The sequence below is a fragment of the Lolium rigidum genome, chromosome 2 (genome assembly GCF_022539505.1).
Source record: "Lolium rigidum isolate FL_2022 chromosome 2, APGP_CSIRO_Lrig_0.1, whole genome shotgun sequence".
In the NCBI taxonomy this organism is placed as follows: domain Eukaryota; kingdom Viridiplantae; phylum Streptophyta; class Magnoliopsida; order Poales; family Poaceae; genus Lolium; species Lolium rigidum.
Window position 1 is genome coordinate 220,713,778 of NC_061509.1, and position 68,013 is coordinate 220,781,790.

Consider the following 68,013-nt stretch of genomic DNA (forward strand, 5'->3'; position numbering starts at 1 on the left):
AAGAGAAATTTTCCTCTAAAACATAGTGCAATGTCTATAGAAATAATTCATATGCGCTCATAAGGATTCCTACGAATCAAACAGTGTGCATAATTAAAAACAATCGTAAGAATAAAAATCCTACAAAATTTATATGAGATTTCTTTGAATCAAACAAGCCCTTGGTTTTTGCTCGTTTATGGACTAATCATGTCAAGATTCTTGTGCATGGCAATGCTGGGGAGGAACTATTTCTATCTAGACCAAACATGCAATCAATCACCGGATAATATGGAGGGACACGGACAGACATACTGTTCACCCGCAAAAGGAACATTGCTAAAATTTGGAGGAGACTTTTATGCGTACGCATCTCGTGTGGATGCATTTGCAGTATATTTTCTTCTCAAGGAAAAATGGAAAATACTACTCCTGTTTTTCGTGTATAAATATAATTACTTACGGGAATAGCAAACTCAATCTTGATCTTTCTTGCTTCAAGCAAGTGTGTCTCTTACTATTAAACAAAACTCCATTAAAATCCATTGCCGATAGTCTATCTCGTTCTTTCTTTCTTTTTTTCGAAAAAATATGACATGTCAAGGGACCATCTATTTATCATGAGATGATTTTACAATAGGCCATAATTCAGATTTTCACTTCCAGTAGTTTATATTTCTCATTATCTCGACTCATGCTCTCAAATCCGTTCGATCCAGAAAAAAACACTGCTCATTTGGCATTTGGCATATTTCCAGAACCAGCTCCCGAAAAGCCCGGTGACTTTGTTGGGTTTTGCTACACAGCGGCGCCGCATAATTGAGAATCCGTGCGGCGGCTTCCGCTGGCCCGAACGACCGAGCAGCGCGCACGGCATGCATGCATCTGATCAGCCCGTAAAAATACGTGCATGCATATGTTTAGGCAGCATTTGATCATATCCTGTTGGGCGCGAACAAGCACGCATGCATGTGATAAAATCCCTTCGGTGCATGTAGCTGTCACCTATCCTATTCAACAATTTGTACTAGATTAGTTAACAATAGTTTTAGCTAGTTTTTTAATTTAAGTGCACAATTGCCAAGTTAATTATGTTTTTATTCCGAGCCAAAATTAGGGCTTAACTATCAGGTTAATTTCACCTAGTTAACTAATTTGCAGTGCATGAGTACCAAATTAATTACATTTGGTGGCCACCCAAAATTAGTGCATAACTACCAGGTTAATTTCACATAGTTGACAAATTTACAGTGCATGATCACCTAATTAATCAAATTTAAATTAATTACATTTGGTGGCCAGCCGAAATTAGTGCGCAACTGCCTGGTAAATTTCACCTAGTTGGCAGATTTGCAGTGCATGATTACCAAATTAATTACAGTTGGTGGCCACCCAAAATTAAAGCCTAATTACCAGATTAATTTCCCATAGCTGCCAAAATGGCAGTGCATAATTAACAAATTAATTGCATTTGGTTGCCAGCAAAAATTAGTGCCTTAATTCTACCTGGTTGCCAAAAATTGCAGTGCATGATTCGAAGTTAATTTCTCAAAAGGGGCGATGTATCTCCTGCCCTCCAAAAACGAAATCGACACACATAACTGAGGAATCATTCACAGAACTTGGTTCACATACAAAAATCCAAAATTAAACTGCAAACAAATCAAGATCAGGGAGAAGAGGAAAAACTCAGCAAGTATCACACCAGCTGCCGGGAAAAAATCACCGCGCGCGCATATGTCGCGCGTCCTTGTGCTCGGCGCGATGGCCAGCGGAGCCCTCTGCGCCCGTCTGTAGCGGCCAACCGGAGCCCCAGCTGAATCGCACTTCCTCTCCACTCGTCGGAGGCGGACTAGTAAAGTCCTTGCCGCAACGCGCCTCCTTCTCCCTTGTCGCCGGCAGCCGGCAGCCGGCTGGAGTTCTTGCTGCAGCGCACCTCCTCCTCCCTTGTCGTCGACGGCCTGGTGCCATGTCTCCTCCTCGCTCATCGGGGGTGGTGGAGCGCTCCTCTTGGCGGAGCCGGGAGTGCGCCGTGCGTCCTTCCCGCTCGACGGCGGCTTGGCGGAGCTGTCCGTGCGCCGCGCGTCCTTCCCGCTCGACGGCGGCTTGGCGGGGCTAGGCCTCCTCCTCGCTCGGCGGCTTGGCGGAGCCGTCCCTGCACCGCGCTTCCTTCTCCCTCGGTGGCGGCGGCTTGGCGGAGCCGGGCGTGCGCCGCTCGTCATCCTCGATGTTGCTCTTCCGTGGCGCTTTGTCTGTGAGAGAGGGAAAGAGTGGACAGCAGAAGTCAGCGTGAGGGGATAAGAGAGAAGGGATAAAGGACGACTGTCTCTCGACCACGCGATCCCTTTGTGCGAATCGTCATGCACCGCCGCACGCGGAAGCGATCCGTGCGGCGCTTATAAGTAGCTTTTCCCGACTTTGTTTCCCGTCCCTGAAAGGAAAGGTTGGGCTTAATTAGAAACTAGTACAACAAATCATTTATTTTGGTCCTTGGAAAAGAGAATATAAAGACAAAACTGGGCCTGTTTTTTCCATGGGCCGGTACCATTCCCTACTTCTTGCACATCATCCAAAAACGTTCCGAACCCCCAAACTGGTGGGGATTTCAAGCAACTTAAGCGGTGCATTGACAAAAGGTATGATAGGAGAATTCCTAAAAAGGTATGATAGGAGAGTTCCTGCTAACTTTTTTAAAAAAAATCGCTAGGAAAAACGCTGAAAGATTGAAAAAACTGATATAGGAACAATATCTATACAAAATGTAGATGGTTGACTGATCTCAGCATGTATATAATATGGATGACTGATACATGAACTTTTTTACTGCAGTTTACTTCAGATTTGTACGCGCAATGTTGATGTCCAGGATGATTACTTTTTCACAGATAACTTACTGACACAATGTTTCACTTGCGAAAGAACGGAAAAAATAATAAATACTGATTCAGATTTTAATGATTTAGATATAACGACAGGCAGGTTTCACATACACACGGTTCCTCCTAGTGACTGAATGGGCAAAAAATCTTGTGACTGATTGCCCCTAAAATACTCGTGTATGCTCCTCAGTTTCCATAGAATAGAACAAGAGTAGTAGGCGCTGAAACAGATCTGGGCCGTACTACAAAAATGAGATTTAGAACACCAAAATGATAAACTAAGTGAGTTGTTAACTGTCAAAAACACATCTACATTTGGAGAAGAACATAGATGAGAAATAGAAATCCTAGAAAAAAATGACACCGGTTGCATACAAGAAAGATGGAAAGGGATTGAGTGCAAAGTTGCTCACCGCCATACACAAGAGAAAGGATTAGCTGCGTCAGAACATGAGCTTCCTTGTGTGAACCGCCATTACGCACAAGAGAAAACAAAAAATCAGAGGAACATCGAGGATTAGCAAAAAATTAAGAGAAATTCAAGATTGGAAGAAACAAAACAACATAAACGAGGAATTCACCGACGATGACCAATTGTCGCTCTGATGCTCCGTCGCTTTTCTCCCTTGTTCCGCTTTTATCTCCATGAACCACTACTGCCTCCACTACCCTGGCCTCTTCAGTTCCTCCAAGAATATGTAGCCGACAGACACACAACAACCCAGTTTGAAAAAAGAAGCAAGTTTGGCCTAGTAAAGAGGAAAAAAGAACCAAGACAGCCCATGTCAGCTTTAACGCAAAAACACTCAACGAAAATGAGGTTCCCAATGACACAGTGTCACGATTACTTCACTTCGTCCGCTCATGGTAAAAATCTGAGGGAAATGACAGCACAAATTCTAACTGATAGGATAAAACTCTCCAGGTCACACAGAATTGTTCATTTGGCTTGAGGTTAAGAAGCCAAAACATAGCCCTGAGAAAACTACATAGTCTGCATATACAAGAACAAAATTGCTCATAGATGCTTTAGAAAAAATAAGAATTGACGAAGATAAAGAATTTACACAATCCATCAACTAACACAAAAACACCATATATTAAAACAATGAAGAGATTAGCGAGAGAGAAAACGTAGAAGATAGTCAAGTACTATTCTGTAATTAAGGTTTGGTTTCTTACAATTTGGTATCAGAACCATCTACGATGGCGGGCAAAGAAATTAAGGCTGAGGTTGTGGAGCAGATGAAGATCATCGCGAAGCAGTTGGAGAACCTCACGCGCCAACGAGAGGAGGACTAGGTGACAGCGCTCAAGCAACGGCTGCCAGTCCAGCCCCCGCCACCAGTTTTCGTGGATGCAGCAGCCACCAATGACACCACCTCCACGTCCCTCACCAACAGCACCTCTGGTGCCCCCTTCTCCAGCGGGGGAATTTGCCAACAATCGTCAACTTTTTTCTCCACCTTCAGCCATCTTCTTACTTGCCGCAGCTGTCCCCTAACATCAATCTAAGCCACTTCGTACCCCCACCTTACAACTCAAATCCCACCCCAAACCCCTCCCCAATTCTGCCCCCACCTACCAGCAGCTACAAGGAGGTAGAGAAACTACAAGGAGGAGCGGAAGTAGTGCCACATCCTCCAGCAGCAGGGTCAGAATTAGTCAATAATATCATGTTTTGCTACCTAGATAATAAATTATTAACAGTACTATGAATATGTAAAATTGACTTAAATGTACAACTTATTAACCTTCAGAAATGATGTACACTATCAATATGTAAGAAGTTAATAACTTAAACTTTCTAACTAAAATAAACTTTGTAAAAGACTACACTAAAACTGAATATTACTCAGATTTTTTTTGAGGAAAAGGCAGTCAACTCTGCCATCCGATTAGATAGATAGAAAGATGTTTGGGTACAGCTGCGAACGCTAAATGTTCACATTGCCCGAAAAACAAACTATTATTTAGAATTATTAGAATTAACAGCGAGGCTAAACTATAATTCAAAAGAGAGACTTATAAATTATTCTTTGAATTAACTGATGAACTAAATGGACTGGGACTGATAAAAATTATTACTTGTCTAATTATATAAATTAGATAATGCTTAAATGGCACCCAACCCGCACCCTCCCTCACCCCGCCCTCCGCCGCCGCCGCCGCCGGGGGCAAAGTCCCTCGGGGCGTGGCGGCGGCGGGGGCCCTTCCTCGTCGCCGCGTGCAGATCGGCGGCCGGATCCCCACCTCCTCGATGCTTGGCGGAGCAGACGCGCGTGGGATGGGCGACGGCGGCGGCGGCCCTCCTCCCGTCGGCTGTCCCCGGCGGACCGGTCGGCGCGGGTGGGATGGGCGGCGCTGCGGTCTCCCTCTTCTCGTCGGCTTCCCGCAGCACTCCGGCAGGGGTTGGTGGTGGGCGGCGGCCGGACCCTCGGTCTGCGCCATGCCATCCACCCCCGCCTCTCGTTGGTGCGTGGAGGCGATCTCGGGCATCTTCCGCGACACGAGGGCGCCCGGGGCAGCAGCCTTGGGTTTGACGGAGGAGGTGGCCTCTTCTTCGCCGGAGAGGGTCGGCCTGCGGTTGGTGGTGGTGGATTTTTGATCTATCATCGCCAGCCGGCGGTGAGATGGAGGTGCATGGAAGCCGGCGATGGTGTCGCCGGTGGAGGGTTGGGTTGGCCAGCCCGGGATGGTCGCCGACGTGGGGGTCCGGCCTGAATAAAGGCGGCGGTCCTAGGGCCTCTCTTGTGTGAAGAGGAGGACCTACCGGAGGCCTGGACTCGTGATCTGGCCGGAGGGTTGAGTTCCGGAAGGCTCCGCCGGCGAATGTAACAGATGCTTTGCCCGGAGTTTGCTGGATCGGAGGTATTCGGTCGTGCGCACCCATGCGTTTATTCCGACCGTTTGGTTCCGGAGGGAGCGGCGTGAAGCTCTTATTCCGTGTTGACATCAAGTGACTATGGATCCATGATGAAAGTCGGAAGAAGAGAATTTCATGAAGGCCGGAGGGAGGACTAGCTAAGGGAGGTTCAAGTCTCCGCGCTGTTGAGGGGCTTGCTTGGTGTCCGGGCTTCACAGCGAGCGGTATGAAAGTGGGGGCGACAACACATGTGAAGCGCAAAGTCCTACCTTTCGGGGTGAAAATCCAAGGTCCGGCCTTAACCGGTTGTGCGTGGCGGTGACCTTGGTGGAGGCATTGTTTTGAGAGTGGGGACTATCTTCGTGGTGAAAACCTAAGATCTTTGATCGGGCAACGACGGTGTTGGAGCACTGTTCCCTTCTTGGAGGCGTCGTTTTTTGGAGAGTCTGCAATTCAGGTGTTGTCATGGTGGTGGATGTATTGCTGTTGTTATGTTCGTGATACTGTAGCGGGACTTTTGTTTCTTAGTTTTCTTTTCATTTTTTTGGCTGTGTGCATCCGTAGTGCCATTAGGGTGGTGCGTTGTTGTAGAGGCTGGGTGTAATTGGTATCTCTCGATATTAATATATTCCCTTTATCGAAAAAAAAAGATAATGATTAAATTGAAAACTAAGATAGTGATATAACCCAAGAATGTAAGAAGTATCTAACAATACGATCAGACCGAGAGAATGAAAGACTAACATAGAGGAAAATAAAAATGGGCAACTTAAGAATGACCAAATAACTAGCTATGAACTAAAAGTCTGAGATACTGAGCAAATTAAACCAAAGAATGGAAAAATGAGGCTGAGAAAATATGAGAAAAATACAGTGAGACTAAATACCAAAATGAATGAATGAAAGACTGAGAGACAGAAAGAAGATTCAAAAAGAAGAAGCCTGGAGAAAAAATAAGAAGACTGAGAAGAGAGAACCGAAAACTAAGATAATCAAAAATATGAAGACTCGGAAAATGAGAATGCGTAAACATAAAAGAGGAAAATATAAACACAAGAACCGAGACAAGAAAACACAAAGAAAATGAAAAAGATGATATAAAGAAGAAATGAGATAACTAAAAAATCATAAGCAAAGAATCATAAAATAAGACGACTAAGAAAGGAACACTGAAAAAGAATTAATCAGAAAAATGAAAACTGGGAAAATGAGAATTAGAGAAATGAGTGAATAAGTTAACAAAGAAAAAAATCAATTGATAAAATAAAAAACACATTAAGAATAAAAATGACAAAACTGAGAAATCGTAAGACTAACAATGACCGATAAAACAAAAAAGACTCAAAAGTGAGAGAAAGGGGAAAATAATTGAAATGTGGAGGAAAAGAGATAATCGGAAAAATGAAGACTAAGAAAATAAGAGTGAGCAAATACAAAGAAAATGAAAAACTAAGAAAAGAAGAGACTGACAAAATGCAGAAGAGAAAATGAGATAAATAAAGAAAAAAAGAAACACATAAGATGACCAAAGAAAAAAAAAAGAAACAAAATAAGGAGACTGAAGAAAAGAAAGATAAAGGGAATCAGAGACAAAAGAAAACTGAGCCCACAAGATACACTTGGGTTAGCGACCCAGAGAGTACGTCTTCATCCACAAGATGAATAAGAGCCTCCATATTCTCCTCCATATTTTACCCCCACCATCCATGAATGTTGCCGCAGGATTCATATTAGGGTTTAGTGTACAGGCTGAGGAAGCAAGAGATATAAGAAATAAAGAGATATAAAACTAAGAGATCACCGAAATTAACGCCAAACCTAAACCTAATACACATATGAAGTGCTAAAATTTATGATAAACGAGACCTAGACAACAACCTAAATTAACTAAATGGTCCCTCAATCTGGCCAAAGCAGTTAAATCATGCCCATTTATTTGGGATTACAAAATTTAGTAAGTTAAATAAGCAGAACACTATGATCTACCTGAACATCAACCGAGAAATCACAAAGCTATATGGGATTATTCTAATTTGCAATTATGCAACTACTGATATAACAGTGGTGAAGGCCAATGGAGACCAAACTCAAAAGGACCAAATAAACAGACAAATACACCACACCGACATATACTACAATACACTCCAATCCTTTAACTAAACAACATCCAAGGATGACACCATTAACTCAAGACAAACAATGCACCAATCCCCTAGGTTTCCTAGCAAGTTTTGGATGGCAAACAAAAAAGCAACATATACCACTTCTTCTGCCTAGGATCTCACCACACGCTCAATTTGCCATTAGATGACCACTTTATGGTACAAAGAAAGTGGAAAGATTGCTGGGCAACCAAAGCCTCTAGGCTCTAGCCATGCTTGATATACTGATATACACATCGACATATTACAAAATACATAATGGTATCAACAGCAAATGGGGCAGACAGCTGCAGATCATCGTAAATCGTCATCGCGATTTATCAACGCCAGCATTGTCGAAATGAATATCAAAATGAAAAGACAACCAAAGAGATTTCTACATACAGAGCAATAGTAAACAGTAAGAAAACGAACGAGTTGTGGACTTGTGGTCGCGATGCTGACGAAGTCGCCGTGCTTGATTCGAACATCTGGTGATGTTGGGGGCAGCCGGCAGCGGCGGCCGGCGGCTATTCGTGGTGTTTGGAAACGAAGGCTACAGGCGGTCGAAATCCCAGGTCCCACTCGACGCCTCCGTTGGATTCCTCCACGAGGGCAGCTGGGCAGGAAGCCACGAAGACTCGAGGGGAGTAGCTCCGGCGCCGCCCGCGAACGACTGGCTCTGGGGTCTGAGGAAACTGAGGAAGACGATACACAGGACTGAGCCTAACAGGCCCAATCGGAAAACCAGATCAACAGGCCCAACAGCAAGCACACGCCCAGATCGTGCAGAAAATCGGACTACAGAAAATTAAGAATATGATCTCAAAAAAAATTAAGAATAATAAAAACCGGGCTCCGTTGAACTAAAACCAAAAACCAGGACTGAATGAAAAAAAATAAACAAATGCTGCAACACATAAGCGCGAAGAGATTCGCCACAAAATCAGAAGAACGCCGGCAATCTCACTTATGGCAAAATGAGTTTTTATCTAACTGAAAATTATAAAAAGTGTTAATCAAACCAGAAACCCTGAAAAATAAAAAAAATACATCAAGGTACCTAAGAGGTCGAACGTCTTCTTCCTCCCGAGCAGGCTGATAAGCCCTTCTCCTACTTTCCTTCGACTTGCCCCATTCCGCGAGTGTGTTGCCTCCCTAACATAACGCGGACTTTTGGCTCTTGGGTGCAACGCACCCCCATAGACCAAAAAAATTATAATAATTTAAATAAGTTTGAATCTTTCTGAAAATAGAAGATGATCAAGTTTGTACTCGTAAAAAAAATGGTTGGACACAAAATGATTCCCATGGACACCAGGGCAAAAAAGACAAAATTATGACAAAAAAAAGTGAATAGTACCTGGTCATGGGGCATTTCGAGTTTATTTTTTTTACCCAGGATACAATAAAAGTAATTTTCTAGGAAAATATTTTGTTTCAGGTACAATACCTGATCATCTTTGATTTCCAAAAAAAATTAAATTTTTTTAAACTTTTTTTAATATATTTTTTTATTTTTCCAAGTATAGGGGTGTGTGGCACCCGGGAGCCACTCTGTATTTCCCCTCCCTAACACTGCTTTTTTTCCTAAGTTTCTTGCCACGGTACGTTTCCTAAGAGTTAGGTTTTATGTTTCTTTCTCCTCTAAATCACTTTGAGTCATCTGTTTTGTGAACCATAGAATAATATATATGTGTTTAATGTTGCTTTGTAAAATAACTGTTATACTTAATGAAGAAGTCTATAGTTTATAGGGAGTGGTGTTTTGGAACATGGGTGCATATGCTCCCTATATTTTGAAATGCATTTTGCACATGTTTTAAATTTCAAAAAAAATTGAAACAAAAAATCCACACATACATCTTTACGTGCTACGCGCTTAGAAAGTCGTTTCATAAAAAATGGACTTATCATGTGACATGTGTAAAAAACACAAAATTTAGTGCAAAAATAATACTTTTCACAAGATAAACTTTCTCCTTTTTTACAATAATCACAAAAAATATTGATTTTTCGTGAAACTTGACAAACATTCATATATTATGGAGATGTACATGTAGAATTTTTTGTCTAAATTTTGCGACATTTCAAAATATAATTCTTTAGCAGAGGGAGCGTACGCACCCGGGGGCCGAATTGAATTTCCTTTATACCTTTGTTTGCGGGCTGCTAGCGGCATGTGGAGCAGTTTGGTGTAGTATTGGCACCCTTTCATTTCCCGGCAATGTTTTTGGCATCCTCGAGGGCAATGGGCCAGTAGAAGCAAGGTTTGTTAAGTAGAAGGATGTCACCTTACTAATATATAGATGTGCTCTCCTTGAGAAATCTAGTTTAAAATACATGTGTACACAATTATGAGCTGCACACTTGAAAATGCATATACATACAAAAATTGGTATGTCGAAATTGGTATGAGAAGTGTGCATGAAGAACCAACCATCCGACTGTTACTGTTGCGCTCGAGGACTATCTCTTTAAGATAAAACCGAGGTCAATCAATACCCGGAACAGGAAATAACAAGGCACACTTTAATACAAACTGCAGAGGTATGTTACTTTTCCCATAAAAGAGTCTTATATCTAGGCGATCTTTCGCATTCATACTTTCTTGAAGATGTTCCAGTGGAGCCCACATCAACAACAACTAGTGAGAAAGCTAATCACAATGATCATAAAATTTTGAATGGTGATGCTACTGAAACTCGCAGGTTAACTAGGACACATACTGCTCCTTAGTGGTACGGAAACCATGTCATGAATGACATGTTGTTACATAACGATGAACCTGCAAATTGTGAGGAAGATGATGAACCCGGATTCCGGGAAATGGCTATACGCCATGAAATCTGAAATGGTATAAATATATGAAAACCAAGTGTGGACTTGTATAGACCTTCATGGTGATCGCAAGACCGTTCAGAATAAAGGGATCTTTAAGAAGAAAACATATGTTCATGGTAATGATAAAGTTTATAAAGCTCGACTTATCATAAAGGGGTTTTGACAAATTCAAAGAGTTTGACTACGATGAGATCTACTCACCCGTAGCGATGCTAAAATCTATTCGGGTTTTGCTAGCAATTCCTGTCTATTTCGATTACGAGATTTAGCAGATGGATGAAAAACAGCGTTCCTTAATGATAACGTTGGAAAAAAGTTGTACAAGGTTTTATCAATAGCAAGAATGTTGGTAAAGTGTGCAAACTTTCAAGATATAAGATCAACAAAAGCGGCATGCCAATGATGCACGGAGTAAGAAAAAGCTAGTGGAGCTCTTCCGAGATGGACCCATGTTCAAAGAAAATCACCCTACTGCGTGCAGCAGTTGTGTACAGAGTATGGGTATGTGTCCTGAAGTAAGATAAAACAGTGCTCCAATTTGATTATAAATTTGCGAAGTCAAAACCTTTCCCCCAGCGTGACAGCTCTATTTCTTGGCTGTTACTCACTTGTACGAAAAGGTCACTGGAGAAATAACTCAGTACTTATATGCTTTTCCCTGAGTCATGACACGACAGTCTCCATAGAATTCATGTCGATGCAACACCTTGGCGACTCGTGATTGGCGAATCTATCCGCTGCCGAAGTAACCACGACAGCGACACCACGCGCTGCGAAATTTCCTTCTTGTACGGGCAGCGAATTTAATGAAGAAGATTAAGCTATCCCTTTGGAAATTTTCTTCAGATATGATGTCACGGATCCATGTCAACTGCAGTAGATGAATATTCATTCAGATTCGGCGCCATCACGACGGCGATGTGTCCGGCGAGAACGTCAGCCGTGAGAGAATTCTGGGGCGAAGACTTCGATTGACGAATGGGAAACGCTTCGATCTTCAGATCCATGGAATCGGCAGATCGGGATTAAGAAAATGGCTCGAATTAATGGAGAACGGGACGTGCTCATATAATTAGTCGATTACGTGGACGCCATTACCACGAAGGTTTCTGTCCTGTAGCGTATCCGCGCAGGCATACGTATACGTATGTACAGTATTGCAGTTGGTGTGTCACACACCCGTGTAGCTAAGCTTTAGAGCATGTACAATGGTAGGGAAGATATGTCTTCTCTTAGTAGTCCACGTCATTTAGAGAAGACGGTAAATAGTAATGATACAATGCACTCTCTCTTATTGTCATCCCTTACAATAAATGAGAATTAATTATTTTTAGTAGGAAATTGTGTGTCTAAGAGAAGACAAGTCGTACAATGGGGAAAATAGTCTTCTTTTATTTCATAAGAGATCATCTCTTAGCTAAGGGAAGACAACCTTCTCTTTGTTCATTCTCTCTCCTCCAACTAAGCAAAAATCCTACGTGGCAGCCGTAAGGGAAGGCTGACGTCACCCCATTGTACATGCCCTTAGGCTGAGGGTATCCCAGCCCCACGCAAACAAACCGATTGTTGTTCGTTTGTGTCCATGCGGATATGCCGGGAGCAAAACTACGATTGACGGTTCGACATAAATTGATTATCCTATCCGCAATAACCTATTCGTGGTCCAAATTTAGGTTGGAATTGCATCGGCGTGGACATGGTTGTGATCGTGCACGTGTCCATGCCAATCTTCCTCGAGCCCACCTCCCAGCGTCTCGTGCCCTGCATCCGGGAAGCGCCGCTGGGGCGTTCAACATCGCGTGGCCCTTGCTTTGGCTTCTGCGCATCAGTGTTGGCGGGCGACACAGGGCTACCCGCTAGGCATTCACGGCGAGGCGCAAGTCCTTGCTTTTAAGACCAATTTCGTCCATGTCATTGTTATCTTCCCCTCATCCATGGTCCACAAAGAGCCACATGGGAAACTCTTGGCCGTTCCGGAAGACGAAGCACGACCAGGAGGCGGGCGCCTCTCACAAATGCCGAAAGGAGATGGATCGATGCTACGTCCTAGTAGATTGCGCCCTGAGGAGGGCCTCTCGGTGTCGGGGCCAGACATCAGACCGCCCGCAGGTTGGCTACTCAACTCGCGGCGAGTGTTGGTGGCTTCTGTGTCGCGCGAGGGTCGGGCGTTGCGCGACGAGATCCGTCGCCGCCAATTCATCCTCTCGCCCGATCTGCAGGATGACCAGGCTTACGCGTTGGACTCCTACAACAGTGACACGTTCCGCTCGTGGGAGTTTGACCCACAGCACCGAGGTGGCCTCTTAGACAACTACAACGACGATGACAATGCCGACGTCGAGGATGAAGACGGAGAGAGTTGGTGGGCCACTCGATCTGCCCATTGTCAACCCGAGGGTCTAGCCGCCAGAGCTGATCGAGGAGGAATCCACCGAGCTGGCCATGGCCTACAGCGAGCCTGACGAGCTCGCCAAGTGGTAGGGCGTTCACCCAGTTGCGGAAGTTTGCGCTAGAGCAGGGCAGGGCAGTGAAACCTCTCACCACCCTACGCGGAACCAGACATACACGCCACCACCTCCTCCCGCACCAGCGCTAACGCCACCACAGCTTCTCCCGCGCCAACGCCGGCAGTTGGACCTCCGTTGGAGCCATACTGGCCCTGGCCATGGGAGCCTCTAGTCTTCATCGACCTCGACGATGACAAATAGGCAGTCGTGCCGCGAGCCTAATTAGCTAGGGTTTTATCTATTTTATTTATGTTTTCTATTTTCCATCTTATGTAAATTAATCTTCTATGAATAAACTTATACAAAACATTTGTTTTGAGCTGCTTGAGTAGCCGCAGACCCAAACGGGCAAACACTTAGATTTGCCCAGTTTAGTATTCGCCGCTCGACCCAAACGGATCAAAGCGAACACATTTGGTGGTTTAGAGATACTGTTGGATAATTAGGCATAATTTTCACGATAAATTTCAGAATATTAAATATGAATGCATCATTTATTAACAGTCAAACTCGAACATGCTAGATGTATTAATCAACATGAACATCAATAATGCATATGATATAACATACATCGCTAAACAGATTGAAATAAGTCATTCGTACAGATCGTGTGTAGATGAAGCAATTGTCGATGTAGAGATGATGTTGTTGATGACAACGTTGGAGAAAACCGGTCGAAGCAGATGGTGACATAGACGAAGGTACGCGGCATCGCCCAACTTGTCTCGTAGGCGGACGGTGATGAAGAGCTTGAGCAGTCGCGCATAGCGTGTCCGAAAATCCTAATTCGCCCTCTCCCTTACAAGATTACAGAGGCGAGTGGTTTCGGAGACCTGCTCTCCCGTACGTCGGTGGGTGGAATGGATTAGACTACGGTAACGATGCAAGCAGGGAGATGTGAAAAAAAAAAACCTAACTCGTGTATTAAATGTATTTTGGCGGTAGCCAGCAAGAATTTATATATGCTCTGGAAAACCCTAGGCAACAAATGCAAGAGTTTATATAGTCTCAGGGAAAACCTAGGCAAGAGTTGTTCCACCAGTGAGTTGAGTCGAGTTGAGACGAGCAAGCGACCGAGGAGAAGGAGAAGCGTGGGTGTACCATTCCTTTTTCTCACTCACTTACTAATGCCTTGTTTGGTACTAAAGTTTTTGTGGAGATTGTGGGGATAATCCCCACCAAATTTCAATGCCCCAATTATTTCTAAAAACATGTTTGGTAGTATTGAGCGAGTTGAATCCCCGCTTATCCGCATTTTTTTCCAAATCTTAGTGTACCAATACTCTACCCCTACCTAGTGGATTGGGGATGAGGTTTTGTGAAGATTGGGTAACGTTAAGGGATCACCCAATAGTCTAGACTATTATCCACACTGATATTTACAAAAACTCTACTACCAACTTAGCTTATAAAGTGAACTAGATTTCATCCAACTTTTTATACGAGACTAAACTTTGCTCTCACTTCTTTTCCCGAGCTACCACCAACATAAGCTCAAATTTAGATAGGTTGTATATATTGAATTTTGAGATATATTCAAAATCTAAAATAGTAGATGGCCCAAACGGCTAAGCGTGACGACTGACTAGAGATTGTTCTAGATGCATCGTCTTTTTACTCGTGAAAGAAGAGAGGAAAAGGTGCACGTGCACGGACCGTGCCGTTTGCACACCGCCGCCGGAATCGATATCACGGACGGCCAGGATCTCCCAACGGTACTGGATCAGCGGTATCCCGCGCGAGCTGCAAAATTTTCCAAGTCCACGCACGCCTAACCTTCCCCGCGCCATCACTGGACTGACCGGTGAGCGGTGAAAGACGATAACGTAAAAAATACTAACCACGTTTAAAAAAACGGACGGCTCCGATGCATCTACCTGGGCGATCGTCCGGTCCGACGCGCGGCCGCGGCCGGTGTCGCCACCAGCACGGCAGCCTTTTATCCATCCCTCCCTTCTGGATTCCCATCCACCCCAGCCGCGCGCGCGCCACCATCAATTCGCGTGCTCGAAACCCGCTCGCGTTTTCTCCATTCTCCACGGTCGGTCGCGGCCGGTCCCGCCGCGCCGTGTGGAGTCGCGTGGGCTGCGGCGATGGCGACGGGGCAGTAGCTAGCCAGCATCCGATCGAGCAAGTCAACAGGGCTAGCTAGATCTCTCCGTATATAGCACAGCCCCACGGCTGAAGATTCTGGCCGCTGCTGCGAGAGAGAGAGAGAGGGGCTAGGAAGGAGAGGTAGTATGCCCATGGATAGCGGGAGGAAGCAGGGGGTGGTGGCGATCGAGTGCGTGGCGGGCGGGTCGCGGGCGGAGGAGTGGGGGCCGGGCTGCAGCGAGACGGTGCAGACCGGCGACGTCGTCGAGGAGCTCCTCATCGGCGTCGGCGGCCGCGGCGGCCACACCTCGCACGCCGCGCCCTTCAAGGGCGGCCGCGCCGCGCTGCAGAAGCTGCTCCACGCCGCCTTCAAGCGCGGCGACACCTCCGTCGAGGTGCGCGCGCGCCGCCCCGCCCATAAGCCGGCGCGGCAGCTGGAGATGGACAGCAGCGGGGAGCTGGTGAGCCCCACCTCCTCCGAGTCGTCCGTGGAGACCACCACCACCAGGATGCAGGCCTGCATCGTGCCGCAGGTGGCCGCGGCCGGCGGCGGCGGCGGCGGCATCGTCGGGATGGCCATGCCCGGCCGCAGCAGCCGCCACTACGTGCTCCGGTCCATCCGCGACCCCAACTACGCCGTCGGGCTCGTCGACCGCATGGAGAGCGAGTGCGTCGCCTTCCGAGGTAATCACCAGCCACACGGCACCCATCCCACCATTTCCTCCACCGATTCGCAGATATTTTCAAGCAAATTCTACTCCAAATACAGACGCTTATTTTCGATGCAAATTGCTTCGATTTTTTGCGATTTGGCTAGGGAAGAAAAGTAAAAGTCCGAGACGTTGTTTTCGCTACATGCCGAGTTGGACTTTAGAAAAAGCGTAGGTCGCCTCGCCTGTATTCTACGAGCATGCGTCCCCCCTGTTCCATCTGCATGCGACTTTCTTGCACAAGTAGGTGGCTTGACATATGACACCTTCTTTATCGTGTTCTCGACCGATCGCGATTGAATCCCTTTGGCCGGCTCGATCGTTCTAAGAACTGGGTTTTGGTTGCATGTCACTGTGCCAACGCATATGCCTGGATAAGTTCTGGCTACGAGTCAGAAACGATCACTTCCATGATATGATTGTTGTGTTTAATGGTAATTAGGATATGTTCAGAATATCCTTTGGCATAGGGCTAAAGAGGGTTGCAAGAGCTTGTGATAGTGTTGTTGTTCTTGTTGGATTTAGCTACACGCTGGTTTTATTGGGAGGTTTCTTGACTGTTAATTTGACCTGCTCAAACTACAGGGTTAGCGTTAGTATAGTACAGAGTATGGAGACACGTACCCATCGGTGTCCACTCTACAGATGATGTATACGCTATAGCCTATACCTGCACTACTTTATAGTAACAGTATAGGAAAGATGGGGTAAGCTAGCTAGTTTTAATTCTTTTTTTTTCTAACCATATCGGTGTAGAGTACCTCCGCCGATCACTGATTATTTCTCTAAGATGAACTTCACGTGTGTTCATAATGGAAATTTTCTGGTCATGGATACTCTTGGACCCGATATTACTTAGCCTGACATTAAGTTACATAATGTACCGATACTTAAGTTACAGACATGTCGTGAGTGGAAGTTTTCTTTAGACTTCATTCGGAACTTGACATTTTTGCCTAAGGTACATATTTTTGACATTGGTTATGAAAAATGGCACGCACGTATACATGCGTCCATCTTCTACATGCAAAAAAAAATTGTTTCGAACTTTTAGAGGTCTGAAAATACGGATTTTAAGGCCGGTAAATTATAAGGTTCATGAGTAGCTATATATGTTCCACCGAGTATTTCTGCTTCAGGTACAAATGTTAGGTTTCTGGGGAGAAACAACAAGAGAATGCTTACCGATAGTATTGCACATGTATTTGGACTCCCTTTTCCCTGCCATTTTCCCCCCAAATTTCCTCACTACGGAACATCAAGCGTATGCCGCGTCAGGTATACGGTATACCCATGCTTAGACAGATCTACCAACCATCAATTCATTGGTCTAGCTCAAGTCGCGTACCCGTGCTTCCAGGCAACGGACACGGCGGTGCACGTTGAATGGAATCTACATTAAGATTATTCACACTTGCTGATTATTGAATGCTGACACAGCTTTTAGATTCTCCAGTTGACAGTTGACTTGCCTAGTAAAGTCGATCACACTACGGGAGAAACAGGCGTTGCCGTGCGACCGATCGCACGGCAAAGAGCCTATTTTGCACGGCAAAGGCTTTGCCGTGCGTCGACGCACGGCAACGTCTGCACGGCATTGTCCCCGACGGCAAAGACAACATTGCCGTGCGCCTGACCAAACCGCACGGCAAAGGCTCGTTGCCGTGCGCGCGCTCGTTGCCGTGCGCTCGAGCGTTTGCCGTGCGCGCGCTCGTTGCCGTGCGCTCGAGTCGTTGCCGTGCGACCCCTCTTTGCCGTGCGCCCAATACTTTGCCGTGCCCATAATTCTTTGCCGTGCGCTTCTCCGTGCCGTGCATTGATCTTTGCCGTGCGCCCGCGCCCCTTCCTGCACGGCAAAGCCCCCTGCGAGCACGCCTCCGGGAGCTCCCAGGAGCACAGGCTTGCGCCACGTGGCTCCTTTGCCGTGCGTGTGCACACGGCAAAGTGACCAAATGTCCTTTGCCGTGTGCACACACACGGCAAAGGGGCCTGATTTTTTCATTTTTTTGCTGTTTTTTGCTTATTCCCTGCAGTTCAAATATTGCATTTCACAAATATAGCATATATATCAATATATGATCACCAAACACATCAACAACACCACAAATACGTCGAGCACACATAGTTCATGCATACAATCCGTTACATAGAGTCCATAGTCCATCCACACAAGTTACATAGAGTCCATAGTGCAATGTTCAATATTACAATCCATTACAAGCATACAATCCGACAAAGCGCACGAAGACCATGCCATCAACCTTGTCCTCCTCCGCTTCCGCCGGCCTCATCGTCATTGCCTTGTGACATATAATCTATAAGCATGTTGATGGAATGAACATTTGCATTTGCATATTGAACACTTGAACAAGTAGCGGGTTGGGCACAAGAGGACTCACCGCGGTTCATGCTCCGGATGATGTTCATGTTGTTGACGGTGATAGGTGTCCCCGGGGTCCGAGTGGGCGGTGGCGGCATCCACATGGAGTAAGGTGGAGGAGGAAGACTCCCCGGTGGAGTAGACAGAGCCGTCCGGCTCATCGGCCAGCTCATCCGTGCTCGCTGCTCGCTGCATCATCTCGCCGCTCGTCGTTGCATCTCGCCGCATCATCCGTGTCTGCTGCTGCTGCCGGTACTCCGAATCCGCCGCTCCATGTTCCGTGCGTGCTCCTGGGCCGCCTGCTCCTTCGCTGCCATCTCCTCCTACGTTGTGTTGCCGCGATGTCATTAACATTTCAATGGAAAGCATGTAAAGGAAATGTAGAGACCCGAGGAAGAACATACCCGTAACCGCTCGACAGCCTAGATCCGAAGCCCGTGGCCGGGGCTCTACCTCGGGCTGGCCGCTCTTACGACCACGACGGATCCGGCGGAGAGAGGGAACCCTCGCCGGGTCGACGCACCCGTCACCAAACCATAGGCGGCCATGCTTCAAGCCTTCTCCCGCAAGCACCGCGACCTCGGGGTCAAAGTCCTCGGCCTCCGGATTGGCCTCCTCGCCGTACTTCGCTTGAACTTGGAGACATACGACGTGCACTCGGGTCTCGGATTGCGGGTTAACCCACACGGACCCCGTCTCGGGATCGGGCGTCTTCCTTTGCTTCATCTTCTTTAGCACGGCAAAGACGTTAGGCTTCGCTCCTGTCCTGACTTCCTGCAAAAGAGAACATGTAATTGAGTGAAGTGACACACCCTTGGAGAGTTAACAAATATATAACATGAATTCAAAGAATGAAGGAACCATTAATTTGCTCACCTCCTTCCGCAGGTGAAGAGAGATGGGGATGCTGCCTTGGATATGCGATCCACCTCGCATCTCTCGCCCGCTTCTTCTTGCCCTCCTCGTGCTTCTTGAGGTACCGGGGGCATGTCCACCACATGACCATCGCACGAAAGCACCTATCGTCGTTGCCGACGTGCGAGGAGGGTTCTACATGCACAAGATAAACCCATTATGGTAAAATAAACTACATGGCGATAAAGAAATCAATAACACATAAATGCAAATACACCGCAAGTATCGCCACGGCTGCATGAGCGTGTCGCGAGCGTCCTCCTTACTCATGTGGACGAAGCGGTCGGCGTGCCGGTCGCGGACGCATTGAACACGTGCCTCGTAGTGCATGCCGGTCACCCTCTTCCTTGCAAGCTGGTGTAGGACATCATCGCACGCATTCTCCTTGCCCTCGGCCCTCTTGAAGAATTTCTGCAACATAGGTAAAACAAGGGGCATTAGTGCAATTATTGTGAACCAAGGAGAGTGTATGAATGGTAAGAAGTCAAAAGTCACGTACCCGGAATTTGGCAACAACCAAATCCGCCGCGGTGCCGCGGCCAAGAGGATCTTCCGCGAGGCTGTAGTGCGCCCACCTCCAAGCTACGTCGCAGCCACCGGTAGGGAGATTGACTATCCCGGGGAAATAAAATCTAAGTAGGCCCCCAAGGATGTTCGAGTACCCACGTGGCGGTCTCTGCGTCGGGTCTTCAAACCGGAACGAGCTGCACCATGAAACGACAACATCAATATGTATGTGATAATAATTTTGATAATGACAAAATTGCGATAACGAAATGCCAAAAAATAACATGTACCTCCTTCCATAGGGCACAAGAACAACGTGCCCGTAGCGCCGGCTCTTCGGCGAGGGGAGCTGTGTTATCCCACGCCGATATGGCTTCCTATCACGTGGCCTCAGCCTCTCCAAAGCTGGAACGTACTCGGTAATCCTCCGGCTCACACCACTCTAGGCTTGGATCGGGATCGAACACTAAGTTCCCCAACCCCTCATCCTCCGAGAGGTCGTCCTCGTCCCCCTCCTCCTCCCGGTCCTCCCCACCCCCTCCTCCTCCCGGTCCTCCCCACCCACCTCCTCCTCCTGGTCCTCCCCACCCCCGTGGTGCTCCCGGTCCTCCTCCTCGTCATCATCATCGGCTGCGGGAGGGGGCTAGGACTAGGAGTGAGTACCCGCGTCGCATTCTTCCTACGCGGCCGCCCCGTGGGAGCGACGGGAGGGGGCTAGGAGGGGGCTAGGTGGGGGCCCCGCCTCGAAGTCCCTACACCTACCAAGTCCTTGAGCTTCTTTTTAAGACCGCCACCCCTTTTTTTGGCGGCATGCTTCAATCACCTGCAAACACAAATGAAGAGAGTGGTTTATTAGTACGCAATATTGTAAAGAGATAAATATTAGTGAAAGCAACAGAAATATAAGTAGATGAACATTAATGAAAGCAACAAATAATGCAAAAGGATGAACATTAATTAATTAGTGGAAGCAACAAATAGCTACCATAGAGTTCTCTCAAACATAGCACGGAGTTCTTACAAATAACCTAGCTAGACAATCTCTATTACACGGAGTTATTACAAATAGGCTAGCCTCACAATTACTACTACATAGATCGGTAGCTCTGTGTCGCCATCCGTGATTGGACCGCGTGTCTCCTCATCGTCATCGGGCTCGGCGAACCAATAATCATCAATGAAACCCGGAGGTGGTCCATCCGCATCGAGGTCAATCCCTGCTTTGAACGCCTCGAGCAAACTCGGGTCTTCCGGGGCACGGACATCCTCGGCTTCATCTTCCGCATTGTCTCCATCCATGCCCGCGTCTTCTTGTTCATCGTCTACGACCATGTCATCGATAGTCGGCAAGCCGATTGTGAAATGGCCGGGGAGCCCTTCTTCCCGATAAAACTCGACACTCCTTGCCGAGGGTCTACGCGGCGGTAATCGTCCTTGTTTGGCGGGGGCGGCCTATTGCGTGAAGGCACCGTCATCACAACATCCCATCCATGTAGACGTTTTGTCGGGTTTCGCACGCGTACGGGAGATAGAATACTTGAAAGGCCCGGGTTGCCAAGATGTACACATCCTCTCCCTTATAAACGGAGTTCCTTTCAACTTCGACCAACCCAATTTCAGGATCCCGTCTCACCCGACGTGGGTCAAACCAATGGCATTTGAAGACGACGGGATTTAGCCCTTTGTGAAACCCGTAATTCAGCTCGTATATACCCTCGACTCTTCCATAGTAATGGAGCCCATCATCACCTTGACATACCACCCCACTATTTATTGTCTTCGCGTTGGGCCGGCTTGTTGTGTATTGATGGGTCCGGAAGCGATACCCGTTCACGTCATAGGAGTTGAACGCTTCTACGGAATGGTCAAAGCCCCTAGCAATTTTTCTTAGCTCGACTTCATCTCTTTGTCGGTTCTTGCCTACAAGTTTAGCACAAGAAGTTTAGAACGAGAAATGACCGATAAATGTAGGAAGTGCTAGCTAATTTGGATAGAATAGTACCAAATTACAAAACCAGCTATCGAAACCGAAACCGCCTCCCTTATCGAAAATTTGCTTGGATTCTTCCGGGGTAGGCTCCCTGTGGGTATTCTTCCAATGTATAGCCTTGAATTTCCTATACCGATGAAAAGAGGAAGAGTTAGCCACGAACATACGAGTGAATGTTTGCGAATAATTAAATGGTTCGCACTTACTCGATGTACGGCTTCACTTCGACCATGGTGTTTAAGACATACGAGTGGATCAAGGTCCGCTCGGGTAGGTCCGTTCTGTACGGCTTCGAGCCACTTGACTTGCCACCAAGCCCCACGAAGATGCTAAGCTTGGGTACTTCTTCATTGTTGGCGGCATTGTAACGGAGGACCGGGTTGTGCTTTGTGGGAATGTTGGGATCATAGTGCTTAGTGGTGAAGTTTGCCACCTCCACGTTCGGGACTGCCTCGGCTATGGATGCTTCGATCTTGCATTTATTGCCGGTCATTTGACGAAGCTTTTGTGTTTCTCTCTCGGGACCAAGCGCCAACGGCCCCAATTCGGGCCCCCTTTAAGCACTCCTCCGCGAGGTGCGGGATCATGTGTTGCATCGGATTAAAAAACCCCGGAGGAAAGATCTTCTCCGGATCGCAAAGCAACACGGGTGCCTCTTCATCCAGCTTCTCAATCACTTTAGTGTCTAACTCCCTAGCACAAATCCGGCGGAAGAAAAAACTCAACCTCGCTAGCACTCGCCAAGTCTTCTCGGGGACATAGCCTCGAATCATCACCGGCATTATCCGCTCAAGCCATATGTGGTAGTCATGACTCTTCGAGTCCTTGTACTCGCGAGCGTTTCAATGTTCGGGCCCCTCATCCGGTTGGCTGCGAACCCATCGGGGAAAAACAAGGAGTCCTTCATCCATTGGAAGACCTCCCTTTTTGGGCCTTTGTGAGGCGGAACGGAGCGTGTGGCTTAGTCCAAGTTTTTTGGCACCATTAGGTGGCTGCATGTTCAACTCCGGCCTATCACACCACCTTTCTTGATCAATTCGAGCCTTTATGTTATCCTTCGTCTTCTCGGTGTCCACAATCGTGCTCCAAATGGCTTCAACGATATTCTTCTCGGTGTGCATTACATCAATGTTATGCGGGAGCTCGAGAAACTCAAAGTAAGGGAGCTTCCATAAGCACGGCTTGTGAGTCCATTGGTGTGTCTCCCCATATCCTAAGAAACCATTCCCATCAGGGCTAGGCTGAAGAGCATCTAACTCGGCCTTGATTTCCGTTCCGGTCTTCGGAATTGGCTTCGGGCCACGGACAACACGACCTTTCTTGAAACTCTTTACATCACTCCCGTATGCATGCCTCCGCTCAAGGAACTGTCGAGCTTCATCAAAGCATGAATACTTGCCTCCCTTGTTTAGCCGAGAAGAAAGTCACGGCACTGTCACGCACTGTGGGCAAGGCCACTTCCCATGTGTACACCACCCGCGAGAACAAAGCACGTGCTGGCAGGTCATGCGGGGACGTGTGGTACCACACATACATATCGAAGTACTCCTTCTTTGATGCGTCATATGTTCGGATCCCGCGACCTTCCCAGCCACGAACCAAGTCATCCACCGGCGGTTCCGGTACACATTCATGTTCTTGCCCGGGTATTTGGGCCCTGGGATTATCATCGACACAAACATGTTCTCCGATCTCATGCGGACGCCGGGGGGAGGTTCATGGGAATAACAAACACCGGCCAACAACCGTATATCTGCAGCCGACATACCATATGGATTGAACCCATCGGTAGATATCGCAAGCGCTACGCTCCTCGGGTCACACTGCTTTCGGTGGAAATTTCTTCACAAAGTTCTTCCATGCGGTACCATCCGACGGATGTATCATCTTGTCGGTGTATCTGTTTCCTTCCACGGCCCACCTCATCTGCTGGGCGGTATCCTCGGTCATGAAGAGCCGCTGGATCCTCGGTAGAAGCTGGAAGATAGCGGAGGATATTCTTGGCAACCGTGGTCCGCCTCTTCGACCATCACCATTGCGGTCTACCTCAAAGTACCTAGAGGAATTGCATTTGATGCAATAATTTGTGTCGGCGTGCTCCTCTCCGAATAGCATGCATCCCTTTGGACAAGCGTGTATCTGCTGAGATGACATCTTAAGGTCACCGAGCAATTTGGTCGAATAGTAGAAGTTTTGCGGCAAGAGGTGCCCTTCCGGCGAAGGCTGCCTACGATGACCGAAGTTCATCGAACCCATCTCTGCACAAGTTCCTATGGCACTTCAAGGCCATAAGGCGAGCGATGGCATCTAGTTGGGTAACCTCTGTATTTTCATGTAGGGGTTTCTGCGAAGCAAACAGAGCCTCATAGTACTCCTTTGTGTTTTCCTCCGGGTCCTCACTTGTCTCCGCATCCCGAGGTGTCTCCACCTCTACATGAGAGCTTTCGGGCACATTACCATTAGCCAAGTTTTCTAAGCACCTATCAAAACCGGTGTCATATTCCCCCTAGGTTGAATCTGCCGCACCTCCTTCCTAGCACGTTTCTTTGCCTTTTCTCCATGGTAAGTCCAAATCCTGTAGGACGGTGTGAACCCAAACTTGATCGGGTGCATACTCATAGTTTCCTTGTCCTGTGCCTTTCGGTTAGCGCACTTACTACAAGGGCACCAAACACTTATAGGTCCGCTAGGGATGGCAAACGCCCTATCCACAAACTGCTCGGTCTTTTCTCCCCATTCATCGGTATAGTTCCACCGGCCGATTCTGCCATCGTACATCCAGCCACGATTATCCATCCTCTAATCGGCAACAAAACGAGACGAACATAGCATTTATATATCAAATAGGAAATAAATGCATCATATATTTATTTATGTTACGCGTGCATCAACCTGAAACTCTACTAGGTGGGCTCCTAGCAGCCGCCGGATCCGTAGATTGAGTACGTTCTCCGTGCTCTACCCCGATCCGAGACAGAATTTCGGCGGCACCTCCCCGCTGCTCTCCCGATACACGTCTCGGCAAAAAGCCGAGAGGGGTGTGCATCCGGAGAACAACGGGGAGGCGCTACCGAAATCCTGTCTCGGATCGGGGTAGAGCACGGAGAACGTACCCAACTACGCATCCGCCGGCTGTCCCGATAAATGCCGTAAGAGTTACGGTTCATAATATGCGAGACCACTAATGCATATTTATCCGCGTAACCCTTACGGTCGGGAAGAGACGCCTAGGTATCGCGACGGACTTGGTGATCTAGACATAAAGAAAAAACCTAGGTACAAGAGAGGCGAACGGATTCTCACCCTCGAAGCGTGACCGACGGCCGGCAAGAAGACCAACGACCCTGCGAGAGAATCGTCGAAGAAGATCCGAAACGCCCCGTCAAACACCCCCGCGACGCCGCCCCTCGTGTCCACCTCGAAGCATCGCCTCGCATAACAAAAAAAAAACCAATTAGGGGCTATTAATAATTACCATGTATGCGCGTATATAGAGTATATGGAGCGAGTAGAAAGCCAATGTTACTTTTGTTGCTTTGTGAATGAGGTAATGCAATGTTACATCTAAGAAGAGGACAGCGAGGGCTCGGAGCATTTGTCGACGCTCTGCTATGCACCAACTGCTTATATTTTACAAGACTTTGAACCATTTTTGATCCGTGGCAGAACTTTCAGTCACTTGCTCGCCGTATGTGCATACCGGGATGCCAGTAAAGCTAGCTAGGCCGTCATCTCTACATGGATAATTTATCCGTTCCTTATCTTCTACCTCCCTGACCCTGACCTGACACGCCTCGCGCGCGCGCAGACAAAGAACCCTCCCGCCGCCGCCATGGGCGCCTTCCTCCCCCTCCTGCTGCTCGCCGTCGCGGCCAATGCCGGCCTGCTGGCCACGCCGTCGCAAGCCCTGACCCAGGACGGCCTCCACCTACTCGACGCCAAGCGCGCGCTCACCGTGCCTGACGGCACGCTCACCGACTGGAACCCGACCGCCGCCACGCCCTGCGCTCGGACGGGCGTCACTCGCGACACCGCCGGCGCCGTCACCGCGCTCTCCCTCGCTAACACCAACCTCGCCGGCCCGTTCCCCGCGTCGCTCTGCCGCATCCCGCGCCTCGCGTCCCTCGACCTCAGCGCCAACTACCTCGGCCCGGAGGCCGCCGTCGCCGGGTGCAACGCGCTAACACGCCGGGTGCCGCGGCCCCGTCGTGGTGGTGCTGCTGTCGGCGGTCGCCACGATGTGCGAATGGGAAGGAGGAGGGGGAGGGGGCCTGACCTGGGACCCGTGACCGGGGGAAGGGGCTGCGGCGGCGTGGTCGTGGGCCGGGCAGCGGCGGCCGGGAGGAGCGAGGCGGTGGCGGCGACGGCGTCGTGGGGGCCAACGGCGGCGCGGCGCACGGGGAGGAGCGGCAGGTGGCGGCGGCGGCGTGGTCGAGGTGGCGGCGCGGCGCACGGGAGGAGCGGCGAGGAGGCGGCGGCGGCGGCGTGGTCGAGGTGGCGGCGGCGGCGTGTGGGGAGGTCGGCGTGTGGGGAGGTGGCGGCGGCGGCGTGTGGGGAGGTCGGCCTGTAGGATGCGTGGAGGATGCGGATGCGTGTGGCTCAGGACGTCCCCGACCGCGCCTTATCCCCACACTTTGCCGTGCGCCGTTCTTTGCCGTGCGGCAAAGGGCCTTTGCCGTGCGGGCACTCTTTGCCGTGCGCAGCGGTGCCTTTGCCGTGCGGCGGGGTTCTTTGCCGTGCGCCTGCGCACGGCAAAGCATTTTTTTATTTTTACCACTTCTATAACACTAAGAATTTTAATTGTAAATTATCAATAACATTAAGTTTTATTTGTAAATTATATTAAACTTGTTTTTCAAAATGTGTATTATTTAATACTATATGTTTCATGTTTTTCAAGAAATGTGTGATTAACCATAACCCTAACCCTAACCCTAAATCCTAACCCATTGATCTAGCCACATTAATCATAACCCTAACCCTAAATCATATAACCCTAAATCATATAACCCTAAATCATAACCCTAACCCTAAACCCTAACCCTAAATCCTAACACATTAATACTTAACCATAAATCCTAACACATTAATACTTAACCATGCATCATAAACCCTAACTCTAACCCTAAACCCTAAACCTATACCTAACCATAAATACTTACCCTTTAACCTAAATCTTTGGTTCTCCATGTGTATATGTACTAAACAAACCTAAAAGAATGAAAAGTTACATTGGTGCACCCTCGCGCGGAGAAATCTAGGGGGTAGACCCGCGGGGCACGCGTTCCGCTGTTTTGGGGGAGGAGGGGGATAACGACCGCCGGAGCACCGGAACCCCACCAAACCTTGCATGTGGACCTATTCTATGTGTCAAAGTGTGATGCAATTAAGGTGTGATTCACAAAATGGTGCATGGCATGGATCCCCGGTCTGACATTCCTCACCTTCGGGCGATAACACTTAACGGATTCCCGGACGTGTACGGCTGAAGTGTCCCGCCGCGGGTATATCGGGGCTAGACTGTGCCAAAGGGTGCCACACATGGTTTTCCATATGTCCATGGACTAAACAAACCTAAACCTATGAAAAGTTACATTGGTGCACCCTCGCGCGGAGAAATCTAGGGGGTAGACCCGCCGGGACACGCGTTCCGTTGTTTTGGGGGAGGAGGGGGATAACGACCGCCGGAGCACCGGAACCCCACCAAACCTTGCATGTGGACCTATGATATGTTTCAAAGTGTGGTGCAAGGTCTAATGGTGCAAAAGTAGCTCCCCTAAACCCTAAACCCTAAGCCAGGGAGGCTTCGAGCCCTAAACCCCTCTAAATCCCTAAACCACGACGCGGAGCTGCAGAACCATGCATCATAAACCCTAACCCTAACCCTAAAACCTAAACCTAAACCTAACCATAAATACTTACCCTTTAACCTAAACCCTAGCCCTAGCCCCTAAACCCTAGCCCTAACCCTACACCTAACCCTAACCGATAGACCGAGCACACCGTCGATCGTGTGATAATGGCTCTAGGCTGCGGGTATATGTGCCAAAGGGTCCCAATCTTTGGTTCTCCATGTGTATATGTACTAAACAAACATAAAATAATGAAAAGTTACATTGGTGCACCCTCGCGCGGAGAAATCTAGGGGGTAGACCCGCCGGGGCACGCGTTCCGCTGTTTTGGGGGAGGAGGGGAGAACGACCGCCGGAGCACCGGAACCCCACCAAACCTTGCATGTGGACCTATTCTATGTGTCAAAGTGTGATGCAATTAAGGTGTGATTCACAAAATGGTGCATGGCATGGATCCCCGGTCTGACATTCCTCACCTTCGGGCGATAACACTTAACGATTCTCGGACGTGTACGCTGAAGTGTCCCGCCGCGGGTATATCGGGGGCTAGACTGTGCCAAAGGGTGCCACACATGGTTTTCCATATGTCCATGGACTAAACAAACCTAAACCTATGAAAAGTCACATTGGTGCACCCTCGCGCGGAGAAATCTAGGGGGTAGACCCGCCGGGGCACACGTTCCATTGTTTTGGGGGAGGAGGGGGATAACGACCGCCGGAGCACCGGAACCCCACCAAACCTTGCATGTGGACCTATGATATGTGTCAAAGTGTGGTGCTAGGTCTAATGGTGCAAAAGTAGCTCCCCTAAACCCTAAACCCTAAGCCGGGGAGGCTTCGAGCCCTAAACCCCTCTAAATCCCTAAACCACGACGCCGAGAGCTGCAGAACCATGCATCATAAACCCTAACCCTAACCCTAAACCCTAAACCTAAACCTAACCATAAATACTAACCCTTTAACCTAAACCCTAGCCCTAGCCCCTAAACCCTAGCCCTAACCCTACACCTAACCCTAACCGATGAGACCGAGCACACCGTCGATCGTGTGATAATGGCTCTAGGCTGCGGGTATATGTGCCAAAGGGTCCCAATCTTTGGTTCTCCATGTGTATATGTACTAAACAAACATAAAATAATGAAAAGTTACATTGGTGCACCCTCGCGCGGAGAAATCTAGGGGTAGACCCGCCGGAGCACGCGTTCCGTTGTTTTGGGGGAGGAGGGGAGAACGACCGCCGGAGCACCGGAACCCCACCAAACCTTGCATGTGGACCTATGATATGTGTCAAAGTGTGGTGCAAGGTCTAATGGTGCAAAAGTAGCTCCCCTAAACCCTAAACCCTAAGCCGGGGAGGCTTCGAGCCCTAAACCCCTCTAAATCCCTAAACCACGACGCTGGAGCTGCGAGAACCATGCATCATAAACCCTAACCCTAACCCTAAAACCTAAACCTAAACCTAACCATAAATACTTACCCTTTAACCTAAACCCTAGCCCTAGCCCCTAAACCCTAGCCCTAACCCTACACCTAACCCTAACCGATAGACCGGGCACACCGTCGATCGTGTGATAATGGCTCTAGGCTGCGGGTATATGTGCCAAAGGGTCCCAATCTTTGGTTCTCCATGTGTATATGTACTAAACAAACATAAAATAATGAAAAGTTACATTGGTGCACCCTCGCGCGGAGAAATCTAGGGGGTAGACCCGCCGGAGCACGCGTTCCGCTGTTTTGGGGGGAGGAGGGGGATAACGACCGCCGGAGCACCGGAACCCCACCAAACCTTGCATGTGGACCTATTCTATGTGTCAAAGTGTGATGCAATTAAGGTGTGATTCACAAAATGGTGCATGGCATGGATCCCCGGTCTGACATTCCTCACCTTCGGGCGATAACACTTAAACGATTCCTGGACGTGTACGCTGAAGTGTCCCGCCGCGGGTATATCGGGGGCTAGACTGTGCCAAAGGGTGCCACACATGGTTTTCCATATGTCCATGGACTAAACAAACCTAAACCTATGAAAAGTTACATTGGTGCACCCTCGCACGGAGAAATCTAGGGGGGAGACCCGCCGGGGCACACGTTCGCTGTTTTGGGGGAGGAGGGGGATAACGACCGCCGGAGCACCGGAACCCCACCAAACCTTGCATGTGGACCTATGATATGTGTCAAAGTGTGGTGCAAGGTCTAATGGTGCAAAAGTAGCTCCCCTAAACCCTAAACCCTAAGCTGGGAGGCTTCGAGCCCTAAACCCCTCTAAATCCCTAAACCACGACGCCGGAGCTGCGAGAACCATGCATCATAAACCCTAACCCTAACCCTAAAACCTAAACCTAAACCTAACCATAAATACTTACCCTTTAACCTAAACCCTAGCCCTAGCCCCTAAACCCTAGCCCTAACCCTACACCTAACCCTAACCGATGAGACCGAGCACACCGTCGATCGTGTGATAATGGCTCTAGGCTGCGGGTATATGTGCCAAAGGGTCCCAATCTTTGGTTCTCCATGTGTATATGTACTAAACAAACCTAAAAGAATGAAAAGTTACATTGGTGCACCCTCGCGCGGAGAAATCTAGGGGGTAGACCCGCCGGGGCACGCGTTCCACTGTTTTGGGGGAGGAGGGGGATAACGACCGCCGGAGCACCGGAACCCCACCAAACCTTGCATGTGGACCTATTCTATGTTTCAAAGTGTGATGCTAGGTGTAATTCACCAAATGGTGCATGGCATGGATCCCCGGTCCGACATTCCTCACCTTCGGGCGATAACACTTAACGATTCTCGGACGTGTACGGCGTGAAGTGTCCCGCCGCGGGTATATCGGGGGCTAGACTGTGCCAAAGGGTACCACACATGGTTTTCCATATGTCCATGGACTAAACAAACCTAAACCTATGAAAAGGTATATTGGTGGAACGTCGCGCGGAGAAATCTAGGGGGTAGACCCGCGGGGCACGCGTTCCGTTGTTTTGGGGGGAGGAGGGGAGAACGACCGCCGAGCACCGGAACCCCACCAAACCTTGCATGTGGACCTATTCTATGTGTCAAAGTGTGATGCAAGGTGTGATTCACAAAATGGTGCATGGCATGGATCCCCGGTCCGACATTCCTCACCTTCGGGCGATAACACTTAGCGATTCCCGGACGTGTACGTCGAAGTGTCCCGCCGCGGGTATATCGGGGGCTAGACTGTGCCAAAGGGTGCCACACATGGTTTTCCATATGTCCATGGACTAAACAAACCTAAACCTATGAAAAGTTACATTGGTGCACCCTCGCGCGGAGAAATCTAGGGGGGTAGACCCGCGGGGCACGCGTTCCGCTGTTTTGGGGGAGGAGGGGGATAACGACCGCCGGAGAACCGGAACCCCACCAAACCTTGCATGTGGACCTATGATATGTTTCAAAGTGTGGTGCAAGGTCTAATGGTGCAAAAGTAGCTCCCCTAAACCCTAAACCCTAAGCGCGGGAGGCTTCGAGCCCTAAACCCCTCTAAATCCCTAAACCACGACGCGGAGCTGCAGAACCATGCATCATAAACCCTAACCCTAACCCTAAACCCTAAACCTAAACCTAACCATAAATACTTACCCTTTAACCTAAACCCTAGCCCTAGCCCCTAAACCCTAGCCCTAACCCTACACCTAACCCTAACCGAGTAGACCGAGCACACCGTCGATCGTGTGGTAATGGCTCTAGCTCGCTGGTATATGTGCCAAAGGGTCCCAATCTTTGGTTCTCCATGTGTATATGTACTAAACAAACCTAAAAGAATGAAAAGTTACATTGGTGCACCCTCGCGCGGAGAAATCTAGGGGGTAGACCCGCCGGGGCACACGTTCCGTTGTTTTGGGGGGAGGAGGGGGAGGACGACCGCCGGAGCACCGGAACCCCACCAAACCTTGCATGTGGACCTATTCTATGTTTCAAAGTGTGATGCTAGGTGTAATTCACCAAATGGTGCATGGCATGGATCCCCGGTCTGACATTCCTCACCTTCGGGCGATAACACTTAACGATTCTCGGACGTGTACGGCGTGAAGTGTCCCGCCGCGGGTATATCGGGGGCTAGACTGTGCCAAAGGGTACCACACATGGTTTTCCATATGTCCATGGACTAAACAAACCTAAACCTATGAAAAGGTATATTGGTGGAACGTCGCGCGGAGAAATCTAGGGGGTAGACCCGCTGTTTTGGGGGGGAAGGAGGGGGACGGCCGCCGGAGCACCGGAACCACGATATATGTGGGGGATGAGCATGGAGACTAATTTTGTATTTCACATAGTGTAATAAATAGTCATCAAAAAGAAAAACTAATTAACAAAATAAATATAAGTAGTAGATGAAATAAAATAGTTAGAAAAACAAAAAAAATGTATATTGGCGCACGGCAAAGGGAGGAGCGCACGGCAAAGGACCCTTTGCCGTGCAACTTGTCTGTCTGCACGGCAAAGTCTGGCCGCACGGCAGTGCCCAGGCCTTTGCCGTGCGCTGTTTCTTTGCCGTGCGGCTTGCAGGGACTTTGCCGTCCCGAAATCTTTGCCGTGCGCTGCTCCAATTCTTTGCCGTGAGAAACTTCTTTGCCGTGCGCCAAATCTTGTTTTGCCGTGATATGTTTCTTTGCCGTGCGCTGCGCTAATACTTTGCCGTGCATATTTTCTTTGCCGTGCGCTCTTCCTTCTACGCACGGCAAAGAAATCTTTGCCGTGCAGCAGCTCACGGCAAAGTTTGGCTGCACGGCAGCGCCTGATTTTCCTGTAGTGTCATGTCGCAGCCAGCTTGTTGGCACTAGGAGTAAAGAAACTCTCACACAACTCCAGATCGTGCAGACCCTCACATAATTCTAGATCGTGCAGCACAAAGCTTGATCTGAACCTGGGAAAGATTCCTCTGCAAATCTAATGTCTATCATCTCTACAAACTTCGCGGACGCTGGATCCTTGCTTCAGATCCCTCTGGGAATCTAATGCCATCTCCTAGATAAAGAACGGAAGCACAACGCTTGATCTGAACCTGAGAAAGATTCCTCTGCAAATCTAATGTCTATCATCTCTACAAATCTCGCGGACGCTTGGTTCTTGCTTCACCTCTAGGAATCTAAGGGTGTGTAAGTCTCAGTCGACTGAGACTTAACTTATATTTCAGTCGAATTACATCATGTGTTTCGATGTGGGACTAAACAAAGTACAAACAGCAGCAAACTTATTACGGCATGGCAGTCCTTACTCTTTTGATCGCTCACACGACAATGGCGCAGGGTCGAGGAGCTCGAGGGTGGTGTGCGCGCTGAGCAAGGCGCAGCTGCAGGACGGGTACGTGGCCTACCCGTGGGAGAAGAAGATGCGGGAGATGCTGCCGGTGCCCAAGTCCAGCAGCTTCCTCTCCATCCTCGTCCTCCCCACGGCGCTCGACCGCGCCAACTCCCGCTACAACTCCGTCGACGACACGCTGGCCCGCGCCAACGCCTGGTTCCTCGCCTCGCAGGCCTCCGGGGTGCCCATCGCCTTCCTCAACGTCCAGACCGAAGCCCTCCTCACCAAGGTCCTTAATTTACGATCGAGCTTGTGTGTGCGTGGATGTTCTAGGTGGCGTGTCGCTTCCTTTTTTTTCTTCTTTCTGAACGTGTAAGATGTTGCATGGTGGCGCGGTGCAGATCTCCGGCGACATGGCGTCGGCGACGGTCAACTCGGGTTCGCTGGCCGACCTCCCGAACCTCGCCAACGCGAGCCTGTACGGGTTCGAGGACTACCACGGCGTGGACATCGGCGTCGTGAAGGCGGTGCGCATCTGGTTCACCGCGGCCGCCGGAGAAATGCCGGTGGAGATCACCCTCGACGAAAGCGACACCAAGCTCGGCTTCGCCATCAGCCGCACCGAAGAGGTACGTACATACACATACCGCCTGGCGCCCTCGATCATACACATGCGCTTGCTGGCTGAGCTGAACACGTCTGAACCACTGCTGGGAAATGCAGGGATTCCTCTACATCTCGTCCGTCATCGAAAACGACGACGGCATGCCGGCGCCGTCGACGCGGTCGGGCATCCGCGACCTCTACCGGGAGGCGAAGCGCGCGTCCAAGCTGCTGGTCATCTCCAGGGTGTCGTGCCGCAAGGTGCTGCCGTGGATGGTGTCCACCTCCGGCGCCATCCGCTGCTTCGACACCGTCTCGCTCAGCCAGAAGCTGTCCCTGCACCGCCATGCCCTGCGCCCCATCCTGCTCCACGTCCTCATGTGGGACGCCAGCGCCCCCGCGCCGGCCCGCGCGCAGGGCGAGCCGCCGTGCCCGACGCCGCAGCCGTCGCCGTCGTTCGCCGAGGTGCTGCGGCAGAACTCGTTCGCCTGGGTCGATGACCAAGACCAGCAGGAGCAGGCGGACGGCGAGCAGGGGCTGGTTCAGGGCAGGGACACCGCGGGGGACGCCTCCTTCAGATTTCACAATTTCTCGCTGCCCAACAACTGGGTCTGATGAAAGCTTAGCTGCACGATGCATCCCATCTTACTGCTGCGCTACAGCAACTTGGTTGATGTACTGTACATAATTTTACATCTCGATTAGTCGGTTTGTGATGAGAAGGAACACTTTGCAGTGTGACAGCTTATTTCGCAGAGTGAAGCATAGTTTTGACCCGTAAAATAGTGGTATGTTTCATTTTTTTAAACACCACATATTACCATGTACACGATGGATTGTAAGCATGATGCTCGTAGACAGCAAGGATGCCATCAGTATCTCTCACCCTTGGTTTCGAAGTTAACAATATTGTATTTATTTTTCACAAGTAACATCAGTTTAGTACACCAGAACATCACACTTAGCATGGACATAGAAGGGTTGCCTAGGGAATCATCCGAGGCAACCTCAGTCTGCAAGCAACGGGGAATGAAGATACAAGTATCAGCTAGCACTATCGCATTTCGCGTTCTGACCATATATGATTCATTGGATCAATTGGCAGCCTACGCACCTATAATGCAACCTTCCCTTTCAGATTAATCGCCGAGAGCTCTTGCTCGACATACTCCCCTGCATACGTTGGCGGATAATTAGGAGCATTGGCTGCTTCAGCAAAGTGGCCCAATGGTTTAAGCGTCGCATCAGAAGCAATGTGCGAGAATAGCTGTTTAGACATAGATAGAAAGGTCAGTTAATACCTCGCTTGCAAGTAGGATTCTGGAAATTATCACAAGGTGAGCAAACATATTATGCGCACTGAGAGTACTTACTGTTGATGAGACCCTCCACAGGCTTCGATTTTGCTCTTTAGCTAATGCTATAGCCTCTAGTGTTCTCTTGGTCACCACTACCTCATGCATTCCAGCTAAACACTCACCACCAGTAAGCCACTCCAACTGTACAGAAAGAAACATCAAAAATAGTGAGATCAAAGATGCATACTTTCATGTGAGCGAGTATTTTAGACCCTTACACTTGATACAAAAAAAATTCAGATATGAAACTGGAGTTTGATTTCTATGATGACAACATGAACCATTTCAGGAAAACCACTATGCATAAGTATATATCCCTTCGTCAACCCATGACTGTAGATCAATTGAAAATGTATCCAGTGAAAATGGCAAAGCTAACCTGTTTCCCTGACTGAATGAGAAGACAGCCAACAGGGACCTTCACGTCCATCTTTTTACCATTTCTTAACCAAATGTTCAGGCCTGGAAATCTACTTCGGCCATGTATGGTCAAGAAATTAAGATCATAATGGAACCCAGCAAAAACAGTGCCTTCAATACCGTGGCGCTCCAGATCACTTCCAGTTGGTGCTAGGAGGTGTGGCCCCTATTCAAACACAAAAATAATTCAGCATTGTCAATAAGATGATTAAAGAACTTCAACATGAACAACACATCATTTTTTAGGAAACATGAATATACTTCTAGTACTGAAAATGCTAAACTGCATGACTGAGAAACGAAAAGATCTCGCACCAGGCCTTTGAACCCAGTAAGGGATTATAATGAATATGCATTAAAACAGTACGGTACCTCCTTCATCAAAGAGCTAAATGCATCCTTTGACAAGCCAAATCCAATCGCAGCCATCTCAGCAACAACCTAGAGAAAAGTATGATAATATCAAACTTCTGAATATTGTAGTATAATATAGAGTTGTCATATATAAACTGCAGGAAAGATCAATTTACAAGAATTGTGGCGCCTTGTATGTACCTCAACTGCAGAAATCATCTTTGCACCCCAGGAATCCATCGTGTCTTTCCACTCCGGCAAGTCATCGGGGATAACAGGTTCTGAGTTCAGTTCCTACACAACATTTAGTCACACAATTCAGCATACGACACGGAAAAATGGTCAGGCGTGATCCGTGAAATCCATTCAGATTCAGACTTCACACGGCACTGAAAGGGATCATGTGAAATGAGGACCTTGAAGCGGGTATTCGACGGGCGAGGGCCCACCCTCCACATGTACCGCCATTTCGGGTCCGGTCCCTTGGGGGTGGCTGGCTGGAACTCGTCCGGCATGCTCTTGATCCTCTCCTGCATCTCCCCGTCGACAAGGCTGCGAGGTACCTCCACACCTTCTGGCGTCACGCCGACCTTGTATCATTTAAAACAGAATCAAAATTCATTATTTTGCAGGAAAGGTCGAATGAAAAATCGATTATCACAAACAGCGTCGGAGTAAGGCAGCACACGTTCAGCCTAGCTTTTGGATGTACCGATCTTTTAAGTGTCTGAATTATCATGGGCGATTTTCTAATGCACTGCAGCAGAGGATCGTACTAGAGAAACTGAACCGGCAACGAGTACTACTGGTCCTATAGCAGGTCGGACCCTACACTCCGATCCCGCCTAATCGCTAATCCGGGTACCGAAAGTCCAAAATTTGCCGGGGAAGCAGCACGGTGAGGCCTGAGGAGGCTACTGCTACATGAAAAGCGTCCATTTTTTTACCTGGTAGTGTAGGTGAGGGCGCTCCTGGAGGCGCTTGGACTCGGCGGATCGGGCGAAGTAGCGCTCGACGACGTCAAGGAAGCGGTCGTTGTCGGCGGCGGAGCAGCGCGGGTCCTTGACCAGCAGCGCCCCCGTGTCCCGGAGGCTGGCGCTCACCGTGGCGCAGAGGGCCCGCACCGCCTCCTCGGCGGCGTCTGCCGTCGCCGCGTCGCCGGCGGCGATCTGCAGGTAGGGCGCGAGATCCACCACGGGGAGGTCCATGTGCCGCGCGGCGGCGGGAGAGGCGAGAGTTAAATTCGCTTGCCGCGCGTGAGAATGCGGGGGATCGGATCGTGGAACCCGCACTGGCTGTGTGTATGTCAGGGTATCAGGGACTACGCAGTAACTGTGGAATAAAATGCGGGCGAAGAGAAATGATGCGTGAAGGAAGGGATTGGAGAGTCCGAGCCGGAACGGCATACCGGGCGCGCAAGGTATCGGTCCGGATGGATAGAGATTCTCCCAGCACGGCATTGCTTGCTTGACTGCAGTGCGGTCACACACGCAAACGAAAAAGCGGCGAAGCGGCTCCTATTTCTTTTGTGTCCACTTTTATGTATAGTCTCACAAATATTACTAGGAAAAAATGTATTGAATTCGTAGAGGTTTGACAAAATGAACCCCAAACTTCAAATCTCTGTCGTTTGTTTGTACCACGAACTAATGAATCTCGGTCTAAATCGAACCTTATACCTATTTTTCAGAGAAGAAAATAAAATTCAAAATTGTTACGGTCATTGATGTCCCTCCTCCTCTCTCTCTCTCACCTCAGGTGTCACGCCCTCCTGCTGTCTGCATCGACCGGGAGATGCTCCAATGCAACTTACCTCCACCAATCCCGAACACGCCACAACATCGACTCACCGCAAGCAGCGCAACACCAACTCCGCCTTGCCTCCCGTACAACAGACCAGCCTAGTAGCAATCACAACACCCCTCCCGCCATACATCTGCGGCAACGTCAGGCCAGGAATACACCAGCCCATGGCCGCTCCCTCTCTGTCGCGATGCCTTGCTCGAATTAAGCTCGTTGGCGGCCGCTCCTCACACGCACGAGGCCGCCAGGAACACGCGAGCCCTGGCTTCCCCTCTCTATCGCGCCGCCTTGCTCGGTTGGGCCTGGGTCTCCTCCCCGCGTCGTACTATCGTCGATCTACAGCTAGTCCCATGTGGAAAATGAATTGGAGAAAGGATTGGGAAAAGTGGTGCATGTGACACACCCGGTGTCGTTGCCTCCTCGACGGTACCCCGGAGGAGGGATCCTCACGGAGGCGGGAAGAAGTAGGGGCCCTAGGACGGAGAGCACTCGAGACGGTGGTACGCGATTTACCCAACTTCGGAACACCTGCTCAAGGACAGGGCCTACTACTGCTTGTCTGGAATTATCTAGGCGCCTTCGCGTTGTTACAATGAGTTGTGTTTGTGCCTCTAGGGCTCCCAGGATCCGGCTTATAAAGGCGCTCGGATCAAGGGTTTACACGGAGAGTCCTAATAGAATACAAGATGACTAACTACGGAATATATATTGTTGTGCATGTTGAGGATCCACCTAGATCTAATCTTGTCGTCATGGATCCAGAAACTTCACGGGCCTCCATGGATCTGCCTACTCCTGTAGGTCGGTTGAGATCCGGCTCATGTTCATGGGTTGGACTTCATCCATCTTCTATCAATAGCAACTGGTCGCCCGATGGGCCATATGCCACCATCACCATCTGTGGGCCATCCGGGCTTGCCGGATCTAGACCATGTCGTTGGCATACCCATAAAGTATACCCACAACAGTAGCCCCCGAAGTTCTTCAAGATTCACCATTCTTCCGCCTATCTTGGTTCAGATCCGAAGAAAATCTTGAAGAGCTTCCAAAACTTCATCGTTTTCGACTTCATTCAACCGGAAATCATTCGTTCTTCTGTAACGATAACTTACCAGATTTTTCGCCCACGTTGCACATACCTTTCTCTTTTCCCGCGCTAAATTTTCGGAACTACGAATCTTAGCCGGAAATATCGGAGATGTGCCGTTAGGTCACCGCCGCTTCAGTTTCACCGCATTTGACCTAGGACACGTGGCGGACATCCAACGGCGCGATCGTTCTGTTCCCACCATAGGATCCGACTCACGAATCTCCGCGCGAGGCCTATTGATGAGGACATCGCTATGATAGATACAACCGATACTCCTACAGCCACATATCCTCTTGTACTTCAAATACAAGGATCTCTCGCAAGAGCTTGTGTGTTTCAGCTAAATTATCAGGTATCTTCGTTATTAGGATTACTTCCGAATATATATGAGAATATGATGCTACCTAAATCAAATATATTTATATTATCTAGGAATGGATCTAGCATGAACATCAAGCATTGGATTAGGAACATGCAGGAAGATGGCAGCAGGCCTGCGAGGATTCAAGATGACATTGCAAGCGAGGATTTCAGAACATTGAAGCCACCATAATGAAGCAACGATGCTTGGACGAATTCTAAAAGTTACCCCATCGTGAAATTCATCCAAGAGTTATTTTTGGTGCTGTGTCACCTTGTTTAATGGGACAGACCCATGTATTTTCGGATTAGGTATTTTAGGGGATTTTAAGAGGCCATATAAGTGGAGGAAGATCCATTTAGGTGTGTTTTTTGCCAACCCTATCTTGTTGGACGAAAATCCCTTCACTTCTCCCATATATATCCCTCCGTAGCCGTTATTATAACTTGAATTTTGTTTAGACTAAAAGTTAGCTATCTTTGCAACTCTCGTGTACTTCTTTTGAGGCCAACGCCCAGAACAAGACCGACTATACAAAATTCCACCTTTTCAATAAAGTTTCATCTATATCCGTAATATCTTAATTGCATTATTAGTTCTTACTTGTTCTCGATTTCATGTAGGAATTAAGACCCTCGCTGGTCAGGCTGATCGTGCATCCGCAAGATCAGTAACTCCTGGAGATTGTCCTAGTGATTGCATTGGCGCACGAGCTTCGCACATGTAGTCGGATTGTCAAGCACGAACTCCACCAACAAATCGATTTTATCATCATCTCATCGAAAAGATCGGACACCTTTGCCCTATCAAGTGGTATCAAACTTTAGGTTGCTCGATGAGATTTACAGTTTTCCTAGTGTAGATTTATTTTTAAATGAAGTTAGATTAGTTCATCCTCACCTAAAAAACCAGTCTTAGCCTTTTCTCTATTACCATTTTATTTTTGTTTTATTACATTTTCGTTGCATCGTGTCGAGTTGCTGGTTTTTAGTTTCTAGATTTTTAGAGTTTCGAGTTCTAGTCATGTTTTTTTTGCACCGCTGAATCTCATCCTTGTCGCTTCCTCCTTCCGCCACACTCCATCTTTATTTCTTTTCGCCATCTTGTTCATCCACCACCCCTCATATATACTCCCATATCTATTCGAGTTGGTTCTTTTGATCCGTATAGACAACAAGTAATACCAAGTCTACCAAGTTGTTTAGATCTCACGGAAACAACATATTTCTGTTGTCCTGTTTGGCAAGTCTTGATACTCAATGATCCGATTCACTACCCAGCAAAAGGAAGCCATGTAGTAGTTGTTTTGGAAAGTTTGATCGTGCGTTTCTTGTTTTGGTATCTGATCTGTTTGGGATAGGCGGACAGTATTTTGACCGGTTGAATCGATCTTTGATTTTCTACAAGGTTAGAAAGGATCAGCACGGAAAAAAAATGTAAAAAAAAAGGAGTTGAAAAAAAAAGAGTAAAAAAAGTGAGAACAAAAAAGTTGAAACAAAAAGTGAGAAAGAAAGACCAACTTTGGTCTTTGGAGAGATCTGATCGTTTCACATACCTTGTTGAAAGAAAAAAAATGGCGTGTTTGCTTTGGAGTCTATTTCATTGGAGGAAAGAGCAACATGTTACTTTTTTTTTGGGATTTCTATTTTTGTGCCCTCGGGTCTTTAGTTGTGCTCAGTTTTCCCCAGCTTCTTAGTTTTTACCCAGTTTTCCCAAGTCTTTGTTTGAAACGTGCAGAACCAGCTCAGACGGCAGGATTCCCGTTTAGTTGATCATTCCGTGCTGACGTGTGGGGCCGCGTCGTGTGGGCCCGCGTCGCGTGGGGCTGGTAGAAAGGGACCGCGTGGGGCAGGACGAGATAGCGTTCGGTTGCACGTGAGCAGGAGCTAGGTTTTGTCTCTCTCGGTCCAAATTGGCATTTTCCCTTTTAAGAGTACCTTTTCCGCCTCTTCTCTCTGTCTTTTTTCACCTAATTAGTATCAAATCTAGAGAAGCTTTCATTTCTGTCTTTCTTCAATTATTATTTGTGCCTTTTGGCTCTTGTTATTTGCCCAATATGGCAGCAAATCTAGTAGGGAGCCCAATCTAGTACTCCATCTGGTCCATATGCATATAGTTAAATCTAGAAGCAAATCTACAGGGAATATACGATAAATTCACACTGTCATATAGTAGAATAGGGATAGATAATATGGATCCCTTCCTAGATAATAAGCTGCATACAGCAGCCAAACATAGTAACAGGTTTGAGGTTCTTCACAGCACCATCATATTAACAACATAACAACAAGGGATCCCTAACTAACAACAAAATAGGAGGCAGCAGCAACACACGTCCAGGACTCCGCCTACCCCATCTGCCTCTGCCTCCACTTGTTGCTCCGCTTGGGCACCTTGGGCTTGAGCGGAGGCATGCGCCCCGCGGAGATCTCCACCCGCTGGAAGATGCGGAGGTGCATGCCGAGCGCCATGTGCTTGGCGCGAAAGGAGTGGGGGTTCACCGACGCGCCGACCTTGGGGTTGGTGTTGCCGATGTTCTCGGCATGCGTGAGGAGACAGTTGAAGTCAGTGCCGCCGAGCCTCCTAGTGCAGAAGGGGCACCTGTAGACACCCTTGGCGAAGTAGGAGACGTACTGGCCGACCTGCAGCCTCCGCAGCACCTGGCGAGTCTTGATGTCATGGTGCTCGTCGTCGCTGCCGACGTCGCTGCCAGATAGCTGATCCATATCAAACGGGAACTATTAATGAATGAGTTGCAACGATGACTAACGTGCATGATAACAAAGTTAGGAAAAACAGAGGCAGCCTCAGTTAGAGTGGACACGATTATAGGTCTACAGGGATGTACTCAGCGAACCAAAGCTCATGCACAACAGATTTGTACACAGCAATGGTTCGATGAACCCTCCCTGTAAAAATTTGTGCCCACCGATTCATCGTAGGCAAAGAAACAGATTCCAGATCTGAACTTGAACACATTCCAGATTATTTGAAAAATTAAACGGTTGATATCTTTTGATTCGTGCATAAAATAACTGATTGAGATCCTATGATTACTTGCATAAATTAACTGATTGAGATCCCATTATTACTTGCATAAATTAACCGAACGCCCGAACCCCAAATCTTAAACGAAATCAAGAAGGGATCAAAGCAAAATGGAATAAAATCGGCGCAAATATTAGCCCAATACTCATCCATCTACGAGATCCATCTACACCAGCAAAAATAGGGTTCAAAAAGGAATGGGGAACAAAAAAGGCAGCAAACCGTAGTTACCTCGCTCCATGCGTCCTCCATGGAGGTGTCGTAGGGGTTCGGGGGCGGGACGTACGGCACATACTGATGACCACAAGTATAGGGGGTGTATCGTAGTACTTTCGATAAATAAGAGTGTCGAACCCAACGAGGAGCAGAAGGTGTTGACAAGCAGTTTCGATGAAGGATTCACTGTAAATGCTCACAGACAAGTATTCAGGGGGTTTTGATATAGCAGATAAATAAAATACAAGTAAAATGCGATAGTAATAATTGCAGAGAGTGGCCCAATTCTTTTTAGCACAAAGGACAAGCCGGTTTGTCTACTTATGATGACCAAACGTTCTTGAGGACACACGGGAATTTAGTCTAGTGCTTTCGCTTCATATAGTTGATTAATCTTCATTGTTTTGAGAAGTGTTGTGTGGGTGAACCTATGCTAATGTACCGCCCTTCCTAGGACTAATAAATACTTGTGATTAAACCCCTTGCAAGTATCCGCAAATACAAGAAAGTAATTAAAATAAATCTAACCACAGGCTTAGACTCTGAGATCCTGATATCCCTCCTGCATCGATATACCAACGGGGGTTCAGGTTTCTGTCACTCCGGCAACCCCACAATTAGCAAACGAATACAAGATGCATTCCCCTAGGCCCACAAAGGTGAAGTATCATGTAGTCGACGTTCACATGACACCACTAGAAGAATAACACCACAACTTAAATATCAAACCATTGAATCTTACTCAACATAGTTCACTACTAATATTTAGACTTCACCCATGTCCTCAAGAACTAAATGAACTACTCACAAGACATCATATGGAACATGATCAGAGGTGATATGATGATGAATAACAATCTGAACATAAACCTTGGTTCAATGGTTTCACTCAATAGCATCAATAACAAGGAGTAATCAATACCGGGAGAGTTTCCCCTATGAAATAATCAAGATTCAACCCTAGATGTTACAGTGGATACGAGGTGCAGCGGTGGAGATGGTGATGTCGGCGGTGGAGATGATGGTGATGATGATCCCAATGAAGTCCGGCTCGATGGTGGTGACGATGGCGACGATTTCCCCCTCCGGGAGGGAATTCCCCCGGCGGATTTCAGCCTGCCGGAGAGCTCTTTTCTCTCTGGTGTTTTCCGCCCCGCAGAGGCGGCTGTGTCTATTCTCGATGTCTCCTCACGCCTTAGGGTTTTCGGGAGATGAAGTACGCGAAGGAGAGATAGCCGAGGGGGGTCGTGGGCCCCCTCCCCACATGGCGGCGCGGCCAGGGTGGAGCCCGGCCTATGGGGGGCCATGGCGGCCCTCCTCGGCTCCCCCTTTTGGCTGGCTCCATCATCTGCGAAAATAGGAGCTTCGGTATATTTTCCGTCAATTGTTGATCTTCAGAATTATTGTATCCTGACGGTGCTTTTTCCAGCAGAATCCTGACTCCGGTGAGTAATTCTCCAATAATCATGAAACATGCAAAATAGGTGAAATAACATAAGTATCATCTCTAAATATGAAATATATCAAGGAATAATAGTAAATTATGATACAAAATAGTGATGCAAAATGGACGTATCAACTCCTCCCAAGCTTAAACCTCGCTTGTCCCCAAGCAAAACTGAACTCGGTAAACAAGACCACATGTTTATGGAGTGAAGGGTCGATAAATAAAATACGGACAAGAAGCATCACATTAATTCACACAAGACATTCTAGTGAACAACTTCCTCATATAACTCGACTTGAAACAAGTAAAGGGAAATCACAAATAAAGGTGCATAGGAAATCATAATTGGTGATGGCAAACTTCGTTCTTGGTCAGGGAACAACTAACAGATTATTCTTGTATTTCGAGTAAAGCCTTTATATTAGAGCTTGTATGGCAGATCTTATATGCTCAATCATAGTAATCTCCTCATAATCATTGATAACCTTCAGAGTCATATTCATTCAGATAAAATTTGTACTAAACAAGGAAGAATAAAAGACATGATTACATAGATCACAATATAATGGTTGGATCACAACAACTCAATTGCTTGCTTGAGATAGAGGGAGATAGGTTTACTGACTCAACATAAAAGTAAAAGATAGGCCCTTCGCAGAGGGAAGCAGGGATTAAATCATGTGCTAGAGCTTTTTAAGTTTTGAAATCATATAGAGAACATAAAAGTAAAGTTTTGAGAGGTGTTTGTTGTTGTCAACGAATGGTAATGGGCACTCTAACTCCCTTGTCAAACAGACTTTCAAAGAGCGGCTCCCATGAAGGACGTTATCTCTACCAGCGATACGTCTCAAACGTATCTATAATTTCTTGTGTTTCATGCTAGTTTTATGAAAATACTCACATGTTTTATACACACATTACATCATTATTATGCATTTTCCGGCACTAACCTATTAATAAGATGCCGAAGCGCCAGTTCCTGTTTTGTGCTGTTTTTGGTTTCAGAAATCCTACACAAGAAATATTCTCGGAATTGGACGAAACGAACGCTCAGGGTCTTATTTTTCCACAGAGCTTCCAGAAGACCGAAGAGGATACGAAGTGGGGCCACGAGGCACCCTAACCATAGGGCGGCGCGGCCAAGGAGGGGCCCGCGTCGGCCTATGGTGTGGGGCCCCCGTGCCTCCTCCGACTCTGCCCTTCCGCCTACTTATACTCTCCGTCGCGAAAACCCTATTACCGAGAGCCACGATACGAAAAGAGTTCCAGAGACGCCGCCGCCGCCAATCCCATCTCGGGGGATTCAGGAGATCGCCTCCGGCACCCTGCCGGAGAGGGGAATCATCACCCGAAGGACTCTACATCACCATGATCGCCTCCGGACTGATGTGTGAGTAGTTCATCCTTGGACTATGGGTCCATAGAAGTAGCTAGATGGTTGTCTTCTCCTCATTGTGCTATAATGTTAGATCTTGTGAGCTGCCTATCATGATCATGATCGTTTATTTGTAATGCTACATGTTGTGTTTGTTGGGATCCGATGAATATGGAATACTATGTCAAGTTGATACCTGTGACCCCTGATGCGAAAAACCACGATACGGAAAACCTTCCAGAGACGCCGCCGCCGCCAATCCCATCTCGGGGGATTCTGGAGATCTCCTCCGGCACCCTGCCGGAGAGGGGATTCATCTCCCGGAGGACTCTACACCGCCATGGTCGCCTCCGGAGTGATGAGTGAGTAGTTCACCCCTGGACTATGGGTCCATAGCAGTAGCTAGATGGTTGTCTTCTCCTCATTGTGCTTCATTGTTGGATCTTGTGAGCTGCCTAACATGATCAAGATCATCTATCCGTAATACTCTATGTTGTGTTTGTCGGGATCCGATGGATAGAGAATACCATGTTATGTTAATTATCAAGTTATTACATATGTGTTGTTTATGATCTTGCATGCTCTCCGTTATTAGTAGAGGCTCTGGCCAAGTTTTTGCTCTTAACTCCAAGAGGGAGTATTTATGCTCGATAGTGGGTTCATGCCCGCATTGACACCGGGACGATGTGACGAAAGTTCTAAGGTTGTGTTGTCTTGTTGCCACTAGGGATAAAACATTGGCGCTATGTCCGAGGATGTAGTTGTTGATTACATTACGCACCATACTTAATGCAATTGTCCGTTGTTATCAACTTAATACTGGAAGGGGTTCGGATGATAACTCGAAGGTGGACTTTTTAGGCATAGATGCGGTTGGATGGCGGTCTATGTACTTTGTCGTAATGCCCAATTAAATCTCACTGTACTTATCATGACATGTATGTGCATTGTTATGCCCTCTCTATTTGTCAATTGCCCGACGGTAATTTGTTCACCCAACATGCTTTTATCTTATGGGAGAGACACCTCTAGTGAACTGTGGACCCCGGTCCATTCTTTTAATACTGAAATACAAATCTGTCGCAATACTTGTTTTACTCGTTTTCTCTGCAAACAATCATCTTCCACACAATACGGTTAATCCTTTGTTACAGCAAGCCGGTGAGATTGACAACCTCACTGTTTCGTTGGGGCAAAGTACTTTGGTTGTGTTGTGCGGGTTCCACGTTGGCGCTGGAATCCCCGGTGTTGCGCCGCACTACATCCCGCCGCCATCAACCTTCAACGTGCTTCTTGGCTCCTCCTGGTTCGATAAACCTTGGTTTCTTTCTGAGGGAAAACTTGCTGCTGTGCGCATCATACCTTCCTCTTGGTGTTCCCAACGAACGTGTGAGTTACACGCCATCAAGCTCTTTTTCTGGCGCCGTTGCCGGGGAGATCAAGACACGCTGCAAGGGGAGTCTCCACTTCTCAATCTCTTTACTTTGTTTTTGTCTTGCTTTATTTTATTTACTACTTTGTTTGCTGCATTATATCAAAACACAAAAAAAATTAGTTGCTAGCTTTACTTTATTTACTGTATTGTTTGCTATATCAAAAACACACAAAAAATTAGTTACTTGCATTTATTTTATCTAGTTTGCTTTATTTACTACTGCTAAAATGAGTAATCCTGAAGTTGAAGTTCGTTCATTTAAGCAACAAGGGGGAGAATGTTTAAAAGATGCTTGGTATAGAATTAGTGATGCCCATAATAGGTGCACTAAGAAACACTCCACCACTATCCTACTCGGGAATTTTTATGTTGGTATCTCTAGCTGGAATAGATATGTTCTTGATTGTCTCGCGGGAGGTAACTTCCTAGGTGCTCCCGCTTTAGAAGCTAGTTGCATTACTGAGAGTTTATTTGGAACACCACCTGTTAATGAAATTAAAATTGAAACCTCCCTTGAGGATGTTATGAAAAATTTGTAAACCATAGAGAAAATTTTTAGTGTTGAAACTAAGTTGGAGATGTTACTTGTTAAAACTGATAAACTTGATAAATCGTTAGGAGGAATTGATGAAAGAATTAGTGTCCTAGGAACTTGTGTTGACCATGATAATCAAATTAATAGGATTGGCGAACTTGAAAAAGCTATGGGAACCTTGAGTTCAACCTTTTCATCTTTACAGCTTAGAGAGAAAGCTTATGTGGGAAAGGAGCAAAAGTTTATGTATGCCTCTAAAGTGCCTAAACCAAAGAAATATTATTATAGGCCTAAAATTGACAAAGCCCCTAGTACCACTGCAAATGGGGGAGCTTATGATGTCAATGCACCACCCTTTGATAATACTTGATATACACTTTCTGCGCCTAGCTGAAAGGCGTTAAAGAAAAGCGCTTATGGGAGACAACCCATGTTTTTACTACAGTATTTTTGTTTTATATTTGAGTCTTGGAAGTTGTTTACTACTGTAGCAACCTCTCCTTATCTTAGTTTTATGTTTTGTTGTGCCAAGTAAAGTCTTTGATAGTAAAGTACTAGATTTGGATTATTGCGCAGTTCCAGATTTCTTTGCTGTCATGAATCTGGGTCCATCTCCCTGTAGGTAGCTCAGAAAATTAAGATTTACTTGCATGATCCTCAGATATGTACGCAACTTTCATTCAATTTGGGCATTTTCATTTGAGCAAGTCTGGTGGCCTAATAAAATCCATCTTTACGGACTGTTCTGTTTTGACAGATTCTATATTTTATTTCGCATTGCCTCTTTTGATATGTTGGATGAATTTCTTTGATCCATTAATGTCCAATAGCTTTATGCAATGTCCATAAGTGTTAAGAATGATTGTGTCACCTCTGAACATGTGAATTTTTATTATGCACTAACCCTCTAATGAGTTGTTTCGAGTTTGGTGTGGAGGAAGTTTTCAAGGATCAAGAGAGGAGTATGATGCAATATGATAAAGGAGAGTGAAAGCTCTAAGCTTGGGGATGCCCCGGTGGTTCACCCCTGCATATTATAAGAAGACTCAAGCTTCTAAGCTTGGGGATGCCCAAGGCATCCCCTTCTTCATCGACAACATTATCAGGTTCCTCCCCGAAACTATATTTTTATTCCGTCACATCTTATGCACTTTGCTTGGAGCGTCGGTTTGTTTTTGTTTTTTGTTTTGTTTGAATAAAATGGATCCTAGCATTCACTTTATGGGAGAGAGACACGCTCCGCTGTAGCATATGGACAAGTATGTCCTTAGGCTCTACTCATAGTATTCATGGCGAAGTTTCTTCTTCGTTAAATTGTTATATGGTTGGAATTGGAAAATACTACATGTAGTAATTCTAAAATGTCTTGGATAATTTGATACTTGGCAATTGTTGTGCTCATGTTTAAGCTCTTGCATCATATTCTTTGCACCCATTAATGAAGAAACACTTAGAGCTTGCTAATTTGGTTTGCATATTTGGTTTCTCTAGAGTCTAGATAATATCTAGTATTGAGTTTTGAACAACAAGGAAGACGGTGTGGAGTCTTATAATGTTTACAATATGTCTTTTATGTGAGTTTTGCTGCACCGTTCATCCTTGTGTTTGTTTCAAATAACCTTGCTAGCCTAAACCTTGTATCGAGAGGGAATACTTCTCATGCATCCAAAATCCTTGAGCCAACCACTATGCCATTTGTGTCCACCATATCTACCTACTACATGGTATTTATCCGCCATTCCAAAGTAAATTGCTTGAGTTCTACCTATAAAATTCCATCATTCACCTTTGCAATATATAGCTCATGGGACAAATAGCTTAAAAACTATTGTGGTATTGAATATGTACTTATGCACTTTATCTCTTATTAAGTTGCTTGTTGTGCGATAACCATGTTTACGGGGACGCCATCAACTATTCTTTGTTGAATATCATGTGAGTTGCTATGCATGTCCGTCTTGTCCGAAGTAAGAGAGATCTACCACCTTAATGGTTGGAGCATGCATATTGTTAGAGAAGAACATTGGGCCGCTAACTAAAGCCATGATTCATGGTGGAAGTTTCAGTTTTGGACATATATCCTCAATCTCATATGAGAATAATAATTGTCGCCACATGCTTATGCATTAAAGTGGAGTCCATTATCTGTTGTCCATGTTGTCCCGGTATGGATGTCTAAGTTGAGAATAATCAAAAGCGAGAAATCCAAAATGCGAGCTTTCTCCTTAGACCTTTGTACAGGCGGCATGGAGGTACCCCATTGTGACACTTGGTTAAAACATGTGCATTGCAAAGATCCGGTAGTCCAAGCTAATTAGGACAAGGTGCGGGCACTATTAGTATACTATGCATGAGGCTTGCAACTTGTAAGATATAATTTTCATAACTCATATGCTTTATTACTACCGTTGACAAAATTGTTTCATGTTTTCAAAATAAAAGCTCTAGCACAAATATAGCAATCGATGCTTTCCTCTTTGAAGGACCATTCTTTTTACTTTTATGTTGAGTCAGTTCACCTATCTCTCTCCACCTCAAGAAGCAAACACTTGTGTGAACTGTGCATTGATTCCTACATACTTGCATATTGTATTTGTTATATTACTCTATGTTGACAATTATCCATGAGATATACATGTTACAAGTTGAAAGCAACCGCTGAAACTTAATCTTCCTTTGTGTTGCTTCAATACCTTTACTTTGATTTATTGCTTTATGAGTTAACTCTTATGCAAGACTTATTGATGCTTGTCTTGAAGTACTATTCATGAAAAGTCTTTGCTTTATGATTCACTTGTTTACTCATGTCATAACCATTGTTTTGATCGCTGCATTCATTACATATGTTTACAAATAGTATGATCAAGGTTATGATGGCATGTCACTTCAGAAATTATCTTTGTTATCGTTTTACTCGCTCGGGACGAGCAGAACTAAGCTTGGGGATGCTGATACGTCTCCGACGTATCGATAATTTCTTATGTTCCATGCCATATTATTGATGATACCTACATGTTTTATGCACACTTTATGTCATATTCGTGCATTTTCCGGAACTAACCTATTAACAAGATGCCGAAGAGCCGATTCTTTGTTTTCTGCTGTTTTTGGTTTCAGAAATCCTAGTAACGAAATATTCTCGGAATTGGACGAAATCAAGACCCAGGGTCCTATTTTGCCACGAACCTTCCAGAAGACCAAAAGGGATACGAAGTGGGGCGACGAGGCGCCGCCACCATAGGGCCGCGCGGCAGAGGGGGGCCCGCGCCGCCCTATGGTGTGGGCCCCTCGTCAACCCTCCGACTCCGCCCTTCCGCCTACTTAAAGCCTCCGTCGCGAAACCCCTGATGCGAAAAACCACGATACGGAAAACCTTCCAGAGACGCCGCCGCCGCCAATCCCATCTCGGGGGATTCTGGAGATCTCCTCCGGCACCCTGCCGGAGAGGGGATTCATCTCCCGGAGGACTCTACACCGCCATGGTCGCCTCCGGAGTGATGTGTGAGTAGTTCACCCCTGGACTATGGGTCCATAGCAGTAGCTAGATGGTTGTCTTCTCCTCATTGTGCTTCATTGTTGGATCTTGTGAGCTTCCTAACATGATCAAGATCATCTATCTGTAATACTCTATGTTGTGTTTGTCGGGAACCGATGGATAGAGAATACCATGTTATGTTAATTATCAAGTTATTACATATGTGTTGTTTATGATCTTGCATGCTCTCCGTTATTAGTAGAGGCTCTGGCCAAGTTTTTGCTCTTAACTCCAAGAGGGAGTATTTATGCTCGATAGTGGGTTCATGCCTGCATTGACACCGGGACGAGTGACGAAAGTTCTAAGGTTGTGTTGTGCTTGTTGCCACTAGGGATAAAACATTGGCGCTATGTCCGAGGATGTAGTTGTTGATTACATTACGCACCATACTTAATGCAATTGTCTCGTTGTTATCAACTTAATACTGGAAGGGGTTCGGATGATAACTCTGAAGGTGGACTTTTTAGGCATAGATGCGGTTGGATGGCGGTCTATGTACTTTGTCGTAATGCCCAATTAAATCTCACCGTACTTATCATGACATGTATGTGCATTGTTATGCCCTCTCTATTTGTCAATTGCCCGACTGTAATTTGTTCACCCAACATGCTTTTATCTTATGGGAGAGACACCTCTAGTGAACTGTGGACCCCGGTCCATTCTTTTAATACTGAAATACAAATCTGCTGCAATACTTGTTTTACTCGTTTTCTCTGCAAACAATCATCTTCCACACAATACGGTTAATCCTTTGTTACAGCAAGCCGGTGAGATTGACAACCTCACTGTTTCATTGGGGCAAAGTACTTTGGTTGTGTTGTGCAGGTTCCACGTTGGCGCCGGAATCCTTGGTGTTGCGCCGCACTACATCCCGCCACCATCAACCTTCAACGTGCTTCTTGCCTTCTCCTGGTTCGATAAACCTTGGTTTCTTTCTGAGGGAAAACTTGCTGCTGTGCGCATCATACCTTCCTCTTGGGGTTCCCAACGAACGTGTGAGTTACACGCCATCAGCAACCTCTCCTTATCTTTATTTTATTGCATTGTTGTGCCAAGTAAAATCTTTGATAGTAAGGTTGATACTAGATTTGGATTGCTGCGCAGAAACAGATTTCTTGCTGTCACGAATTTGAGTAGGCCTCTCTGTAGGTAACTCAGAAAAATCTGCCAATTTTCATGAGTAATCCTCAGATATGTACGCAACTTTCATTCAATTTGAGCTTTTTCATATGAGCAAGTTAAGTGCCCCTGAAAAATTCGTATTTACGAACTATTCTGTTTTGACAGATTCTGCCTTTTTATTTCGCATTGCCTCTTTTGCTATGTTGAATGGATTTCTTTGTTCCATTAACTTTCAGTAGCTTTGGGCAATGTACAGAAGTGTTAAGAATGATTGTGTCACCTCTGAATATGTGAATTTTTGATTATGTACTAACCCTCTAATGAGTTTGTTTTGAGTTTGGTGTGGAGGAAGTTTTCAAGGATCAAGAGAGGAGGATGATACAATATGATCAAGAAGAGTGAAAAGTCTAAGCTTGGGGATGCCCCCGTGGTTCACCCCTGCATATTTCAAGGAGACTCAATCATCTAAGCTTGGGGATGCCCAAGGCATCCCCTTCTTCATCGACAACTTATCAGGTCACCTCTAGTGAAACTATATTTTTATTCCGTCACATCGTATGTGCTTTACTTGGAGCGTCTGTATGTTTTTTTTTGTCTTTGTTTGTGTTTGAATAAAATCGGATCCTAGCATTCCTTGTGTGGGAGAGAGACACGCTCCGCTCGTTCGTATGAACACTGTTGTTCTTAGCTTTACTTTTAATGTTCATGGCGAAGGTTGAAACTGCTTCGTTCATTGTTATTTGGTTGGAAACAGAAAATGCTTCATGTGGTAATTGGTATATTGTCTTGAATAATTTGATACATGGAAATTGTTGTGCTCAAATAGATCATGTTTAAGCTCTTGCATCATGTACTTTGCACCTATTAATGAAGAACTACCATAGAGCTTGTTGAAATTTGGTTTGCATGATTGGTCTCTCTAAAGTCTAGATATTTTCTGGTGAAGTGTTTGAACAACAAGGAAGACAGTGTAGAGTCTTATAATGCTTGCAATATGTTCTTATGTAAGTTTTGTTGTACCGGTTCATACTTGTGTTTGCTTCAAACAACGTTGCTAGCCAAAGCCTTGTACTGAGAGGGAATTCTTCTCGTGCATCCAAATCCTTGAGCCAAAAACTATGCCATTTGTGTCCACCATACCTACCTACTATGTGGTATTTCTCTGCCATTCCAAAGTAAATTGCTTGAGTGCTACCTTTAAAATTTCATTCCTTGTCTTTGCAATATATAGTTCATGGGAAAATAGCCTTAAAACTATTATGGTAAAGAATATGTAGCTTATGTATCTTATTTCTTATAAGTTGCTTGTTGAGCGGTAACCATGTTTCTGGGGACGCCATCAACTATTACACCTTTGTTGAATATCATGTGAGTTGCTATGCATGTTCATCTTGTCTGAAGTAAGGGTGATTTATCATGATCAAATGGTTTGAGTATGCATATTGTTAGAGAAGAACATTGGGCCGCTAACTAAAGCCATGAATCATGGTGGAAGTTTCAGTTTGGACATTAATCCTCAATCTCTTATGAGAATATTATCTATTGTTGAATGCTTATGCATTAAAGAGGAGTCCATTATCTGTTGAGTCAGTTTACCTATTTCTTTCTATCTTAGAAGCAAACACTTGTGTCAACTGTGTGCATTGATTCCTACATACTTGCTTATTTGCATTCATCATATTACTTTGTGTTGACAATTATCCATGAGATATACATGTTGAAGTTGAAAGCAACCGTTGAAACTTATATCTTTCTTTGTGTTACTTCAAAACTTTCTACTAAGAATTTATTGCTTTATGAGTTAACTCCTGTGCAAGACTTATTGATGCTTGTCTTGAAAGTACTGTTCATGAAAAGTCTTTGCTATATGATTCAGTTGTTTAATCATTGTCTTTACCATTGCTTCGAATCACTTCATTCATCTCATATGCTTTACAACAGTATCGATCAAGATTATGATAGCATGTCACTTCAGAACCTATCCTTGTTATCGTTTACCTACTCGAGGGCGAGTAGGAAGTAAGCTTGGGGATGCTTGATGTCAACACCCGGGTTTTTAAGTCCGGATGCCTATTATGTCATACATCGCAATCCCAGGAATATTGTTGTTGCGAGGCATAATAGTTAAGTATCACAGTCACCATTCATTACATACCATAAGTCTTACAAACTTGGAATCACATGATCCATATTACACGAATAGTTGATCTATTGATCAACGAACAAACACAAGTTCATAGTTCAACATAGCGGAAGCGTAAGATACAAGGACTCTCTAGTCCACGGGCCAACGCTTGACGTTGGAAGGCGCTTAGTTGTCGTAGGCGTCCTGCTGGTCATCTCCTTGTTCCTCTTCATACTCCGGCCATTTGAATAGCCGGGGACAAAGCCGTGAGTACTTTAAGTACTCGCAAACTAATACTAAAGTAAGTGCTAGACATTCTAGTATGGTTTGCTAAGCTCTAGTTTATTTGCGTAAAGCTAGTTTTAGTTCACAAGGTTTGAGAAAAAGCTTATTCAAGTGCTAACTAACTCAAGTGGGAACATTAGTGTCATTCCCACCATTCATGGGGTGATTTCAATCCAATTCACCACAAATCAATTTCACCAACACCTTTCAACATCATTTTCAAAAAATATGACATCGGAAACTGTATGGCCTTTCCAACCGTCCGTAACCGTGGACGCGGCTATTCGAATAGGTTTACACTCTCGAGAGGTTGCACACTTGTGCCACAACATTTGATTTCATCCGTCGGGATTTCCCCGAATCATCGTAACACAGTACGCGGATCATCAACCATAACCTTTCACTTACGAATCCTAGTATGAGCACCTCTCCCCATGAGCTTGGCCTCCCGGTGAAGACAGACAGTCGGCACTGGGAACCGCACGAGGCTTGGGCCGGACATTCACCTCATTTCGCATCATATCATATCGTTTCTTTTGTGGTAGAGGCAGCTTTCGGCATAACCCCGATGACGCTTGTTTAGAGGGAACCCATACTAAGACACATAAACTTCCAGTTAAGCCCTACCCATAATCAGGTATTGTGGGGGTACTTGATAATTGGAAAGGTATCGCATTCAAACCAACATCATTGTTTTATCAAAAATCACCATCTTCTCTTGTTCACCTTCACCTTCAAAAATTCCTTCAATGGAATGTATCATCATTCCAAGGTTTCAAATTCATTTCAAATTCACATTGTTCCCATCTAGAGTAGTCAAGTTTTAATTCATTTGCACTAGCTCTAATCCATGAGGGGTGCTATCTTGCTTTGCTTGAGGGAAACTACTCCACTACTCTAGTAACCAACTTGTACTTTGACCAAAGTTAACTATAAAAGTAACTCATTGAGAAAACGAGTAAAAGCTTGTAAAGTAAAAACTTGGGATAGGCTTATGTAAGAAAGGTAAGAGTCATGGTGCCTTGCCCCAAGGGGCTTTGCACTTTGCAAGAATATTAGCTTGCCTTGGTAGTTCTCAAACCTGTTCCTCCTCCTCCTCCCGGTAGCAACCTTCTTCTTCGGCGTACTCTCCGGTGCTACCGTCTAAATTTGAATACGAGTATAATTACTCACTAATTCAATAGCTATTCCATACATCACAAATAAACACACAAACTACTCTATGCACACCAAATAAATAAACTAGGGTGCATGGGTTGTGGGTTTTAAATATAATTTGTATTCCATATGTAAATGATAGTTTCCATAGGGTTCTTGAGAAATAATTTCCTCTCATTGAAATCTTCTTAAGATTTAATTTCTCCAACACTCATATTGACCTAAGCCAAATGTTCATCATCATCATTTGGGAAAATGATTTAAATGAGGTAGACCCCTCATATTATTTAAATAACACTACCTTTGATTTAAATCTCAAGGAATTCATATAAGAGAGTTTGGGACCAGGGGTCCAAACATCCCATGAATCCATGTGAGACAAGCTTAAGTGAAGTGTAAGACTTCACACAATTTAACTTAAATAGTTTTGGACAATATCAACTAGTTAAACTAGTCAAAATATCCATTCATTAAACCATGGCATGATCATTCAAAGTGACCACCCCATTTTATTGCATAAACAATTAGTGTAAGTCAAATGTGAGCTATTAGAGTTGGAATTAACTTAATAACTATTTTGGTTGATTTTTAAGAATTATTTGAATAGGGAAAAGTCCCTGTCTTGTTATTTTTGTCACATTAATTCTACAAAGAATTTGACCATGAGGCCAGTGGCATTGGCTAGAGAATTTCAGTGGCTTTCTAACAACATAAAACTCACTGGATTTGGTTTAGCCAATTTGAATCTATTGAATTTCAAAGTTTGTGCAGTATTGGAAATGTTTGAAATTGTTTAAATCAAATTTGAATTAAACAGGCCGGCGGGAAAAGCTAACGGCCGAAAAGGTTTAACAACAGCCCAAGCCAGCCCACCACGCGTCGGTGCCCGCGTGGGCTGCCTGACAGGGGGTCCCGCATGTCAGCGGCTTTTAAAACCCGAAACGGTACGAGCGACGTGGCGCGTTGGATTAGAAGGCGATCCAACGGCGCACGGTCGTCGTCTCCTCCGACGAGAAGCAGAGGGTCTGGCGGCGAGCCTAGGGGGTCGGAGCGCTCACCTTGGCTCCGGCTAGGGTGGGCAGTGTGCTCGGGGACGATGTCGACGACGGCGAAGCTCCCGGTACCGTCGGCTCGTCCCGGGCGGCTCCAATCGACGGCGAGCTTCGGCGGCGATCACGGGCGGTGAGGCTTCGATTGGGTGGCGTCGGTGGGCAATGTCGAGGGTGGAGTGGCTCGGTGGTCGAGTGAGGAGAGGGGAAGGCGATGGTGTGCTTGGATTGACGCAGGGAGGTCTCCTTTTATAGGGACGCGAGGGTGCTGCGGGGCCGTGAAGAAGTCGACCATGGCGCGGCTTCTCCGGCGAGCGGTCGAGCTAGGCGAGGTGGTGGCAGGGTTCTACGGCTCCTGGCGATGCTATTGGCGGCGACGGCGGGGTCGGGCGGTGGCTAGGTTGGTCGCATTGCTTCCGCGTCGGGCGCGTCTCGCGGCGGATCAGGGTTCCCTTCTCCGGCGACGGCGGGCACGGGTCGTGGTCGAGGGCATGTCTGGTGGCTGCGTACGTGTGCGGCGACGCTCAACTCTTGGCGAGGTGGTCCAGGGCGGGCTCGAGGTGGCCAGGCAGCGCGTGTCCAGAGCGCGTCTGCGGCGCTCACTCGCGACGTCCTCGGCATGGCGTGGCCACCACTGGGCGCGTGGGTTCCGGCGGCTGTCGAGCTCCTCCTCGACCAGGGCTTGCTCTAGCATGCTCAGTAGGGTGTGGTGGCGTTGTTTGGCAGGGTGGCCAGGGTTGGGGAGCAAGGGGAGAGGAGGTGGTGCGGCAAGGTGGTGACATGGCCGGCATGGCCATGTCCATGCCTTGTTAGCCCTCCCTTAGGGTTTCTATTTGGCATTGAATGGCTTAGAGGGAACCGGGGGACCAAATAGGGTTGGTTAGGGTAGGTTTGTTTGAGTAGATCACTATTTGCTATAGTGTGTGAATAGTGTTCAATTTTGGAAACTACAAAATTATCCAAATTGGAAATAATTCAAATGGTGAATGTTTTTGAAATGTGAGGGTTGGTATAAGTTGTAATTGACCAGAGATGAATTGAGGTGGTGGTGGAAAAATTAGAATTTAAAAATTGGCCAAAATGGCTAAGTGAAGATTGTTGAAACTGTTAAAAAGTTAAGACTTTGGGTGAGCATAGCTAGTGATCAAAGATGAATTTGGCAGGGTGATCTTCATCAAAGTTGTTCACCTTGATGTTGAATTTGAAAAGGTGCAAAGAGTTAGCAAGAATTGGTTTGGGAAAAATGAATTGCAGGGGATCAAAGTGGTGATCAGACTATAAATTTCAGTTTTGACCAATATCATATGTGAGTGGGAATTGTCTTTGAATTTCCTTTGAATTGTGAAAACCTTGATTCCAAAAGTTGTGATAAGTGTTTAAGAACATTCTCCAACTCATGGTGAAGACCAAATAGGTCTAGGGTCAAGATTTATAAAAAATGCCATAGGGCATATGTGAGGGTTTTTAGGGTTTTCCAAATATTGGATTTTCTTCCTCTTGGATTTATTTGGTTGGTGATCTTCATATGATCACCCTAGGGTTTTAGTGCATATCAAGTACAAGTAATAACAATCATCATGGCATATCACTCAAATGCACAAGTCCTATGCATGGTACTATATGCAAATAGAAAAGTTTTTGTTGGTTTGAAATTTTGTTTTTCTGGAATTCTCTAACTTTCTTTTTATTGAAATTTGGGGTGTTACAAACCCTTCCCCCTTACAAAAGATCTCGTCCCGAGATCGAAAAGAAAGTTAGGTCCTAAAGAGATCTGGGTACTCCTTCTTCATGAAGTCTTCGCGTTCCCACGTGGCTTCATCCTCGGTATGATTGCTCCACTGGATCTTCAGAAACTTGATGCTTCGGGTGCGGGTGGTTCGGTACGCTTCTTCCAAGATGCGAAGTGGCACTTCGCGGTAAGTCAGATCCTTGTTGATATCCACCGATCGGTGATCAATGTTCTTGAACACTTCGGTCTTCTCCGGGACTTCAAGGCATTTCCGGAGGAGTGAGATATGGAACACGTCGTGTACGGCCGACATTTCTTCAGGCAACTCCAGTTGGTAAGATACTTCTCCTCGGCGGCTGAGGACTTGGAAGGGTCCGACGTAGCGGGGTGCTAGTTTTCCTTTCAGCTGAAACCTTTGCATTCCTTTCAAGGGGGATACCTTGAGATAGACAAAGTCTCCAATCTCGAAGGTCATCTCCCGACGTCTCTTGTCGGCGTAGCTCTTCTGTCTGGACTGCGCCGTCTTGAGGTACTCTCGGATCTTGTGTACTTTCTCTTCGGCTTCCCGAAGAACATCTGGGCCAAAAACTTGGCTTTCTCCAACTTCCGACCAGTTCAGGGGGGTACGGCATTTTCTCCCATACAAGGCTTCAAAGGGGGCCATCTGTAGGCTGGCTTGATAGCTATTGTTGTAAGAGAATTCTGCGTAAGGTAGGCAGTCTTCCCACTTGGATCCGTATTCCAGTACGCATGCTCTAAGCATGTCTTCCAGTATCTGGTTTACTCTCTCGGTCTGTCCGTCGGTCTGAGGGTGATAGGCGGTGCTGAAATTCAGACGGGTTCCTAATCCTTCGTGCACTTTCTGCCAGAACCTTGAGGTGAACTGTGATCCTCTATCTGACACTATCGATTTGGGGGTTCCGTGCAAAGCGACTATTCTGGAGATGTTTAGTTCAGCTAACTTTGGGCCTTGATAAGTGGTTTTGACGGCGATGAAATGGGCGACTTTGGTCAATCTATCGACAACTACCCATATGGAGTCATTGCCTTTGCTGGATTTGGGCAGTCCGGTGATAAAGTCCATTCCTACGGAGTCCCATTTCCATTCCGGAATCTGAAGGGGCTGTAACAGTCCGGCGGGTCGTTGGTGTTCGGCCTTGACTCTCTGACAGATGTCACATTTGGCGATATAGCTACCGATCTCTCTCTTCATTCCGTGCCACCAAAATTGTTCTTTCGGGTCTTGGTACATCTTGGTACCTCCGGGGTGGATTGAGTAAAGGGTGTCGTGGGCTTCTTGCAGGATGACTTGTTTTAAGTCAGAGTCCGATGGTACGCAGAGACGTTCTTTGTACCAAAGAACTCCGGCTTCGTCTACGGTGAATCCGGGGGCTTTTCCTGCGGCTATCTGTTTCTTGATTCCGTCGATGCTAGCGTTGTCCTTCTGGGCTTCCTTGATCTGACTAACCAAGGTGGGTTGCAGTTCTATGCTGGCTAGGAATCCTTCGCTAACAAGTTCAAGTCTGAACTTGTTCAAACTCTTGATGCAAGTTGGGCTGTTCGGTTGCGAGCATGGAGTTCAACTGACACGGCAGTCTACTCAAAGCATCCGCTACCACATTGGCCTTGCCGGGGTGGTAGTGAATCTCCATGTCGTAATCTTTGATCAATTCGATCCATCGGCGTTGTCTCATATTTAACTCTTTCTGGGTGAATATGTATTTGAGGCTTTTGTGGTCGGAGTAGATCTCGCATCGATTACCCATGAGGTAATGACGCCAAACTTTCAAGGCTAAGACCACGACTGCAAGCTCGAGGTCATGGGTTGGGTAGTTTTGTTCATGTTGCTTGAGCTGTCTTGAAAGGTAGGATACAACCTTGCCTTCTTGCATAAGCACACATCCAAGACCAGTCTTGGAGGCGTCGCAATATACGTCAAAGGGCTTAGCGATATCAGGCATGATCAGGATTGGGGCGGTGGTCAGTCTACTCTTGAGCTGTTGAAAACTCTCTTCACATTTATCGGTCCATTCGAACTTCTTGTCCTTCTTCAACAGTTTGGGTCATTGGTCGAGCGATGCTCGAAAAACCTTCTACGAATCTGCGGTAGTATCCGGCTAATCCAAGAAAAGCGCGGACCTCGGTTTGGGTGGTAGGGGCTTTCCATTCCATAACAGTTTTTATCTTTGCGGGATCTACGGCAATTCCTCCTGCAGACAAGATGTGTCCCAGGAATCCAACTTCTTCCAGCCAAAACTCACACTTGCTAAACTTGGCATACAACTTGTGCTGTCTAAGGGTTTCTAGGACAATCTCCAAATGCTGTTCATGTTCCTCTTCGGACTTGGAGTATACGAGAATGTCGTCGATGAACACAACGACAAACTTGTCCAAAAAGTTCATGAAGATCTTATTCATGAGGTTCATGAAGTAAGCGGGGGCATTGGTTAGTCCAAACGACATGACGTTGTACTCATACAACCCATATCTGGTGGTAAAGGCAGTTTTTGGGATGTCGGTGGCTCGGATCTTCGGTTGATGATATCCCGTTCTAAGGTCGATCTTGGAGAAAACTTTGGCTCCGGTGAGTTGATCAAACAAGTCTTCTATCTTGGGTAGGGGTATTTGTTTTTGATGGTGACGTCGTTAAGCTTTCGATAGTCGGTACATAAACGATTTGCACCATCCTTCTTGTCCACAAACAAGACGGGGGATCTCCAGGGGGATGCACTTGGTCTAATCAGACCCTTGGCCAACATATCATCTATCTCGCTTCTTCAGCTCCACAAGCTCTGTTGCGTTCATGCTCGTAGGCTCTCCGGGCTATGGGTCCAGCTTCCGGGAATTAACTCGATGATAAACTCGATATCCCTATCCGGGGGCATACTGGGTAGATCATGCGGAAACACATCGGGGTATCGACGGACGACCCCGATTTGATCCGGAGTTGGCTTGGCTACACTTTGGTTACACGTGAATTTTCTGGGTAGTTTTTCAGAGACGTGCTCAACTACGATACCGGTGCTGCTAGTCATGGTTATGGCTTTCTTGGCACATTCTATTAATCCATTGTGCTTGGACATCCAATCCATTCCTAGGACAACTTCCAAACCTTTGGTTCCAAGAATGATGAGATTTGCATAGAATTCTACATCATGTATTATGATGGGTACATTTTTGCAAAATTTTCTGGCCTTGGTGGTTGATCCGGGGATTTGAACTATCATAACATGTTTCAAACTGAGGGGTTGAATTTTACTTGTTGATGCAAAGTCTTCGGTGACAAAAGAATGAGATGCTCCGGAATCAAACAACACTCTGGCAGGGATGTGGTTGACAGAAAACATACCCAGTACAACATCTGGTGCTTCCTGGGCTTCTTCGGCGCTCATGTGGAAGAGACGGCCGTTGCGGTTGTTGGGGTTGTTGGGGACGAACTTCTTGCCGGTGGAGACACGGCGTTGCTGTTGAGCAGGTGCAGCGGTGTTGCCGGCGAGCTTGGCGAGACGCTTGGGACACTCGTTGGAGTAGTGCCCCACTACACCACACTCATAACAAGTGATGGTGGACTTGTCCTGCTTGTTTGCGACGGGGATGGCATTGCTTCCGGTTCTGGGAGCGGTGTTGGTGCTGTTGTTGTTGTTGGGGGCTCGGGGTGGTGCACGGTTGTAGTTGTTGTTGTTGTTGTTGTAGCCTCCTGGCTTGTAGTTTCCCCCACTCCTATTCTGATAATTGGGGCGTGAGTTCTGCATCGGTGGCTTATTGTTTCTTGGGGTGAAACCGCCACTTGAGCTAGGGCGAAACTTTTGGGGGTGGCTTGATCCACTCTGATTGGCCATGCGGCGCTTGCGGTTCTCATTGGCTTGGTTTAACTTGCCCTCCATCTGAATGGCGGAGTCAACAAGGGCTTCGAGGTCGGCAAAGGGGATGTTGACGAGGACGACCTGCATCTCATCATGCAGTCCGTTCAGGAATCTCTCCTTCCTCTTCTCAACGGTGTCGGTCTCATCGGGGGCATACCTTGACAGTGTAAGAAACTTGTCGCGGTATTCAACCACCGTCATGCGGCCTTGTTTCAGTTCACGGAATTCATCCCTCATCTTCTTGATAAGACCCGGGGGTACATGGTACTTGCTGAACTTGAGTTTGAAATCCTCCCAAGTCATGAATTGACCTCCGTTCATGGCACGGGTGCTTGTCCACCAAGCGCGGGCTGGTCCAGCGAGATAGTGGGTGGCGAACAGAACTTTCTCGTTGGCTTCTACTCCGGCTACCTCTAGATTGTTCTCCATAGTCTGGAGCCAATCATCGGCGTCAAGGGGTTCCTCGGTCTTGCTAAACACCGGAGGGTTGGTGTTTTGGAAGTTCTTGAGTTTGGATCCGGGGTGGTCATGATTTCCATGGCCTTGGTTGGCTATGTTCCGCAAGGCGATGAGGTTGGCTTGGCGTTCAGCTCTTTCTGTCTCTCTGTCGGCAAGCATGGTTTCCAACAGTTGCAGCATCGCGTCGTTGGTGCGATTCGGAGGGGCCATCTGGAGATATAGAAGATCATGAGATAAGAGGGAACATTCTATGGTTCATTTTGGTTAAGTTTTGAAAACATTTGAAAACTTGTGACTTTTCATGACAAACATAACATTCATTCATTCATGCAACACATGGTACAAACTAACACACATACTACCATGGTTTTAAGAACCATTTTCTTGCTACGATACAAGGGACGGGATACAACTCACACCTACTATAAGTGAGACTAGTGCAACTACTCCTCATCTTCAACATCGATCGGGACGTAGTCGTCAGGTCCTGCCTCCAGAAACTCGTAGTCTTCCTCCTCGGAGTTCTCATCGTCCTCAAAGTCGTCGTCGTCGCTCAGGAAGGCGTCTCCTCCCCGAATGTCGATGCCTCCCTCGTCATCCTCCAACTGACGAATCTGATCCTCCTGGGCCTTGACAGTGGCCTCAAGTGACGCGATCCGGGCGCGAAGGCGACGAATCGTAGCGTCCTTCTTGGCGCGCTGCTGGCGAAGGCTCCTGCGGTCGTTGTTGAGTAGTTTGATCGCCTCGCCCTGCTCGGTGACGTGAGCATGGGTCTGGTTCGCGTAAGCGCGAGAGGCGTCGAGGTCCTTCTGAGTCTGGTAGAGCATGAAGTCCAGGTGCTCAGCATGGTGCCTCAACTCCGGGTGCGGCTGCAGCTCCATGGGCACTCCCGCAGCATCACGCCTCACAAGGTGTGCGTAGCGAGACGCAAGCGGGCGTACCACATTCTGGCCACAAAGACGAGCAAGTGCCTCCCGAAGAGCACGTGCAAGTCCATCTAACCAGCTTGCTCTCCCGGAACGAGAACAGGATCCTCTCCGAGGTGGGAGGCTCCATCTTGCCCCTTAAGTCGGCAGGTGATCACCCACCGCAACTCTCCCCGGGCGTGTCGTCCAGCCTGAACCCCGTGGAACTCGGGGTGTGGGCGCCCAAGGAATTCGGAGACGGCGTCGAGGTCGTTCTCGAAGATCAAGTTCCCTCCGTTCCCAAGTTGATAAAACTTGGTGTTGATGGGTTCATTGGGCTCCATCTGAAAGAGAATTGGTTGAGTAAGTTAGAGAGTGCAAAGTGTGGCAAAATTTTAAGTTGATTCAAATAAGATAGAACCTGATTCATCAAATTTTGGCAAAGTCTTAAGACAAGAGTGTAGTAAGTTTTTCACAAATATTTTCTTTCATTTGATTTAAAAATTAAATTTTTCAGAACGCCCATTCTAACTAAGGTCTTCTAAGGTCAAACAATGGCTCTGATACCAACTTGTCAACACCCGGGTTTTTAAGTCCGGATGCCTATTATGTCATACATCGCAATCCCAGGAATATTGTTGTTGCGAGGCATAATAGTTAAGTATCACAGTCACCATTCATTACATACCATAAGTCTTACAAACTTGGAATCACATGATCCATATTACACGAATAGTTGATCTATTGATCAACGAACAAACACAAGTTCATAGTTCAACATAGCGGAAGCGTAAGATACAAGGACTCTCTAGTCCACAGGCCAACGCTTGACGTTGGAAGGCGCTTAGTTGTCGTAGGCGTCCTGCTGGTCATCTCCTTGTTCCTCTTCATACTCCGGCCATTTGAATAGCCAGGGACAAAGCCGTGAGTACTTTAAGTACTCGCAAACTAATACTAAAGTAAGTGCTAGACATTCTAGTATGGTTTGCTAAGCTCTAGTTTATTTGCGTAAAGCTAGTTTTAGTTCACAAGGTTTGAGAAAAAGCTTATTCAAGTGCTAACTAACTCAAGTGGGAACATTAGTGTCATTCCCACCATTCATGGGGTGATTTCAATCCAATTCACCACAAATCAATTTCACCAACACCTTTCAACATCATTTTCAAAAAATATGACATCGGAAACTCGTATGGCCTTTCCAACCGTCCGTAACCGTGGACGCGGCTATTCGAATAGGTTTACACTCGCAGAGGTTGCACACTTGTGCCACAACATTTGATTTCATCCGTCGGGATTTCCCCGAATCATCGTAACACGAGTACGCGGATCATCAACCATAACCTTTCACTTACGAATCCTAGTATGAGCACCTCTCCCCATGAGCTTGGCCTCCCGGTGAAGACAGACGATCAGCACTGGGAACCGCACGAGGCTTGGGCCGGACATTCACCTCATTTCGCATCATATCATATCGTTTCTTTTGTGGTAGAGGCAGCTTTCGGCATAACCCCGATGACGCTTGTTTAGAGGGAACCCATACTAAGACACATAAACTTCCAGTTAAGCCCTACCCATAATCAGGTATTGTGGGGGTACTTGATAATTGGAAAGGTATCGCATTCAAACCAACATCATTGTTTTATCAAAAATCACCATCTTCTCTTGTTCACCTTCACCTTCAAAAATTCCTTCAATGGAATGTATCATCATTCCAAGGTTTCAAATTCATTTCAAATTCACATTGTTCCCATCTAGAGTAGTCAAGTTTTAATTCATTTGCACTAGCTCTAATCCATGAGGGGTGCTATCTTGCTTTGCTTGAGGGAAACTACTCCACTACTCTAGTAACCAACTTGTACTTTGACCAAAGTTAACTATAAAAGTAACTCATTGAGAAAACGAGTAAAAGCTTGTAAAGTAAAAACTTGGGATAGGCTTATGTAAGAAAGGTAAGAGTCATGGTGCCTTGCCCCAAGGGGCTTTGCACTTTGCAAGAATATTAGCTTGCCTTGGTAGTTCTCAAACTGTTCCTCCTCCTCCTCCTGGTAGCAACCTTCTTCTTCGGCGTACTCTCCGGTGCTACCGTCTAAATTTGAATACGAGTATAATTACTCACTAATTCAATAGCTATTCCATACATCACAAATAAACACACAAACTACTCTATGCACACCAAATAAATAAACTAGGGTGCATGGGTTGTGGGTTTTAAATATAATTTGTATTCCATATGTAAATGATAGTTTCCATAGGGTTCTTGAGAAATAATTTCCTCTCATTGAAATCTTCTTAAGATTTAATTTCTCCAACACTCATATTGACCTAAGCCAAATGTTCATCATCATCATTTGGGAAAATGATTTAAATGAGGTAGACCCCTCATATTATTTAAATAACACTACCTTTGATTTAAATCTCAAGGAATTCATATAAGAGAGTTTGGGACCAGGGGTCCAAACATCCCATGAATCCATGTGAGACAAGCTTAAGTGAAGTGTAAGACTTCACACAATTTAACTTAAATAGTTTTGGACAATATCAACTAGTTAAACTAGTCAAAATATCCATTCATTAAACCATGGCATGATCATTCAAAGTGACCACCCCATTTTATTGCATAAACAATTAGTGTAAGTCAAATGTGAGCTATTAGAGTTGGAATTAACTTAATAACTATTTTGGTTGATTTTTAAGAATTATTTGAATAGGGAAAAGTCCCTGTCTTGTTATTTTTGTCACATTAATTCTACAAAGAATTTGACCATGAGGCCAGTGGCATTGGCTAGAGAATTTCAGTGGCTTTCTAACAACATAAAACTCACTGGATTTGGTTTAGCCAATTTGAATCTATTGAATTTCAAAGTTTGTGCAGTATTGGAAATGTTTGAAATTGTTTAAATCAAATTTGAATTAAACAGGCCGGCGGGAAAAGCTAACGGCCGAAAAGGTTTAACAACAGCCCAAGCCAGCCCACCACGCGTCGGTGCCCGCGTGGGCTGCCTGACAGGGGGTCCCGCATGTCAGCGGCTTTTAAAACCCGAAACGGTACGAGCGACGTGGCGCGTTGGATTAGAAGGCGATCCAACGGCGCACGGTCGTCGTCTCCTCCGACGAGAAGCAGAGGGTCTGGCGGCGAGCCTAGGGGGTCGGAGCGCTCACCTTGGCTCCAGCTAGGGTGGGCAGTGTGCTCGGGGACGATGTCGACGACGGCGAAGCTCCTGGTACCGTCGGCTCGTCCTGGGGCGGCTCCAATCGACGGCGAGCTTCGGCGGCGATCACGGGCAGTGAGGCTTCGATTGGGTGGCGTCAGTGGGCAATGTCGAGGGTGGAGTGGCTCTGGTCGAGTGAGGAGAGGGGAAGGCGATGGTGTGCTTGGATTGACGCAGGGAGGTCTCCTTTTATAGGGACGCGAGGGTGCTGCGGGGCCGTGAAGAAGTCGACCATGGCGCGGCTTCTCCGGCGAGCGGTCGAGCTAGGCGAGGTGGTGGCAGGGTTCTACGGCTCCTGGCGATGCTATTGGCGGCGACAGCGGGGTCGGGCGGTGGCTAGGTTGGTCGCATTGCTTCCGCGTCGGGCGCGTCTGCGGCGGATCAGGGTTCCCTTCTCCGGCGATGGCGGGCACGGGTCGTGGTCGAGGGCATGTCCGGTGGCTGCGTACGTGTGCAGCGACGCTCAACTCTTGGCGAGGTGGTCCGGGGCGGGCTCGAGGTGGCTAGGCAGCGCGTGTCCAGAGCGCGTCTGCGGCGCTCACTCGCGACATCCTCGGCATGGCGTGGCCACCACTGGGCGCGTGGGTTCCGGCGGCTGTCGAGCTCCTCCTCGACCAGGGCTTGCTCTAGCATGCTCAGTAGGGTGCGGTGGCGTTGTTTGGCAGGGTGGCCAGGGTTGGGGAGCAAGGGGAGAGGAGGTGGTGCGGCAAGGTGGTGACATGGCCGGCATGGCCATGTCCATGCCTTGTTAGCCCTCCCTTAGGGTTTCTATTTGGCATTGAATGGCTTAGAGGGAACCAGGGGACCAAATAGGGTTGGTTAGGGTAGGTTTGTTTGAGTAGATCACTATTTGCTATAGTGTGTGAATAGTGTTCAATTTTGGAAACTACAAAATTATCCAAATTGGAAATAATTCAAATGGTGAATGTTTTTGAAATGTGAGGGTTGGTATAAGTTGTAATTGACCAGAGATGAATTGAGGTGGTGGTGGAAAAATTAGAATTTAAAAATTGGCCAAAATGGCTAAGTGAAGATTGTTGAAACCGTTAAAAAGTTAAGACTTTGGGTGAGCATAGCTAGTGATCAAAGATGAATTTGGCAGGGTGATCTTCATCAAAGTTGTTCACCTTGATGTTGAATTTGAAAAGGTGCAAAGAGTTAGCAAGAATTGGTTTGGGAAAAATGAATTGCAGGGGATCAAAGTGGTGATCAGACTATAAATTTCAGTTTTGACCAATATCATATGTGAGTGGGAATTGTCTTTGAATTTCCTTTGAATTGTGAAAACCTTGATTCCAAAAGTTGTGATAAGTGTTTAAGAACATTCTCCAACTCATGGTGAAGACCAAATAGGTCTAGGGTCAAGATTTATAAAAAATGCCATAGGGCATATGTGAGGGTTTTTAGGGTTTTCCAAATATTGGATTTTCTTCCTCTTGGATTTATTTGGTTGGTGATCTTCATATGATCACCCTAGGGTTTTAGTGCATATCAAGTACAAGTAATAACAATCATCATGGCATATCACTCAAATGCACAAGTCCTATGCATGGTACTATATGCAAATAGAAAAGTTTTTGTTGGTTTGAAATTTTGTTTT

General features: G+C 46.8%; 2 protein-coding genes across 2 annotated transcripts; one reads left to right on the forward strand and one right to left on the reverse strand.

The window, feature by feature from the left end:
- Window positions 1–15,216: 15,216 nt before the first annotated feature.
- LOC124693001 lies at window positions 15,217–34,466 on the forward strand. The gene is made up of 4 exons (XM_047226439.1): window positions 15,217–15,994; window positions 32,935–33,218; window positions 33,331–33,558; window positions 33,653–34,466. Exons 1-4 carry the CDS (start codon window positions 15,457–15,459, stop codon window positions 34,145–34,147), a joined length of 1,545 nt encoding a protein of 514 aa, XP_047082395.1. The 5' UTR covers window positions 15,217–15,456; the 3' UTR covers window positions 34,148–34,466.
- LOC124693002 lies at window positions 34,425–37,010 on the reverse strand. The gene is made up of 7 exons (XM_047226442.1): window positions 36,612–37,010; window positions 36,081–36,254; window positions 35,866–35,958; window positions 35,683–35,751; window positions 35,270–35,476; window positions 34,906–35,031; window positions 34,425–34,799 (listed from the first exon to the last, which is right to left on the reverse strand). The coding sequence occupies exons 1-7, from the start codon at window positions 36,870–36,872 to the stop codon at window positions 34,647–34,649; spliced, it is 1,083 nt and encodes a 360-aa protein (XP_047082398.1). The 5' UTR covers window positions 36,873–37,010; the 3' UTR covers window positions 34,425–34,646.
- Window positions 37,011–68,013: the final 31,003 nt, after the last annotated feature.

What these genes read in the sequence shown, in the direction of transcription:
- LOC124693001 (XM_047226439.1), top strand. Translation starts at nt 15,457, where the DNA reads ATGCCCATGGATAGCGGGAGGAAGCAGGGGGTGGTGGCGATCGAGTGC. An exon ending in CGAGTGCGTCGCCTTCCGAG is followed by an intron (nt 15,995 to 32,934) that starts GTAATCACCAGC and finishes ACAATGGCGCAG; the next exon opens with GGTCGAGGAGCTCGAGGGTG. An exon ending in CCATCAGCCGCACCGAAGAG is followed by an intron (nt 33,559 to 33,652) that starts GTACGTACATAC and finishes TGGGAAATGCAG; the next exon opens with GGATTCCTCTACATCTCGTC.
- LOC124693002 (XM_047226442.1), bottom strand. Translation starts at nt 36,872, where the DNA reads ATGGACCTCCCCGTGGTGGATCTCGCGCCCTACCTGCAGATCGCCGCC. An exon ending in TTAGCTCTTTGATGAAGGAG is followed by an intron (nt 35,477 to 35,682) that starts GTACCGTACTGT and finishes GTGTTTGAATAG; the next exon opens with GGGCCACACCTCCTAGCACC. An exon ending in TCATTCAGTCAGGGAAACAG is followed by an intron (nt 35,032 to 35,269) that starts GTTAGCTTTGCC and finishes CTTTCTGTACAG; the next exon opens with TTGGAGTGGCTTACTGGTGG.